This window comes from Mytilus edulis, chromosome 9 (genome assembly GCF_963676685.1).
Source record: "Mytilus edulis chromosome 9, xbMytEdul2.2, whole genome shotgun sequence".
Classification (NCBI taxonomy): Eukaryota; Metazoa; Mollusca; class Bivalvia; order Mytilida; family Mytilidae; genus Mytilus; species Mytilus edulis.
Genome location: NC_092352.1, coordinates 80,147,902 through 80,218,410, shown reverse-complemented (window position 1 = coordinate 80,218,410; position 70,509 = coordinate 80,147,902). Strand labels below are relative to the sequence as shown.

General features: G+C 31.7%; 3 long non-coding RNA genes across 3 annotated transcripts; 2 read left to right on the top strand and 1 right to left on the bottom strand.

Moving 5' to 3' along the window:
* The first annotated feature begins 35,772 nt into the window (after positions 1 to 35,772).
* LOC139490456 (uncharacterized) lies at positions 35,773 to 43,997 on the top strand. Its single transcript, XR_011656337.1, has 2 exons — positions 35,773 to 35,840; positions 42,540 to 43,997. It is a non-coding gene; the product is annotated as an uncharacterized lncRNA (long non-coding RNA).
* Positions 43,998 to 50,362: 6,365 nt separating this feature from the next.
* On the top strand, positions 50,363 to 52,765 carry LOC139490455 (uncharacterized). The gene is made up of 3 exons (XR_011656335.1): positions 50,363 to 50,467; positions 50,898 to 50,991; positions 52,433 to 52,765. It is a non-coding gene; the product is annotated as an uncharacterized lncRNA (long non-coding RNA).
* A 6,943-nt stretch (positions 52,766 to 59,708) lies between these two features.
* LOC139489164 (uncharacterized) lies at positions 59,709 to 65,709 on the bottom strand. The gene is made up of 2 exons (XR_011656158.1): positions 65,375 to 65,709; positions 59,709 to 62,051 (listed from the first exon to the last, which is right to left on the bottom strand). It is a non-coding gene; the product is annotated as an uncharacterized lncRNA (long non-coding RNA).
* Positions 65,710 to 70,509: the final 4,800 nt, after the last annotated feature.

The window sequence follows — 70,509 nt, the reverse complement described above, 5'->3', positions numbered from 1 at the left end:
ATCATTTTGAAGTTTTGTGCTTCATATTTTTTTTTTTTGTCAATTGTTGACTACCATTTCATTTGAACTCTGGTACAAACACGTTTCATTTACAATCGAACCACAAGTCCTCATTTATGTATTGAGTACTGCTTATCAATTTTATTTTCGTGGTGAATAAACACGTCAGTGATGCTGGGATTAATATCAAAACGCCTGACGTGCATTTTGACTACATGGACTCACTGGTGACACTCAAAAAAAAAAAAGGTTAAAACTATCAAAGAGAGTACGACGCGGAACAGCATTGAGCACCCAAAATCAAAAGCAGTTTACCATAAACTTATCAAAAAAGTGTAGTTCGTGTTAACCTTTTACGCGTGGTTGTGGTTTATTATAATGTCTTAAAAAATTACAAACATTATTTATATTTGATTAGTAATCATTTGCTAACTTCGCTTCATATTTCATAATTTTTATATATTTTTTGCTACATGTTGACATCTTAATATTAAAAAAATCAACTGGATATTTGATTTTTGTGCATAACTTCTAAACATATGTTTTGTGTCTAATATCTAGGTTAATTAGTATTTGATCTTTAAAATATTTTAGTCTGCACTTCCACGAACTATAAAGATAATTTGTTTGAACTGATGAATATCCCCCTTGACGACCAATCCCACAATATTTTAAGTGACAAAACAAAATCATTAAAGACCAAAAGTACATTAAATGATGCTTTATAGCTGTAAGAAACATTTTGTCGTTTTAAAATAACACTTGTTATGTAAGGATCGTAATGATTACGTGTAGATAAAGCTATCGATTTTCAAAACTAACAATGGCTTCTTTTGTCACGATTGAAAATTAGTTGGTGTAATTAGGAGATAATTTTGACGAAGTTTAATCCTGACTGTGTTTCTTAACCATGTAAAGATCCATTGAAAAGGAAAGCACATTAAAGTAAAGCTCAGAGCAAACATACTAGGTTTCTCTGATCAGTTTCAATTATTTTGGAAATTAAACTGAGGGTGAACGGCCCCAATATCTATTCAAGGTGTCTTGTTAAAAATTAAACTCATGGGATTAGGTTCAGGATGTCATACAAGGGAGCATAATTATGAAACGAACACCTAAACTACTTTTGTACCCTTTTTTAACATTTTTACCTATGTTTTTTTTTTGTTCACCTACAGTTGTCAATATAATGGAATTCCATGCGATTGTCATACAAGTGAGAGGTTTCGCTAGATATAAACCAACCAGGTTTTATCCTTTTTATCCTTCATTTTCTACATCAGAAAATGCCTGTACCAAGTCAGAAATATGACAGGCTATATTAAGTTGTGTGATGTGTTTGAGCTTTTGATTTTGACATTTGAATAGGAACTTTCTTTTTTTAATCCTCCTCATAGTTCACTCCTTTTGTGATTTTACTTTTGAATCCAGATGGAAAAGAGGAGTAGGCAATAAAGCAAAATAATTCAAAAGAAAAGTTTAGGGTTTTAGCCTTTTATCATTTCAATAAGATTTGAATGTTTAACTATATGTAGGCTACAAGCTTAACTGAAGAGACATTGATGTGAGAAAAGCGCAGCTTGTACAGCAAATCTGTACCGTTCAGTTTTTTAATGATGCAACTGTAGTTGATACATTTGTAGTTACAAAAGTCAAATTATATTAAGTAAACTGTACCACAATTCGTCTTTGCTTATTGGTCCTGAATGTTTAATATTTGTTCTTATTTATCTGTTTTTATCTTTATTATATGTTTGGTTAACGCATCAATGTAAATATAACGGAATTTAATGAGACTGTCATCAAAGTGAGAGGGTTAGCGATATAAAACCAGGTTTAATCCACCATTTTCTACATTTGAAAATGCCTGTACCAAGTCAGGAATATGACAGTTCTTGTCCATTCGTTTTTGATGCGTTTTGTTATTTGATTTTGCCATGTGATTATGGACTTGCCGAATTAATTTTCCTCTAAGTTTAGTATTTTTGTGATTTTACTTTTTATCGAGTAATAGTTGTAAGTCACGTGACTGGTAGGTGCGCTCGACTCCAAACTAAATTGACTACAATTTTCCAACCAAAGTTCGAATATTTTCTCTGGAAACTCAGGCATCTTCCACCAATAAATTCACATTATTTCTTGTATCGTTTGATATTACGCAGCTTACTGTTCATTCATTTAAAAATCGTTTGTACTGGAGACAGTAGAAATAGGTTCCAAGCATTTACAAAATCAAGATGTACTGATGATTTGACTGATAAATTGGTTGATACATACCAGTGTTGTCACAAAATCGAACCGAGAAATTTCAATTATAATCAACTCACAACAGCATAATTGTATTAGTAGATATGTTCATCAAGGGCATAAACAGACGGATTCATGTCTGATATTATGAAAATTAAGATTCAACTGACTTTAGAGGGAAAACGGTACTATTTACTCTGCCATAGGCGACAATATTAACATTTTCTAAATTTACCAGTTTTTATAATAAAAACCTGGATAAAACAGTTATGTGTGGTGTACTTTTAATTATTACTCTATTTTAAAAATTGAAGCCATTTAGTATCATGACCAATTTCCAACGGAGCTTGTTTATGTTACATGAATATCAATTATATGGTTATTTTTATAAATTTGCTGTTTACAAAACTTTGAAGTTTTCGAAAAACTAAGGATTTTCTTACCCCAGGAGTAGATTACCTTAGCCGTATTTGGCACAACTTTTAGGAATGTTGGGTCCTCAATGCTCTTCAACTTTGTATTTGTTTGGCTTTTTAACTATTTTGATCTGAGCGTCACTGATGAGTCTTATGTAGACAAAACGCGCGTCTGGCGTATAAAATTATAATCCTGGTACTTTTGATAACTATTTACACCACTGGGTCGATGCCACTGCTGGTGGACGTTTCGTCCCCGAGGGTATCACCAGCCCAGTAGTCAGCACTTCGGTGTTGACATGAATATCAATTATATGGTCATTTTTATAAATTTGCTGTTTACAAAACTTTGAAGTTTTCGAAAAACTAAGGATTTTCTTACCCCAGGAGTAGATTACCTTAGCCGTATTTGGCACAACTTTTAGGAATTTTGGGTCCTCAATGCTCTTCAACTTTGTATTTGTTTGGCTTTTTAACTGTTTTGATCTGAGCGTCACTGATGAGTCTTATGTAGACGAAACGCGCGTCTGGCGTATAAAATTATAATCCTGGTACTTTTGATAACTATTTACACCACTGGGTCGATGCCACTGCTGGTGGACGTTTCGTCCCCGAGGGCATCACCAGCCCAGTAGTCAGCACTTCGGTGTTGACATGAATATCAATTATATGGTCATTTTTATAAATTTGCTGTACTTTTGATAACTATTAACCATGCTCACCGTCATTTTACACCAAATTTATGAAATTTTGGAAGCCTTTACGAATAGTTCTCTAGACAATATTTTGATAGGTTTTAAAATTTATATTGTAAATTTACACAATGCAGTTATTCATAGATAAATAAAACTCTTACATTTAATCACAGTTCTCCTAAGTTGACTTCCTTCACCTGTCTTAGGTACACCAAGGGCCAACCTAATGCTGGGAATATGTAATAGTACCGTTATCCGTATACTGTGACATAAAGCTATAAAGAATTCTTATGACACCATCAATGTAATACTGGGTTATTGTGGAAACCTTGACTATTATAAATACTTGTATGTCCCCATTACTTAAAAGCGACATGGATCATTTAATGTCCCCTCCCCTACATGCTGATTTACCACTTTCTCTACTTCTTTCCGATAAGGTTTAATAAACAACCTGTATCCAACTATATCTTATCTTATTTAAAAAGAATAATAAACAGTTCCATTCAAATTGTGTTCATTTTATCCAAAATTTACAACATAAGCACAAATTCAAGATTTTTCATATTAATCTCCATTTCATGCTTTAGTATATGCCATAATGTGGTTCAAAATTTCAGAGCTGGTTATAAAATCAATCTTGAGATGATAAAAACAAGGATATTAGACACTTAAAACATTAAATCTGCAAAATACTAAACTGTAAAGTTGCCTCTGTTGCCTGTATTAATCTATAAAAAACAAAGCTGAATTATGTCCCTTGGGATTATTACTTTCCAACAAAAATCCTTCCAAACAGTACAAAATGTCAAATTATATATGCCTGATATAATAAAAGATAGAAACTACAAAATGAAGCACTATTGAAATATTTGCTGCATTAATTGCCAACAATGTGAGCAATTCTTTAATTTACACAGGAGAGTATAAATTCTATGTAAATTTAGCCTCTTGTTCTTTAAGAGAACAGAGAAATTTAAAACACAAATAAAGATCATCAAAGTATAAAGTACAAATAAGTCAAGTTACTAGTTATAATATATATATTATATTATATTTCTTGAATGATGTGTTGTCCTTTTATTTTTAAATTTTTGTTTTACTCGTCACTATCTCTGAATCTACTGCTTAAATTCCAATTATAACTTCCATTACGTAGATAAATGAGAGTTGTAATGCTTTTTCGATAATTTTTTAGGTTTAATGTTGTCGTAGTTTCTAATTCTTGATATATAGAAACATTGTTGCATAATCGGCAGCACTAAGTCCTTAGCATAACTCGATATTTCAATTGTGGTGAATGCCGAAGCCATATTCACTACAGTACTGCAATCTTATATCATTTAGAATTTATTTTTGATGTAAAATATCAGCTGCTTATTTCATTTAAGAATTTCTTATACACCCTAACAGATAATTTTGTTTTAGCTTCTAAGAGTCATATTGATGAACTGCTGGTAAACTGATAGTTCCCGCGAGTGTCCCCAGCCTAGTTAGTCACGTTAGTACTGGCATAAAAATACGGATCTGGTATACACAATTGCTGTTACAAAATTTTGGAAGTTATTCAACATTAAAACATGTATCTCTCTCGTGCGAAAGTCTGATTCTCTCCAGCTTTGGCTGTACTTTTTGGCCTTTTTCTGTGTATAAATCTTCATATTTATAATAAGCTTTGGATTTTCATTTTTTTTCAAAATTAGCCTGGAGTATCAATGAAGAGACATTGATTGTCGAACTGCGCATCTGGTGCAGAAATTATAATACTATTTATGTTATTGATTAAGTTTAGATTTTAGAATTGTTAAATGTTGTTCCAAGTCACTTGCTCTTGTTACACGTTCATATTTAAGGTTATATTAGTACTGGTTGGTCTTTATTACATGTAGTATATTTTTTAAATCCTGACTGACGGTTCTTTGACAGTATACTGTTTTGTGTTCAAATTGATTTGGTCGGCTGTCCAATTTTATATTGAATGGTATTAGAAAACAAAAATGAACTTGAAAACCATTTTATCTTTTTATTGAAAAAGATCCAATTACATAACATAAAAGTACATGACCTTTATAATGCCGACTTGAAGTACAACATCTTCACTAAGACTAATGCTTAAATATTTCCTTTCTAAGAGTTTAGATATAAAAAATTCAGATGCCTGTAGCATTAAGCTTTTAAAAGGATGGCTTCAAAAAACCGGAACATTACGTAGGACAAGAAAATTGCTTTATAATTAACTTCTATTTTTCGTTACATTTTTTTTTTTTTTTATAATGACGTGTTTATGTCGGTTACTCTTAAAAAAGACATGAAAATATTGAGGTGAGTAACTCATCATAGATATGAGGATAGACATTTTTACGCCAGACACGCGTTTCATCTACAAAAGGCTCATCGTTCGTATAAAAGAAGTTCAAAAGGACAAAGAAAGTACGATGTTGGAAAGCATTTAGGACTCAGACTGAATATAAACACAAAATTACTTCTGTTTATTCCAAATAGTCTCAAACAAATAAAGGAAAAAAATATCCATACATATTGAAGATTTCAGTGATATCGAAATTATTGTGTGATTTTCTTCCCCTTTCACTAACTTTTGATTTGCTTTTTCTAACACATGATATTTCTATCCATGTTGATAATTCGTTTTTGTAACACAAAGGTTTAATTCATTCTCCTAGATTTAAATCTAACAATACCAACTGGTCAATTTAAATGTCCCTATTGTATTGTCAATTTTAAAAACAGGTTGAGCTATAGGTAAAGTTTTACAATAACACCTATAGTCAACTCACTGTAAATAAAACTGTTATGTAAGGATTGTAATGATTCCATTTAGAATAATCTATCGATTTTCAAGAGCATAATTTACAGAACGTCATCCAAACAATTGCTTCTATTGTCACGAGTGAACATTAGTTGGTGTAGTTAGGATATAATTTTGACAAAGTTTAATTTTGACTGTGTTTTTTTAACCATGTAAAAATCCATTGAAAAGAAAAGCACATTTAAGTAAATGCTCAGAACAAACATGCTATTTTTCTCTGAGGAGTTTCATTTATTTTGTAAATTAAATTGAGGGTGAACGGCCCCAATATCTGTTTAAAGTGTCTTGTTAAGAATTAAACTCATTGGATTAGATTCAGGATCATAAATTACACAAGGAAGAAATCATAATTATGAGACGAACACTGTTGTACCCCTATTTTCAACACTTTTACCTATAATGGATGTTTGTTTAGTTAATATAATTAGTCAATATAGTGAAATTGCATGTCCCGATCATACAAGTGAGATGTTTAGCTAGCTATAAAACCAGGTTTAATCAATCATTTTCTACATAAGAAAATACATGTACCAAAAATCAGGAATATGAAAGTGGACGTGCATTCACTCGATATGTTTGAGCTTTTGATTTTGCCATTTGATTAGAGCGTTTCATTTTTATGAATTTTCTTTGGAGTTCAGTACTTTTGTGATTTTACTTTTATGTCCACATTGTAAAGACGACAAGACAAGAATAAAAATTGTCCCCAAAACAAATTCTTATTAAGAATAATTCAATTCTGAAGAATATTTCGGTTTTAAATATCCTTTTTTTTTCAGTTTGGTTTATAGCTCTTCATCATTCATGTGTCATTGTAATAAAAAATTGAAAACAACACGTTTAATAATTTCTTGCGTACGAAGCGCTTTTCTGAATTTACCTTCATCAGGAACGCTCAAAGCCAACCATTTGAAATTTGAAGATGTATAAGTACCGAAACCGTTGAAGAGCTATATGTCAAAAATACAAGAGGTATCGACCCAGTGATGTAAAATATTGGACACAACACGTTTAATAGTTTCTTGCGTCTGAAGTGCTTTTCTGGATTTATCTTCATCAGGAACGTTCCAGCCCAAACATTTATTGTCCTTGCCCACTCAGTAATATCAGAAATGGGAATCTGATTTATTTGATAGAGCAGGAAGAACCGCTATGTTTGTCCATGTTAGGTTAATTGGAATATCGACGTTACAGAAGAAAGCACCTCAATCTTGTTAATTTTGTATTATCTTTGTAGTTGTTATAGATGAAACATCTAAATAACATCCGAATAACCTAAACCAAAATTCTTGATTTTTGAGTAAATATTGATCTCAACAATGAATTTTAAGATCGCAACATTATGTTACCCTTGTACGGCTCATCAACTTAATATGTTATTATTTCCTTTTCTTTTAAAGAATAAAATGTGTGCTACACCATCAAACTGACAAAAAAGCTACGAACGTGTATGTAAAGATCATTCTCGGGCTCAAGTTATGGTCAGTAGGAAACAAACTTTTACGACGCTTTTGGCTTTCCAATTATGAATATTTCTTTTTTATGAAGCACCAATACAGCAGCATCAGCATATGAAATGTATGTCGTCAACTTTATACGATATTCCAGAGCTTGCATTTCCTATCATGGTTTCCTTTATAGATGATTGCTGTTCACAAAGAACCTATTCATTTCAAAAGCTTCAAACATTTAACGGACGCCATCACAAATTGGTTGACCGTATTGTAATATCAGTTTCACAGTTGACAACGGATATATTTCAATTTTCTGAACTAAAATCCAGTCCACTTATCCCTGCATATGACATACCGTATTAGACTTACAAGTTTGAATATATATCATACCTCATATGGCAACTCATAATTTATTAATTGAATGTGGCTATTCATTTTCTTTTTGTGGTGAATTAACACATCATAGATGCTGGGATTACAATTTGAACGCCAGTTGTACTTTAAGTCTCAAACACAGGTTCTACGTCTGATATCTCGGCTAATTAGTTTTAAATCTTTAAAATATTTCAGTCTGCAGCCCTTCCACGAAATATGAAGTTTTTTGTTTGGAGTTTGAAATATTGAAAATCCCCCATGACGACCAATCAGACAATAGTTTTAAGATGACAAAAGGACAAAAGTACATTAAATGACGCTTTATAGCAGGGAAGAACCTTTTTGTCGTTTTTACGTAACGCTCTTATGTAAGAATCGATTTTCATGAGCTAAATTTAGAGAGTGTCATCCCAACGATGGATTCTGTTGTCACGATTGAAAATAATTTGGTGTATGTAATTATGAGATAATTTTGACAGAGTTTAATCCTGACTGTTTCAACAATGTACATATCCTTTTAAAAGTAAAGCACATAAAAGAATACACATACTAGGTTTCTCTTATCAGTTTCAATTATTTTGTAAATTGAATTGAGGGTGAATGGCCCTAAAAAGAGTTACATTTAAACTCCTGGTATTAAGTGCATGGTCATAAATCACACAAGGAAGTAACAAGAATTATGAGACGAACACTTGGTCAAGATGAAAAAGACGAAAAGGCAAAAATGGTCCAAAACATGCATACTATAAATTACACAATTCGGAAGATTATTCCGTCTTTGACTTGACTTTTACTCCCTTTTATGTTTATAGGTCTTCATCATTTAAATAAGCTTTCAATATTCAAATATTTCAGCCTCGAACATTAATGAAGAGACATTTACTACGAAAGATACCAGAGGGACAGTTTGACTGTCCCTCTTGTATCTTTCGTCCCTCTATTACTGAAGAGACATTGATTGTTGAAATGCTCATCTGGTACAGCAAAATAGGAACCGTTTATGTTGTTTCAAAATTATACAGGTGTAGTTTATACATTCGTTGTTGCAATAGTCAAATTAAATATTTTTAAGGGGCACTAGCTGTCAAATTCATGTGCATTGATTTGACTCAAATTTTCATATTTGGTTTATAAAAATGTAAAACATTATCCAATCAACTCAAAGTATAATATAAACAATTAACAGAACATGTACTCGATAAGATGTAGCTTTGTGGCATGTTCACTTTAGTTTAGACGCCATGTTATTAAATATCGAGTTGACCTCCGAAGTCTTCCGATGACCATATAAGCGATGAAAACATAAATATTGTTGTTCTTTGTTAAATTTTGTTTTTGGTTTTCTGATTGGTCATCATGTGCCCTATTATTGCATTAAATATAAATAGATTAAATGAACTCGTGCAATTGACTTTGTCTTTTAAATTTCGTATTATAGATTAAAAGTATATGTTTATCATCGAGTGTACAAGAAGGTTTTTTGTGGATCAAATCAGTCAATCAAATGATTTACCTTATTTTTACTTTCAATATTGACATTCTATTCCTTTAAATAACTTAATACGAACAATGCATGCGTTATCCATTTCTTTCTAAGGGTTAAATTGAAGTTTACATGAATTCGGATTCAATGAGGTCGAATTATTCACCTGCGTATGAATAATTCATAATCAATATGTTATCCTTATTTTGACAAATTTGAACCATAATGGCTGCTAAAAGTGAATAATTATTTCACTATTTTACTTTCATTTATGATTGAAAAAACAAATTCATATTTTAGATTTTACGTATCTCTCGTCGCTAGGGCCCCTTTATATTAAACTGTAGACTAAACTGTCTTCGTTTGGTGGTCTTGTATATTTATTGAATCGTGATAGTTTTGGAGACTGATTGGTGGCTGGGAGTTCAAATGAGACACTTGGACTGGTAGGTGTGCTCGATTTCAAACTCAATTGACTATAGTTTTTAAAACGAAGTACGGAGATTTACTATGGATGGCCTGGTGGCTTTTTGTATAAGTATTATATTGCTTATATCTATCCACCACTCGGAGTATGAATGAGCTTTTCATTCATTCATAAAAAAACACTGTCACGAAATAGTACAAAAATGATGAAACTGGCAATCAACACTAACCAATCAATCAATATTTATGGAGTCTGAACATATTTCGAAATAACGAGATACAGAATCTTTCTATTTAACACTGTTCTTTTCGCGCATAAAGAGGTACCATTCATTTACAAAATTTAAATGTATAGATAATGTGAATATCAAATTATTTGATACATACCAGTGTTGTCACACATTGCAAACGTGTAAGCGAAAACATTCCAATTAAATCAACTGTATAATTGTATTAGTATATATGTATATCAAGGGCTCAACAGGCGAATTGATGTTTGAAATTAAGAATATCAAGATTCCACCGAGTTTAAAATGTATTACGTAGTTTTTCTCTGTTTGTTTGATTTAACGCTCAGTCTGATTAAGCAGGAATCAACTACGTCATTACGATTTAAGGTCTGTTAAACAGATTACATTGTTATAGCGCAGTCAAACGGTTTGAAGGGAATTTCAAAATTCTATTTTCCAGTCCTTCATGTCATACGATCCTATCCTGCCATTTAATCCGTGATTTACATGGAAATAAAAACAGAGGTATTGTCCTTGACAAGACTATTTTCCCATGATCAGTTTAATTTTGAAAATAATTAATTCTAGCATTGAACATGTACCGACTATCTTAACGTGTAAATTTGGACTAGTGACCTATCAAAATGAGCAAGTCTTTTTACCTTTAGCATTAAGAAACTACTTCCATTGATCCTACAATAACAGATGCCAACAATAACAACTTGTTAGGTTTAAATGTGTTTTATGAATTTATTCCAATCTTCATCATCAATTTCTACGTCTGTCGAAACCTTTAAATATTTTTCTTAGTACCGTTTTGTTTTTATAAAAGGACGACGCCCCACTACTAACCGCGTATAAAATAAGCCACATCTCCCTACAAGCCTAATATGGAATATACACGGTCTTCACGCGGATGCTTTTCACCAATCATATTCCTAGATATATATATAGGAAGTAAAATAAATGTATATACATGATAAGATATTTCCTAAAAGATGGGTTGCCTTGAAAACTATAAGTTTTTGAATTAAGTATTTAAGTTTTTGTTTTACGTATCGCTATCACTGAATCTACCAATTAAATTTAAATTAGACTCCATCTTAATGATTCGCATGTGTATAACATTCAGATTTTACTTTGAAATAAATTCCAACTAATCAACAAAATATTTACACAATATATGCAATGACGTATTAGATTTCAATGAACGTAGTCGATATATTTAGTCAGGGATTCTGTTATCACAATTTACTTTAACCCTTAATCAAATTCTTCATAATTTTGTACAAACATTCGTTTTGATAGCCCGGAATAACTCATTCTAATTTTTACAGAGATGTTTTTTCTTTCTTAAAATGGTCTGTACCAAGTCAGGAAGATGACAGTTGTTATGTAATACTTCTTTTCTATGTTTATTGCATCGTCATTCATTTTTAGCTCACCTGGCCCAAATGAGCTTTTCCCATCACTTGGCGTCCGGCGTCGTCGTCCGTCGTCGTTAGCTTTTACAAAAATCTTCTCCTCTGAAACTACTGGGCCAAATTTAACCAAACTTGGCAACAATCATCATTGGGGTATCTAGTTTAAAAAATGTGTGGCGTGACCCGGCCAACCAACCAAGATGGTCGCCATGGCTAAAAATAGAACAAAGGGGTAAAATGCAGTTTTTGGCTTATAACTCAAAAAGTTTAAGGAAATTTTGCTGTTTTTGGTTATTATCTTGAATATTATTATAGATAGAGATAAACTGTAAACAGCAATTATGTTCAGCAAAATAAGATTCACAAATAAGTCAACATGATCGAAATGGTCAGTTGACCTCTTAAGGAGTTACTGCCCTTTATAGTCAATTTTTAACCATTTTTCTTAAATCTCAGTTATCTATTACAAAAATCTTCTCGTCTGAAACTACTGGGCTAAATTAATCCATTGGGGTATCTAGTTTAAAAAATATGTGGCGTGACCCAGCCAACCAACCAAGATGGCCGCCATGGCTAAAAATAGAACAGAGGGGTAAAATGCAGTTTTTGGCTTATAACTCAAAAACGAAAGCATTTAGAGCAAATCTGACAGTAGTACAATTGTTTATCAGGTCAAGATGTATCTGCCCTGAAATTTTCAGATGAATTGGACAACCCGTTGTTGGGATGCTGCCCCTGAATTGGTAATTTTAAGGAAATTTTGCTGTTTTTGGTTATTATCTTGAATAGTATTATAGATAGAGATACACTGTAAACAGCAATAATGTTCAGCAAAGTAAGATTTACAAATAAGTCAACAAGACTGAAATGGTCAGTTGACCCCTTAAGGAGTTATTGCTCTTTATAGAAATTTTTTTTAACAATTTTTCGTAAATCTTAGTAATCTATTACAAAAATCTTCTCCTCTGAAACTACTTGGCCAAATTAATCCAAACTTGGCCACAATCATCTTTGGCGTATCTAGTTTAAAAAAATGCATGGCGTGACCCGGCCAACCAACTAAGATGACCGACGGCTGAAAATAGAACATAGATGTGAAATGGAGATTTTGGCTTATATCTGTAAAACCAAATCATTTAGAGCAAATCTGACGTGGGGTAAAATTGTTCATCAAGTGAAAATCTATCTGCTTGGAAACTCTCAAATGAATCGGACAACCGGTTGTTGGGTTGCTGCCCTGAAATTAGTAATGTTAAGGAAATTTTACAGATTTTGGTTATTATCTTGAAAATTATTATAGATAGAGATAAATTGTAAACGGCAATAATGTTCAGCAAAATAAGACCAACATATAAGTCACATGACCAAAATTGTCAATTGACCCCTTAAGGAGTTATTGGCCTTTATAGTCAATTGTTAACAATTTTCATAAATGTTGGTTAATTTTTGTAAATGTTTAGGAAATATTTTCCACTGTAATTACTGGGCCAAGTTCATTATAGATAGATATAATTGTAGCAACAAGAATGTTTAGTAAAGAAAGATCTACAAACACATCACCATCACCAAACACAATTTTGTCATGAATTTATCTGTGTCCATTGTTTATATGCACATAGACCAAGGAATGCGACACAGGCTCTTGAGAGCCTCTAGTTGTTGCACTTCAGTTTACAGTTGTTTTGTTGTTATCCTCTAATAGTTGATGCGTTTCTTTCGGTTTTAGTATGTAACCCAGATTTGTTTACTCTCAATTGGTATACGTCTCTTGAACAGCGATATACTACTGTTGCCTTTATTTAGCGATCCCGAAAATGTAAATGCGATCCAGGTAAACTTATGGATCCTATAAATAAACTTAATATAAAAAGGTAATCAATTTAACACTGTGGTTAGATCCTTGAATCTTGTTTTACTGGTTTAAATTTAAATTTGCATTTGTTATTGTAAATGGTGACCAAACTAGTCTAAGATATTAATTTTAGATACATATCCACATACACGAATATACAACTGTAGATACCTGTAATTTCGCATAGCACAAAGTCATGTTTTCGTTGGCGGTTAGGGACATGTTTACACTACTACTTAATCAATGAGAAGACGGGTGTGTACTAATTCACGTTTCAGTCTTAGATTCATGATTTTGTTTATCAGTTTTAATTGGATGGGTTCTAGTCTGTAAAAACTGCTCTCAGATCTGAACTGGCCTTTTTGTTGTACGAATACCATGCCACGTCTGGTCTGGTTTTATTGTTACTTGTTTTTTCCACCTTGTATCGATCTGATGAATTTAGCCACTTTCAACATTTTTATAGTTTGTGTCGTTTTGTCACACAACTGTTCAAGGTTAGAGGAAGGGTTGGCTGATTAAAATCATTATTAGCACCGATACATTTTGTTGGTGCTGATCCTAAATCAGGACCCTGTAGTTCACTGGCTGTAGTTTGTATCTGTATATCTTATTTGTTTTTGTTCCTTGTTTTATTATAAGTTAGTCAGTTAGCTTTTTCTTTTGAATTGTTTAACATTTGTCATTTCATTGCATTTTATAGCTAACTATGGGGCATGGGTTTTGCTTTTTTTGTTAAGGCCGTACTTTGAACTATAATCTTCTATCTTATTTGGTCTCTAGTGGAGTGATATCCAATTTGCAATTAAATCCCATCTTCCTTTTTTTATTGGGGATAATTAACAAATTTGAAAAATGCTATAGTTTGGAATAATCTTACTGATGAGGTACTGCTAAAAAGTCACCACAAATAAAAACGTTGTTAATTTATTTTCTTTTTTATTTGTTGCATAAATAAATATATATAATGCTAACCTTGCAAGTACAAACATTCGCATACAACTGTATTGACCTTTTGTAACTTTTTTCCTGAACTTAAAGGATTGTAAACGTGAAGATAAATTTATCATATATATTCGCCAGATAAGCAGATTTTTAAAGTTTGTTTCAAAACGAATAAATCATGCTTGATGTCTCTTGTGCATCTAATCTATAGTTCCTTACTAATTATCTTGGGGCTTAGAGATATAGCAAATTGTCGCTATTGGTTTTAAATAGAAATCGATAAGGAAATTACTTTCTGATATCTTCTAGTATGGGACCTTTATACAGTTATAGCAGATAAGATATTCATTTATGAAGGTAAGTGATGAGTATTTACCAGTTACAAAAACATACTGCATGGAGGAATTCTAGCTTAAGTTGGTGTTATGTTATAATTAAAACTGTCTGATATTTTAGAAAGAATTGTCTGAATTATTTTAGAAGACTGATCTTTTTGACATTATTTGAGCAACGTATAGATAAATGGACAAACCAGAGAATTAATTACAATGTTTTACTCATTGGTAAAAATAATTCTCATAAAAAAAAAACAGTCTATAACAAAGTACAACAAGATAGAAAAAAGTAAAAACACAAAAATACCGAACTTCGAGGAAAATTCAAAAAGGAAAGTCCAAAATCAAACGGCAAAATCAAAAGTCCAAACACATCAAACGAATGGATAACAACTGTCATATTCCTGACTTGGTACTTGGTATAGAATTTAATAAAAAAAAACATGAAATAGATAATATATATAACATAAACCATAGCTTGGCCTAGACAAGGGACCAACTAGGCCAACAGGAAAGAAGCAATAGGATAAGTCTTTCATTGAAACATTAAACGTTATGGTTTTCTATGATAGGAACATTGCTTAAATAATGTTATAAGGTTGCATTTCGGTAAATATTGACAATGCAATTTCCCATAGGAACTCCTTTTACGGCTAAAACTACCACTTTTACTATGAAGTTTTGAAAAAAATCTTAAACTAGAATTGAAAGTTCATATGCACTACAATTTTTTTCAAAGGTCAAAATATAGGACTGTGCGGCATATTTTCAACGTTTATATGCCCTGAACTTTTCAGAGTTTAAACTAACACTCATTTTCCTAACTACCCCTACCTCGAATGAAGGGTTACCACAGATTTCAATGTAAACAATATGCACATGTATAATTACTGGTAACATTCCCAAGTTATGTCTCTATGAGATGGATTACAGAGAGCATAACTGGGAACCAGTATGTAAACAAAATTAATTTTCTATGAATATTCTGAATCTCCCCAAAAGAGGCATGTTTTGAGAAACAGCTGTATTTACAAAGTGCAACCTATAACGTTATCCTGAAATAATATCAACAGTATACCAAATTTGTATTGTCAGTTAGAAATGGTTGATTGATTTCGAGGGATTTTTCTTACACATGACTGTATACATATTTAGTCTTATTCCACAGTGCTTAATTTGTTCAACTTTGCATATTTTCCTTTTAACCTGCTTTAGTCATAAATGATAAGACGGTTTATGAACACAGCAGATATGAATTGTTAATTGGCCGGAATATTCGCTTAACATTGACGTTCTGAAATATTTCCCCTAAGACTGAAGACGAAATACAACTCTCAAAAGACATCAAAATGATAAAGAGGTAAACAATTATAGATCACCGTACGGCCTTCAACAATTAGTAAAGCCCATAACGAATAATCGGCATAAAAGACAAAGCAATAGCAAGAGTTAACCATTTCAAACGAAAAAACTATTTGTCTGATTTGTGTCAGAAAAAACGAACGAAATAGAAATATGATATACATCAACAAATGATAACCACGGAATTACAAGCTCCTAACTTTTGACCATTACATACATAATGTAGCAGTATTAATGTTTGAATGCACAACCCTCCCATAACCTGGATCAGTGGTTTAACGGCACAGCACAAGAAATATTTAAACGAAAAACGACCAGGCTGAAGCTAGCGAACCATAGCTAGCGAACAATAAGCCAGCGAACAATAAGGCGATATATCGAGATACAAAAAAAAAAAAACAGAATAAGACAACAACGGCCGTTAGATAAAAAATATTCAAAAAGGCAGAAAATCCGTCCAAATATAGCAATTTTAACTCAATTTTGAAATGGTTTTTATCCCATCCATTGATAAAACAAGTCACATCTCTTTTGAGGCTAATATTCAGTACCACTGTGTAGGAGCACCAAAACACCCACTTCAATTTAGAAAAAAAAGTAGTCATACCCTGTAAAATATAGCACCTTTGATGTCATTGTTTAATTAAACTAGCATACACATATGCAGAAACGGGGTCGGCCTATTCCAAGGCTTCTAGAGAAAAATAATGAGGGGTAAAAAAAAATTGTTCAAGTCTTTTAACCTGTCTGGGATCAGACCACTTTATCCCGATCCGGTTTATTCTTATTGAGCCAATAGCCTTCTGTTAACTGTATTGTTTTTAATAATACACATTTCAAGGGCTAATATATTGATTCTCCATTTAATTTCTTAAGTGCTTTTATAAATATACAGTATATGATATTATCTATAGTAATTGGATAGTTCACTTCGGTACGCGATATATCATGATGGCATTACAAACACTAAACAGAGACTATTTGTGCAATAAGTAAAGCCATTTCAGAAAAAAGGTTAATTATTGGCAAAACCTTTGAAGTTAAAACTTTGTATTTCTTTTCTGCACGCAATATAGTTCTTTGGCTTTTTTTTCACAATAATGACAGTTAAAAACAATTAAGACACCATTTAACAGTTAAATTGGTATTTAAGGGGAAAAAGCCATTAAAACTATTCATCAACACTATATTTGCATGATGCAGTAAAATGTTGCATAATTTGTTACAATGTACCGATGCGTACTAACAATTTTATAAAATAAAATGGAAAATGGAAATGGGGAATGTGTTAAAGGGACAACAACCCATTGAAGGGAACAGCCGAAGGCCACCAATGAGACTACAACACAGCGAGACAAATCCCTCACCCGTTGCCCGGAGGCGAAAACCCGTTCATCACGAATCAATTTAAATTGTTAATTGTATTGTTAATAAACATTTATGTGTTTTTTTATTTTCATTTTCCCCTTATAAACCCCGTTCTCGGTGATAGCATTTCTTCAATTTACAAATGTGTGTATGAAGCCAGAAAATTTTGTTATGAGATAACATAATAATTTTATTTGTTTTTACTTTTGCAAGTACAATATATGTTCTGATATTGTCAGCAATTGTTTGACTTAGGGACGACATCAAAAGTTCAATGTAGGATAAAACAAAAACTTAATTCATATAGTCTGTTCACTGACCCCCTACCCCCTCTTAACTTAATTTGAGAAAGATTAATTGACCAATAAGGATATATATAAAATTGATGTCAATTAAACAAAACGTGCAGCAATTTTGATCCCCCCTAACCCATCCTCAAACTATTTGAATTAAGTTTTTTTATCCTTCATTGCTTTTTTTTTATGTCGCCCCTCATATGAGTCATCGAAATTAGATTTCGGTTCAATGAAGTGGTTATTTCTTTTCTTGGCAAATCAATTAAAAAAATATTTGAAATTGTCAACTAGTAATGAAAGCTTATCATTCAATTATCCCTTTAACAAAAATAAATTTATAATTTAAGTTTTAACCAATTAAAGTAAAAAGCAATGAGGGCAAATGTAGAATATTTTGTAGGAATTAATATTATATTATACGAATAATATTAATTAATGATATGGTTCTACTCATATCCTCTAGCATAAAAACTAGTTTAATAATTGTTGAACAATTGTCACGGAAATCCCTCGATCGGCGTCGAACAGCATGTGTCTTTTCTGTAATGTAGGATGTGCAAATATGCTGTCATGTCCGGTCAGTGTTATGTAGAATCTTTAATGAGTTTTTCTTTCGGCCAAGCCTTTTTTAGTTTTTCCTACAAAAACAAGAAAACATGTCCTTCACGTAAAAATGCAATTGATTATCGCTATTATATTACGAAAATTAGCTTTGGCATTCAATTATAGGGGTAATAATTAAACTACTTTAATTGATTCTGTATAAATCAACACTTTTCCCTTGGTTTTTCTTGCTTCAAGTCCGCCTTGTGTCTTTGTCAGTATCGATTTGCTAAAATAGAATCATAGTAGTCATATTGAATACTAAATATGTAAAAGTAGTACTGGAGACATCTTTATTTTTATTCTGAAGTAAGTCATTTATATTATTAGTATCTTTGATTTATCGAAAATTCAAATATATAGTGTGCTTCTAACCATGGCGTTTGTTGTCTATTTGGTCGAAAACTCGAAGGATTTGTTTGTTTTGTTGCTTAGTGAAACTTTCATCATTCTATAAACCTTACCGATTTTTTTTAGATTTTTAGGGGATGGGAAGTATTGCAACTGCAAGGATTATATGATAAAGTGTTATATTATATGGTTTTCTGTATGTCTCTGAATTTTGTTAAATCGAAGTTTCTAAATTCAACTGTTTGTACTTATATTTTGATGATTTGGTCTAATAAAAAAATCGATATGGTCTGATATTTTAGATTTTGTTATTTATCTAGATTGACTTCTGTGGTGTAATTCTAAACAATGCGTTTGTTGTCTCTTTGATCGAAAAGTGTAAAGGTTATGTTCATAGAAAAGGGAGAACAGGGGGATGGACTACTAACGAGCTTATTTATATTTTCAAAAATGTAAGCAATGTTATCGGAGGCTCATCGTGTAGTTGAGACTACAGTGACTTTCAATTAAATTAAGATATTATATAATTATTTGTTTTTGTGTAGTTAGGCCATTGGTGGCCTTCGTCTGTCGTGTGCTCTTTGGATGGGTTGTTGTCTCTTTTACATATTCCCCATTTCCGTTCTCAATTTATTTTGTAATCATTTATTGCTTTAATCATAGATATAGGAAGATGTAATGTGAGTGCCAATGAGACAACTCTCCACAAACAAAATAAAACAGTACACAAAGAACTCCAGAATTAATTTCAAAGAGAGACATCTTAATATTTTGTGTATATTCATTCATACCGGTAGTGAAGTATGATTGGTCGAATTACTTTGTCCTTCTAGACAAAAATGAATACAACATACATTTAAAGATCATCATTAGAAGACTTACACAGTGACATTTCAGATGTTTTGTTCTATTTTTGTCCATTTCTATAACAGCATCCTGTTTTAAAAATAAGGTTTGAGATTGGTGAGAACATTGTTCTTTATTTGGTTTAACATTCAATATAAAAATAAGGAGATATAATTAAGACAAATATCAAAAAAACAAAAAAAACAAATTTTACAGTTTGTGACCAACATATATTCAATAAACATATATACATACATATCAAATATACACCAAAGACAGCATTAAAAGTTTATAACAACAAACAAGCTGTTAAGAGTCCACTGCCCTCAGTTCTAATGACTTTTTCAAGAACGATCCTAACTTATTTGTTTGTAGAGGCGTTGATGGATTAAGTAATAATGATTTTTTCTTCTTCAGTTAAATTATTAAAGTTATTATTTTCAGTACATATGTGTTGAAAAAAGGAATTTCTTAGAGTTTTATTATAATCACAATAGAGTAAAATAATGTTTCTCATCCTCTAGTATTTTACATTTATGACAAAGTCGTTCCTCTCTTGGGATTTTAGAATATTTTCCATTTTCTATCAAGAGGGAGTGATCACTTATTCTAAATTTAGTGATCAATCTCCTTATCTGAAAATTAGATATATTTAGATAAGATTCTAGTTTGTAATATTTTTAAAGTTTTTTTTATATAGATAACATTTACTTTTATCATCAATGTTTTCAAATTTAGTTTCAATTAAATCTTCATATCTATTTTTAATTTTTAACTTTATATCATTTTTTATTTTATTAAAATCTTTTATGTCCTTACAAGTAGAAAGAATATTAAGGTCAATATTAGTTTCTTCAACAATATGTTTTGCAAATATATATCATGAATAAGTTAATGTCAAATCTAGTGACTGTGCTAGAGAAAAAGCTTCCTTTATCAAGGGATTATTATTATTATCATATAGTCTAGCTAAATATAAAAAGGTTTATGTTCCAATTAAACATTATATAGACAATCTCCCTAATTCAATTCTTGCTCCTTAATTGGATACATTTTTTTTTTATTCCTAGAGTAGATTTAAAAATTTAAGATGCATATTTTCAATAGGTTTTTTTTCTGTAAAATCAAGATGATTAATTTGTTTTCCTTAAGATAAGGCTCTGTGTTTGGCTCTATGAAAAGAAATATATGTATCCAAATATATCAATCAAAGTTAAAATGAAGTAGATATGTGAACATAAGATAAGTAACCGTGCGGTCTTCAACAACGAAGACCACCGATACCGTACAGTCGTCTATACAAGGCATTGACATGCAAAAGATGAACTCACTACATAGAGTTTCCTTCACTACAAAAGTCAAAAAGTCTGAAAAGACCAGTTTTTGTCTGAATGTGCATGAATTTTTACTCGACATTCTTGATTTGTCTAAATAATTTTTAAAAAATCTTGACATTGTATGAATTTGTCTCATAAGGTTCTTGATTTTTCTTGACAAGTGTCTTGACAGTATGAACATTGTCTTAAAATTTCTCGACACTTCCTGTATCATCTGATAAGAGTCTGGATTAGTCTCGACCAATTCTTGACTGTCTTAAATTTGCCTCGATCTGTCTTGACATATTCTTGACATTCTTAATAATGTCTCGATCTGTCTTGACACATTCTTGACATTCTTAAATATGTCTTGACACTATCTTAACAGTAACTAGTTATATAAATTTCGCCTAAAAATGTGAACAGACTTAGTCTACCCTGTTTGTGACATTCTTTTGCTTTATATACTTATTATGGCTAAACTAAACTTTGAAGAATCAAGGATTAATTTTGTGTAGTTAGATACCCTTTTGGTGCAATTTATTTGGAATACCCTGAATAATACCCCATGTAGTTTGATTTTGATTAATTTTTATTAAACGTTTAATTAATTGTTTTCACTTGGAATATAAGTTGAACTTGCTAACAGCATTTAGATTTTTTTCGTGAAGGTCCAATGATTTTTATAGAAAATGGACCCATTATAAATACATTTTTTTATTATTTCTGGGGTAGATAATACTTATTTTTTAATCTTTGGGAAATATTCAATTTTCAATTCATTTTTTTCATTAAAATGATGATTTTCATTTTCGTCTATGAACAAACTTTTTAAATTGTAGTGGCATGGTCGGTCAATTGATAAGTTGAATGGCTTATTACAGGTAAAGCAGTAATTTCTATTTGACAGTTGCGTGTACTCTGGATGTGTGGAATACCTTAATTTTATGGGGAACATCCTGTCCATGTGTGATACTTAATATATATTCCAACAGATGATATTACACAATTTTTCTTCTGTTAAATGAATGATTTGTATATTATCATAATTTGCTATAAATATATAAACCACATTTTGGTACAATAATTGTTTACCATACAAACATTCAATATTATGAATGTAGAATGAAGTATGTCTACAGTATGATTGGTTTTAATCATTTAATTTATAAGATTAGGAATCAAAATTTGTAATTATTTAAAAACTCAATTTTAAATTGTTTTATATCAACACATCCAAATTTAAATTATTTTAAACATTAGATTTAAACTCAGAACTGTCAAGTAAATTTAAGACACAATTCAAAATGTTCAGAATATGTCAAGCCATACTGAGATAAAATAAGAATGTCGAGAACATGTTGAGAAATTTCAAGACAGTATTTAAATGTCAAGAATTTGTCAAGAAATTTTAAGACCATATTCAGAATGTCAAGAACATGTCAAGTAATTTTCATACAAATTTGATATAAATGAGTATTTGTCAAGAAAAATTAAGACACAAGTCATACTTTTGGAGAATGTCGAGTAAAAGTTCATGCAAATCAAGACAAAAACTAATCTTTTCAGACTTTTAAACTTTTGTTGTGCTTGTTATATATACGTTCTGTTGGACGTCAACATTTGGTCAATCTAAAAGTATGCCTGTCTGTCACGTGCCCACCACGACTGGCAAGTAGTTAATTGCTTCTTCCAAATTCTTTTTGCGCATAAAAACTGTCTCAACGGAAAATTTATGTTAGAAATAGGATTGATATCCTTTACAATGTAGAACTAAATCGTTTTGTCCACTCATCATTATTGTAGTGTTTTCTTATTGTTTATATTGAATAAGTCTTGTATTTTTTAGTAAAAAATGTATGATGCTTTAGTGCGTTCTGTTTTGCTAGTAAGACGAACATTTGAACGAAGAAATAATGTTTGTCACTTTTCCTTCAGAATCAGTTTTTTTAATAAATAAGAGATACTCTCCATTTATAAATGTTCCATTCGAAATTTTGAGTTTGACTGTCTCTCAGATATCTTTCGCCCCTCTTTTTCATCCGCCAGTAGTAAATATTGCATACTGACATGTTTGAAAAGCTATTGGTTTACAAAATGGTTTAAAACAGGTTATTTGGAAGTTAAATTGAGAATCATAATATGTACTTATTTTTCTTGGTCTTTTTTTATGGTCATAATCAGTTTTTCAAATATGTTGTGCATGCCTTTTACTAAATGCAAAAGCTATTCCTGAATGCATATAATCAGGGACAAGCTGAAGCCAACCTCCGGGTGCGGGATTTTCTAAACTGGAAATTTAACAAAAAGGGAAGAAAATGAAATCATACAAGACATTACAAAAAATATCGATCAAACCTTAACGCAGTTACGCTCAAATAAACAAAAAGTATAAAAGACTAATAAAAATACAAAGCTGAAGAACATTGAGATAATATATTGGTTGGCAGATGATGAATGTCAGTTTAACCTTGTAAAAATGGTTACTATAATAAATGATATCACGAATGTCCGTAAATATCCTCCCTGATCCGAACATCGAGTCTGATATTAGTACTGGTATCATAATATATAAGATAACTGTATTGATCACATAACGCATTGTCATTAATATTCATTCAATTTAAGCTTTCAGCAGTAATTAGATAGATTTAGCACTGTGATATATAGTGTTTTTACATTTGCATTATGTTTTCAATTTACGATTCATATTGGTTTGGTAAATGGTTTCTTTCAAGGTAAACAATGTCTTATGCTTTAGTGCGTTTTCTTTTGCTAGCAAGACGCACGTTTAAACGAAAAAATAATGTTTCTCACTTTTCCTTTCAAAATCCAATTTTTATAAAAATAAGAGATAATATCCGTTTATGCATGTTCGCCTCGAAAATATCATCCGCCAGTTGTAAATATTGCATACTCACATGTTTCATGTGTTTGAAAAGCTTTTGGTTTACAAAATGATTTAAAACAGGTCATTCTACAGTTAAATTAAGGGTCATAACATGTACTTATTTTTCCTGTTTTTTTTAAAAAGTTTTTTAACAGTTTTTCAAATATGTCTTTTAAATGCTCGTCAACTTTGTACTTGTTTGGTTTTTAACTATTTTGATTTGAGCGTCACTGATGAGTCTAATGTAGACGAAACGCGTGTCTGGTGTATTAAATTATAATCCTGGTACATTTGATAACCATTTACACCACTGTGTTGATGCCACTGCTGGTGGACGTTTCGTCACCGAGGGTATCACCAGCCCAGTAGTCAGCACTTCGGTGTTGACATGAATACCAATTATATGGTCATTTTTATAAATTTCCTGTTACAAAACTTTGAATTTTCGGAACAAATAAGGATTTTCTTATGTATCTCAGAAATAGATTACCTTAGCCGTATTTGGCACAGCAATTTGGAATTTTGGGTCCTCAATGCTCGTCAACTTTGTACTTGTTTGGTTTTTTACTCTTTTGATTTGAGCGTCAATGATGAGTCTTATGTAGACGAAACGCGCGTCTGGCGTATTAAATTATAATCCTGGTACCTTTGATAACTATTTACACCACCGTGTCGATGCCACTGCTGATGGACGTTTCGTCACCGAGGGTATCACCAGCCCAGTAGTCAGGACTTCAGTGTTGACATGAATATCAATTATATGGTCATTTTTATAAATTTCCTGTTACAAAACTTTGATTTTTAGGAAAAACTAAGGATTTTCTTATCCCAGAAAAAGATTACCTTAGTCGTATTTGGCACAACCATTAGGAATTTTGGGTCCTCAATGCTCTTTAACTTTGTACTTTTTTGGCTTTTAACAATTTTGATTTGAACGTCACTGATGAGTCTTTTGTAGACGAAACGCACGAGTGCCGTATTACATTGTAATCCTGGTACCTTTGATAACTATTTACACCACTGGGTCGATGCCACTGCTGGTGGACGTTTCGTTCATGAGAGTATTCCTGTTACAAAACTTTTTATTCATGTTGATCGTAAGGTTGCCTTTTCAATGAATTTCGAAAACATTTTTGTTTTGTTTTGTGGGACCACATGATTGATAAGGTCAGAAAAGTATAGTTTTCTGTATGTTTTTCTCTTTGGTAGATTTATATGTTAGTTTATAACAAAGCAGAAATATTCTAATAAAGACTGAAAGCCTAAAAGGATCGAATACTAATGACATTAAAACTGCTTTGATGATCCAGACATTATCTTTCATTTCATGATACCAGCGTTTGTATCAGACACATTCATGATCAGTGAGCACAATTACATAAATATGCCTTGAAACAGAACCAGAACGGAGTGTTTTCAATACCGTGTAAATGGAAATCTCTTTAATTCTAATTTCAATTTACGATATATAGTCAGTTTATTTACATAAGACTAAACAAAAAAAAGAATAAGAAGTGGTATGATTGCTAATGATACAACTCTTCACCTGAGAATAAATGGCGTTCAATTGGGCACTGTACGGCCTTCAACAATGTACAAACCCGTACCAAAAACTCCGATATTAACGCAAAGAAAAAGAAAAATAACGTCCTTATTTATGTACACAACACATATATTATATACAATGAAATATACGATAACCACTGTCTTAGGACAGGCACATACAGAATGTGGCGGGGTTAAATATGTTTTCGGGATCCAAAGCCTCTGCATATTCTAGGACAGTGATTTAACAGCACACAAAATAGTTTACTATACAAATCAGATAAAAGGGGATTAACTCATCACAACGATACAAAGAACAATCACAACGATACAAAGAACAATCACAAGTAACAAACGCATGTAAGACACAAATACAGATCTTTAAAGCTAGTTCAAATACAAAAACAATGAAAAATCAGGATTGTTAGCCAGCAAACAATCAAAATGTTTGAAAAGCTTTTGGTTTAATACAGGTTATTCTAAAGATATATTTAGGGTCATAATATGTACTTATTTTTCCTGTATTTTTTGGAGTTCATCATCAGTTTTGCAAATATGTTGTGCATGTTTTAACCAAATACAAAAGCTATCCATGAATGCATATTATCATGGGCTAGCTGAAGCCCTCCTCCAGTTGCGGGATTTTCTTGCTCTGTATAGACCCATTGGTGGCCCTCTTTGAAACATTCCATATTTCCATTCTAAATTTTTTTCGTCCATGTACATACTTAAATTTTGCAATGGCAGTAACCAATTTATGTGTGGTATTCTCACAAGGATCTGATAACATACCGTTCATACCTTGAGTTATTCAGATATTAGTCAATGAACTTCCTCCCTTGAAATTTTTGAAGTTGTGTATCATTTTACAAAACCATTGGTATCCGAAAGGTCTTTAAAACAGAACTAGAACGGAGTATTGTCAAATCCATGTAAGTAAAGTGTGTACATATGATCTGTATTTCATCTGATTGGATGAAAATGAAATATTCATTAATTCTGTTAATCAAATCAATGCTGATATTCTTTTTAACTCTGTATTAATTTCAGTAGGATGACAAACGAAAAACACTATGTTCCCATATTGGACTTGTTATTGATGTACCAGTTTTAATTAATATACAAAAGGAACTTATAAACGGAAAAATAACAAAAAGGGAAAAAAATGAAATCATACAAGACATTATAAACATTATCGACCAAACCTTAACACACCAGGAAGCACATGTCATGATACCAATCTATATTAAAGACATATGATTGTAAGCTGAATTGGGAATACAGATATATTTAACGTCGGAATCAAATCCCTGCTATTATATGTATGTGCCAGGAATCCCATCAGTGGTTACCGTATGTCTTATATTGATGATATCTTTTTGGTTGTTTAGATTAGTAGATTCTGATGGTAGTTCTTTGATCGTATTTAAAATTCCTCAACTTTTTAGACTCAATACGGTTGAGACCATGGTATAGCGTGTATGTTGAACACGAGTGGTCCGTTGATAATGTGTATCGTAAGGTTGCCTTTTCAATGAATTTCGAAAACATTTTTGTTTTGTTTTCTGGGACCAAAGGATTGATAAGGTCAGAAAAGTATAGTTTCCTGTATGTTTTTCTCTTTGGTAGATCTATATGTTAGTTTATTACAAAGCGGAAACATTCTAATAAAGACTGAAATCCTAAAAGGATCGAATATAAATGACATTAAAACTGCTTTGATGATCCAAACATTCTCTTTCATATCATGATACCAGCGTTTGTATCAGACACATTCATGCCTTAGCAATAAAATTTATCATTATAACTAGAATACCGATGACGGCTTCAGTACTATATTTTACAAATTAAATACGGCGTCTTCTAGAAGCAATATTAACTTCTTTGCCGTTGATATCAAGCTTTTACTTGCAAACTACCTTTATAAATAATTATTCATCTGTTGATAAACTATGTGTTTTTTTTTTTTTTTAAACAAAACGGGTCAATGAGGATATCTGAATGAAAACCATGTAAGTTCGGATAAAAATTGTGTTTGTTTGATCAAACATGGTTAAGGTTAATGTGGATTTTCGTCCTACAAAAGCACAAAATATTCAAAATAGCTACGATCTTTAACAAAATCATGTTTCATTGCCATAGTTTACGCACTAAATCCACCTATTTGATATTACATTTTGAATTCTTCAATTGAAGAGTGCAACCATTAATGAAAGTTTCTATTGGTCACACAATTACTTATGCCCAGAGTTAATTTATAATTTCCAAAAGTTGGATTTTCATCGACTTCGCTGGTATCCTCCACAACATGTGTTCCCTCTTTGTTTTACTGACTTCCTTAATTAAGATAGTTGTAACCCACGCAATTCAAACGCAGATACTAGCATTAACAATTATTATATTTCGGAAAAACAATAATAGGAAAAATTAGTAAAGAGTATTGTTTTGTATTAAATATGGCCAGTATTGAAGGAAACTAAACAGAGAAACATCGTGGTTATGGAACGCAAAAAAAGCATAAATTAATATAAAACTGTTCAAAATAAATGTTTCACTTGTTTTCTTAAACAAACACAAAATAAAAACTAGACATGGGGAGACACAATAATTGTCATTGATAATGGTGTTCATCCCATCATTGTTATATATACATGTTTAATGTGTTACTACAAAAGAAAAACACAATTTAGATACTTACGGACAGGATACACTGTATTTTTTCCTTCTTTTACCTGTAACACCGACACAAACGTTTGTTTTGAAAAAAAACATTAACAAGAGAAGGTGTTTGTATTCTAACTTTTTAACAAGAAACTTTGTTTTACACAGAATAACCTGTTATCATAATCATCTCGACATGTACCGTTTAGAAAAGTTCAATAATACTTTTTTCTACTGTGGATTCATTAATATTCGTTGGATACCAATTATCGTGGATTTCGTGGATACAGGGGAACCACAAATTTAAATGTTCAACGAACTACAAATTTCCTAAAGCAAACATACAGACTTTGCCGAAACCACGAAATTAAATATCCACAAAAATGCAAGTTTTCTTCAATCCACGAAAATTGGTACCCACGAAAATAAATGAATCCACAGTATTCATTTACTTTTCATGCTTACATAATTGTTCATGTTGTTTTACGCTGACCCCTTGTAATGTATGGTATATCCTTTATGAGGTATATGTATATGAATTTCACTCCGCATTTACTTTTTGTGACCGTTTACATAGTATGGTAGTGCTACATCTATCTTTATCTTATACAGATGTACTTCTTCGTTATATATTATATATAATTTCCAGACAATGTTATTATGTAACTTCATACCTTCAAGTTTCCTGAACTTATCAGATAGACTTAAATGGTACTTCAGTATCACTACATTAATCTCCTTGCCCTATCAGCAATATAAAAAACTGAATCAGATTTATTTGATAGAACAGAAAGAACTACTATGATTTTCCATGTTAGGTTGTTTGGAACGTCGACGTTACAAAAGAAAGCACAAATAGCTTGTTAATTTTGTAATATCTTTGTAGTTGTAATTGATGAATTATACTTAGTTCCGCGTAACCTATATTTCACCTAATAGTATATATTGCAGTTTTTTTCAGATCACTTTTAAGTAATCAAAACAAATTTATAGAAAATGTTGGGCATGTAAAATGGCTTAAAACATTATTGGTCACATTTTTATGGATAGTTACATGTATCTCATTTACAATAAAATCACATCTCCTTATTTTATATTTTCCTATCATTGTTCAAGCATCATTTTCTTTCTCTAAAAGCATATTTATTAAATGGGTATTATGTTAGTTCCAGTACATAATTATCAAACTTTGGTTGATTCAGATTAGACTTGTTAAAAGTACAAGAATCCCAAAGTCAGAATTGTGAGCTAACATTGATCTAAAAGGTAAAACAGCCCAGAATATTTTTACTTAAGACTCTTGCCGACCAATTTTTCTTTTGGGTAGTTTTTGTGCATAATTTCTTAAAACATATGTAGGTATTTGTGCCCTTCCAAGAAATTTTTATCAATCACTAGTGCACATCCGAAACACACATTCACAAGTATTACAGTGTGTGAATCTATACGTCATATTAGAAATAATAGTGACATCATTGAACTAGATAGATATTTAACTAACTTACAAGATAAGTTAGTTGATAGAGGATACTGTAAAAATGAAACAGGGAATGTTATTAGAAACTTTAAAAATAACACAAACAGAAAAACAACTTTATTGATGACCGATAGGACAAAGAATATTCCACTCACTCTCATTACTAAGTATAATCCAATGGTAAAAAAACCTTAGTAACGTTAATGAAAACATTGAAGCAATCTGCAAAAAGATACACAATGCAGTAAAATCTTCACCCAGGTGCCTATCATAGCGTATAAACGTAACACAAATGTCAAAGAATACCTTGCTCAATCAAGGAAATAGTTGGAAGACCTTTGAGAAGGGACCCATGCTTTAATAGTATAAGCAAAAATTCCCGAAACACTGTTAGTTATTATCTTAATTATAGGCAACAAGCTTTCATATAAATGAAATTAAACAAAACGGTGTAAAGTCTTGAGATTTATAACGTATTTTTGGTTGAAGGAACCGCATTTAATTATAATTCATGGAGTAGGTTGCTAAATGGTGGTTGTGAGTTCGAATCCCAAAGGTGGCAGGTGCGCTCGACTTTAACCCTAATTGACTAGCATTGTCAGTTTTCCTACTGCAGGTCGGTGGTTCTCACTGGGCATTCCGGCTTCTTCAACCGATAAAAATTTACTTCAATGAATAGCTGAATAAGGCTGAAATAACTAGATACAAAATATCTCAATTTCGTAATATCGTTCTTTCAATGCAGAAATAGGTTCCATGCATTTACAAATACATATTGATTCTTTAATGAAAAATTGATTCATAACTTCCAGTGTTGTCACAAATTGGAAACGTGTGAGTGAATAAATTCCAATTAAAATCAACTTCTAACCGTATAATTGTATTAGTTTATATAGAGCTCGACAGACGGATACATGTTTGATATTAAGTAAATCAAGGTCCAACTGAGTTTAAAATTTAATACGTAGCTTTTCTCTGCTAGTTTGATTTTACGCTCAGTCTGATAAAGCAGGAATCAATTAAGCCATTACAATATAAGGTATGTTACCACAGATTACATTGTTATACTGCAGTGAAAAGATTTAAAGATAATTCCAATCATCTCTTTTCCAATTCATCAGGTCGAAGGATCCTAACCTGCTATTTCATCCTTGTGATGTACATGTAAACAAAAACAGTTGCATTGCCCTTGGCAAGAATATGATTCTCGTGATCAGTTTAATTTTGAAAATATTAACTCTAGCATTAGAAATGTACTGAAAACATGTAAACCGTGCTTTTAAATATGAAAAAGGCAGATTGATGGTGTTATAAATGATTTTGTTTTTATTTATAAATTACCTTTGGTTTTAGAGGGTGTATATACAACTCTATTTATATAATATACAAAAGTACCATGAATAGAATACTCTGCAATATGACGATGAGAGACTGAGAACCTGGAAAGACAAGAAATGATCATCAAAGTATAATATACAAATAAGTCAAATTATATATTATAAGATATTTCTTAAATGATCTATTGTCCTTGAAGAGTATAAGGTTTTGAACCCAGTATTTGCATTTTTTGTTTTACTTACTCTACTGAACCAATTTAAACTTTCCAGATTTTATTGTACAATAAATCCCAATTAATCAACCTACAGAGTGTGGCCATAAGTATTCGTCACATGAGATTTTTCGCTATATATTGTATATAAAACTACATTTTTTCAAAAAAATTGTTTGGGGTCATTTTTTGTTTGATTTTAAACAATTTGGTACCAATAGAAGTAGAATTGTCACAGGTTTATTTGTTTTTTGGTTATATATTTTGTGTGGATCATTTTCACGTTTTCACAAGATAAACACAAATATTAATTTCTGATCAGAAATTTCGCTTGTTGAAGCCAAGACTGAAACTACAATATAAAAGTAAATAATGTCTGTAGTGACGTTTTGAATTTCAACGAATGTAATCTATGTATTACTGGTAAATAACTAAGTCAGGGATTTAGTTACCACAACTTACTTTAAACCTTTACCAAATTCTTCCATATATACAAAGATTTGGCATGGAAGTTTGACTATACCTTTAAAAACTTACTTCAAACCGGATAGCTCATCATAATTTTTACGGAGAAGTTGTTTCCCTAGTCCGGAAATTTAGATACGATCCAGGTAAATTTATTTTATTCTAAAAAGGTAACCAATTCAACACTACACATAATTAGATATTTGAACCTTTTTTTTATTGGTATATATTTTCATTTTGTTATCATAAATTAAAACCAAACTAGATATTAGAGTTATATACATATACACATACACGATTCTACAATCTGTCGATACCTGTAATTTGGCATTGCACAAGGTCACGTTTTTCACTGGCTGTTAATGACGTCTTTGCACTAAATCGATGGGATGCTGGATGTGTACTGATTAAAATTTCAGTCTTAGATGCATGATTTGTTTTAGTTGTTATTGGCTTTGAAATAGCTGTCAGTACTCCGACTACTCTCAGATCTGTACTTAGTGTCTTTTTTGTTTAGGGGATGTATGGATACCATGCCACGTCCGATCTTTTATTTTTGTAATTTGTTTTTCAATCTTGTATCGATTTGATGATTTAAGTCCTTTTCAACTGATTTTATAGTTAGTTCATATGATTTGATGTTACACCACTGTCCCTTGTTATGAGAGGATTTGGCCCGCACAAACATGATTAGCTCCGCCACATTCTATATGCGCCTGTCTCAAGTCAGGATGCTGCAATTCTGTGGTTGTCGTTTGTTGCTGTATATCATATATTTTTTTTTCGTTCCTTGTTTTGTATATAAATCAGTCTGTTAGTTTTCCCTTTTGAATTGTTTTAAATTTTGTCATTTCCAAGCCTTTTATAGCTGACTTTATATGCGGTATGGGTTTTGCTTATTGTAAATGCCGTACGGTGACATATAATAGTAATTGTTGTAAACTTATATGTCATTTGGTCTGTGGTGGAGTGTATAGTCATTAGCAATTATACCAACTCTTCCTATTTTGACAGTAAACAATTAAAAATTGAATACTGTAGTAGATTGGGAAAATCTCACGAGTTCGGTTATACTATAAATTCGAAAGGGAAGATCATTTTTATCAATTTGTATCCTTATTTGATACATATAATCATATCCTTGCACGTAAGGGAAACACATAAAATTATAATGACCTTATAGTCACTTAAACTTACTTGGTAAAAGGGCTGTCCATTCGGGAATAAATTTTAAATGTTGTTTTTTTCTTTCTTTAGCTTCGGTGAAAAACGGTGAATACAACTATATTTGCCAGATGAGTGGCTTGGTGTAAAGTTTATTTCAATACAAACAAATAGTAATTATCTCATGTGCATCCAATCTTTAGTTTCTTTCTATTTATCTTGGGGCTTAGAGATATAGCAAATTGTCGCTATTGGCTTTACATAGAAATCAATAGGGAAATTACCTTCTGTAATCTTCTAGTATGGGACTTTTATAGCAGATAGGATATTCATTAATGAAGGTAAGAGAGTATTTACCAGTTACAACAATTATTTTATGAAGAAATTCTAACTTATTTTGTCTATTATTCATAGAAACATTGCAAGGTATGGTTTTATATGAAATGAATGTATTAAAGAAAAGTCAGTATTACTGACACTTAAACAATGAAATATCAGACTGAATTAATATCAACAGTATATATAAATTGTAAATTGTTAAATTGTCATTTTTGATTGATTTCGGATATATCTGACATATGATTGTATACATATAGATGCCATCACTGCAACAAGTGTGTTACGATATTTCTCCACTCGAGACAGTTAAATTTTAAAATTTCAAGCGCGAGCTTTTTAAATAGTTAAAATTTAACTGTTGAGAGTGGATGCATATCGTAATACACGAGTTAAAGCGGTGGAATCTGTTTCTCTAATGATTTTAATCCTTCCTTTTCAAACATTTGCAAAAAGATGTGTTCTTTATATGTGACATCATCAGGCATGGTCGCCTTTTTTTCAGGACGTCACAATAGGAAATTCAATAAAAATCACGAAATTTTAACGTCATAATAAACTTTCATCCAATCATTTGCTGAGAACCCCTATATTTGACATTTTTACCTATTATGTCTGGTTTTTTTTTGTTCACACATCGCTGTCAATATAATGAAATTTTATGCGACTGTCATACAAGTGAGAAGTTTAGCTAGCTATAAAACAAGGTTTAATTCACAATTTTCTACATAAGAAAATGCCTGTACCAAGTCAGGAATATGACAGTTGTTGTCCACTCGTTTGATGTGTTTGTTCTTTTAATTTTGCCATGTGCTTAGGGACTTTCCTTTTAGAATTTTCCTCGGATTTCGGTATTTTTGTTATTTTACTTTTTTTTTTAAATGCACAGCGCAAGAACAAACTATGTAAAACAATGAACGAAAAGCTTCTTTGGTTATTTGTGTCGTATGATCATATTTATAAATTAACTGTTTACTAAACTTTTGACTGATTGTTTAAATACTAAAAGGCTTTTCTACCTCAGAAATAGATTACCTTAGCTGTATTTGGCAAAACGTTTTGGAATTTTGGTCCACAATGCTCTTCAACTTCGTACTTTATTTGGCCTTTTAAACTTTTTTGGTTTCGAGCGTCACTGATGAGTATTTTGTAGACGACATGCGAGTCTGACGTAGATACATAATTTAATCATGATATATATGATGAGTTTTTTGGTTGCTATTTCATTGGCGTATTCCTTTCATTTTTAGATGTAGATTATAGCTTTTTTTTAAATCGGTCAGGCTTTCGACAGAAAAATATCGTAGTAATATCTTTTGATATACCTTTAACGAAAAATGTGTACCATTTGGTTAAATAATAAAAATAGTTTTACTAATTCATATCAACTGGTAATTTCTACAAGTACCAAATATATTTGGTTAAGTCTTTGGTTGACCCGGTCTTGGATCAGACCATTATATCCTGATCTTTTTATTTATATTGAGCGAATAGCCTTCTATTAACGGTTTTGCTTATAATAATATACATTTTAAGGGTTAATATATTGATTGTTCACTTCTTAAGTGCTTTTATAAATATATACAGTATCGTTATGAAAAATAAGTCTATAATAATTATATTATCTATTGTAATGGGATAGTTCACTTGGGTACGCGATATATCGTGATACCAGTATGCCCATTACAGTAAAACCTTAATGATTGGTATAATCTTTCAAGCTTTGTTTTTCTTTTCTGCACGCACTCTGACTATTTGGCTTATTGTTTACCACAGTGACAGTTTAAATTAAGATACATTTTAACAAAAAAAAAACAGTTGGTAGTTAAGGAGAAAAAACCATGAAAACTATTAATCAACACCATCTTTACATGATGCAGTAATATGTTCCATAATTTGTTACCGATGTCACTAGCAATTTCTACACAACTGCTTTCGATGGGAAATGTGTAAGATTATCCTGTGATCACCCCAGTTTTTGGTGGGGTTCCTGTTGCTCAGTCTTTAGTTTTCTATGTTGTGTTTTGTGCACTGTTGTTTAATTGTTGGTCTCTTTCTTTTTTTAGTAATGGCGTTGTCAGAGTTTGAATGTCCCATTGGTATCTTTCGCCTCTCTTTGATAATTGATAGCATTGTAAATATCATTTGCATGTACTTATTTTTATTTTACACTTATTAACATCGTTCTCATTGTTCGCATCTATTTTATTTACAAGTGTCTGTACAAGGCCAGAAATTTATAAAATGAGATTATTATTTTGTTTACTTTAAAAATTTGCTAGTATTATCTTTTTTCTGGTATTGTCAACAATTTTTTACTAAATCATTGAAAATAGATTTCAGTTCAGTGAACTTTTTATTCCTTTTCTTGGCAAATCAATTTAAAAAAAATTGAAATCGTCGACTGGTAATGAAAGCTTATCATTCAATTATCACTTGTACGAAAATACATTTATCATTTCTGGTATATCAAATTAATGTTATACGCAATGAGGGCAAATGTAGAATATTTTGCAGGAATTGATATTATACGAAGGATATTATTTACTGATAATGGTTACAATCATCTTCTTTTGTATAAAAAAACTAGATTTTTTTCAAAACATCGGTGGGGTAGAAAGTTGAAAACAAGAAAACATGCCCTTTACGCAAAATTGCAATTGATTATCCTTATTATATTACGAAAATTAGCTTCGACATTCAATTATAGTAGTAATAATTAAACTACTTAAATTGATCTTGTATCGAACAACACATTTGACACTTTTCATTGGTTTTTCTGGCTTTAAGTCCGCCTTGTGTCTTTATCAGTATCGATTTGCAAATATAGAAAAACAGGTCGTCCGATTGTATACTAAACCTGTAAAACTCAAACTGGAGACAGCTCTATTTCTATTCTGAAGTAAGTCATTTATAATTTTAATATCTTTAATGTATCGAATATACAACATTAATATAGTGTTTCTGACCATACCGTTTGTTGTCTATTTGATCGAAAAAGCGGAGGGTCTTTGGTATTTTTTAATTTTTTAAGGGGGAGTACTCACTTGCTTAGTTAAACTTTCAACATTCTATTCACCTTTCTCGAACAATTTGGAGGTGGTTTTTTTTTATGATATGAACAGGGGGGGGGGGGGGGGCAACTCCCTAGCTTAGTTAAATTTTCAACATGTTATAAACCTTTTCAAATCATAAAAATCTAAATCTTTTTTAAATAATAAAAAAAGATTAAACATTCACAGCAACTGATTATTTCTACAATGAAAATTAAATCCAATTCAAGACATTCTTGATAGAAACTGAACAAAGCTACTGTACTGTAACATAAATATATGCATTATATTTTATGTTTAAGGAATGGCCACATTATCAACAGGGATTTTGTATTATCAAGATGCGTTCATGAACTGCAAGGATTCTCTTATATGGTGTTATATTAATTTATATGTCTTTTGTTTTGTTAGGTCGATCTTTCTAAAATCAATTGTTTCTACTGGTATTTTGCTGGTTTGGTCTAATACATCAGCGATATGGTCTAAACAAAAATTTCATTCTCTTGACTTATAATATAGAGTGCTTCTAACCATAGCGTTTGGTGTCTCTTTACTCGCAAAATGTCACAGGTTTGGGGTGAGTTTTTTGAAGGGGGAGTACTCATTTGCTTAGTTAAACTTTCCACATCCTACACACCCTTTTAAGTCACCAATGTTATTAATGTTATATGAGGCTCATCTTGTAAATGTATACAGTGAATTTCTAAATAAGATATATATATATATATATATAATACACTGTCATCATTTATTGTTTTAATCTTAATATCAACTTTGCCACACACAAAAAAAAACACAAACAACAACAGTACAAAAAGTGCTCCAGTATATTTTTCAAATAAATATATCTTAATATTCTGTGTACAGTTATATATGTCGGTCGTGTATTATGATTGGTCGAATTACTTTGTCCTTTAAGACAAAAATAAATCAGAAATACATTTAAACATCCTCATAAGAAGACATACACAGCGACATTTCAGATGTTATGTTCTATTTCTGTTCATTTCTATAATAGCATCCTGTATTGACACATACTTGATGCTAAAGATTGGAAATAAAATTGGTTTTAAATTTTATTTGGTTTAACATTCAATATAAAAATAAGGAGTTGTGGTGTGATTGCCACTGAAACAAATGTCCACCAACGTTCAAATGAAGTGGAATAAAGCAAATATAGGTAATCGAAAGACCATCAACAACGAGAAAAACCCATACCGTACAGTCGGCTATAAAAGGCCCCGAGATAAAAAAGATGAAACAATATCATTGTGAAAACTAACAGCCTAATGGACAACTTAACAATTTGAGAAAAAGAAGTAATAAAGACATTAACCCACGACAACAACTGTATGGTAAACAAATTTAATGATGTCTGTTTTATCAGAATTATACTAACTTGCTATAGGTACATTTTTTTCCCTGCTCTATGTTTTAAAGATTTATTCGAAATCTATGTGAGGAAAAGGGAGTGATGTTCATGCAAAATCATATATTTCGTGTACAAAAATAGAAATTGCAATTATTATGCAAACGTATTCGTACGTTTACTTACTTTTCTTTTAGTCTGCAACTTCGTATTCGTGATTGGTTTGGTCCAATCAAAAGCTCACTTTAACAACTTTTTATTTCTATGTTTGCATATATTCATGTATATAAGCGTACGCGTGTTAGTGTGTGCATTTGTTTGTGATATGTAAGCCGCTAAACCTATTACCTATATATACAACCAATGGCAAGCAATTATAAGTTCAAAAATCCGTTTCCTACATTTAATACAAGAACATTCATCATCCTTACTTAGTTCATTAGCTGGCCTTTTAGATTTTTGTATTCGAGCGTCAATGATGAGTCTATTGTAGACGACGTGCACAAAGCTGAGTCCACAAACGTAACGTCTTCAAATTACAAAAACCTTTTACGACGTTGGCATTTGCCCCAAGAAAACGTAAGCGTAACAAAAACACTGGACACTTAGTTTATGAAATAACTTTAAACATTCACATTCAACGTATTTAATTTTCTTTCGAACAAAAAAGTGCAACAAATGCACATTCTGAAAATATAAATAAATATATGCTAAGAGCCGTAAAATGGAAATAATTAGCGTCTATGTCGTGGACCCTTTTCTGAAAATAGCGTTAAAACGCCATTTTTTTTAGATTGAAACATAATAGCTGGACATTTAAAAAATTAAAGTGTTCAGTCTTGACTATCGAATCATTCATATGTTGCAGATTATATTAAACCACTAGTTATGCACATTTGGAATACCAAGTTATTTTGAAAATAAAAAGATTGAAATTACATATTTTTCTTACCGATTCTCCATTTTGATAATTTATTACTTTCAAATTACTACTTCTTACACATCACGAAGATCATTCCAAACGTATCTACCATGGTCGTTTTTGATTTTTTTGCGGTGAATTTCATATGATGTCCGAGTCCAAATCTGAACAAATCTGTTATACGAAAATGCGGGAAAAATATGTTAAATTGTATTAAGTTTTAGGTCAAAAACTTTATTTTATGCTTATTTAATGTTACAAGTTACACCATATTTTTGCCGTTTTCTTTGTGTCTGTTTCGTGCTATATAGATTAAATTTTAATTTACCTTCCTAGTAATGTAGATTCTAATTGCATGCGTTCAACATGTTATCATTAAAAAAATCTTCTTAAAAAAATATTATAAACACAGTTGTATAAAACTACTTAAACATCGCACTTTACAGTTTCCGTCAACTTTGTGCACGCCGTCAAACGAAATGCGATTGTGTCGTACAAATTTATAAGCCTGATATCATTGCGAGTTTCTGTATTATATGTACATTCTGCTGGATGTGAAAAGTTGGTCAGGTCAACAGTATGCCTGTCTGTCACGCGACCAATGGGACTGTCAAGTACTAGTTAATTGCTTCTTCCAATTTCTTTTTGCGCATAAAAACTGCCTCAACGGAGAATTTATGTTAGAAATAAGATTGATATCCTATACAATGTAGAACTAAATCTTGTTGTCCATTCATCTCATCGTAGAGTTTTCTTATTGTAAATATTGAATAAGTCTTGTAGGTAACAAGGGACGACATGTAATTAGATTTTCTTCAAATTAATGTGTTTTTGACAAAGGCAGATCTTTTACACATATCAAAACAGATTTGTTTTGCTTCTTTTTGATACAAATAGGTTATTGATACTTTTTTGGTTGTTTAAAACTTCAATTTCACAATGTGAATCAATCTTACAAAAATAAAAAGGAAGAACATTGTTTGTATATATTGCTATACGATTAATTTATTTCTTAACGCTGTTAATGTTATTTGTGATAAAGAAAAACTATTTTTGATAAAAAAAAAATCATTTGTTGTAAAGTACCTGATGTAAAGCATAAATCTAATATGCAAGGACGAGTGGAGTACAGTCCATACATGTTGCCACCCCCTAATGTCTTAGCCAAAAGATACGTGTTACGTACCAATGGTAGCCTTAGGCTGTCATCTGCTCTTTGGTCGAGTTGTTGTCTCTTTGACATACTCCGTCTAAGCCGAGAGATACGTGTTACGTACCATTGGTGGCCTTCGGCTGTTATCTGCACTTTGGTCGGATTGTTGTCTCTTTGACATACTCCCCATTTCTATTCTCAATTTTAATCAGTTTGGTACTGATATTTTCTATATCTGTCAATTATTTGATTTTTCTTTAACTGCTAATTATTCCGAAATGATGACACTGCTAGCGGACTTTTAGTATTAAATTGAAATCAATGGCTGAAGGTTTACATTAGCACGAAGTTACTTTTATATTAACTCTTGAGAGAAATTTCAAGTTGAACACTGAATATGTAAACCTATAATTTAAACATAGATTAACTCATTGCAGTGACATGATTTGTTTGTCGTTTTTAGTCATTGTTTTTTTTTTCTCACGTATTTGATGTGGGATTTTTGTTTACTACTATTGATTTCCAGAACACTTGTTACATTGTTACTACATATTTCAGATGCTCTCATATCAGTTTTTTCATACCAAATTGATTTTTTTTTTATAATATACAGTTTGACAAAACAAAGCTCAGATGATCAGTTGTTCTCCTGATTCAACCACACATCACTGAACAGCATTTACAAATTAACAAAAACCAAATTGATTAACTTCGCAGTTTAGCCTGGCCGCGGTAGTTTCCAGTGCTCATCCTTCTATTTTGAGTGTTTTGCTGTGATTATACTAAATTGGGCCATGAATTGATATCATACATGTATATCCTTCATTTCTGTAAATTTCTACATTGAAAGCATATTACGTTTTTATTTTTTTATGTTTAAAAGATTACTACAATACAAAACGAGGAATAAACCAAAGTGAATACTAGTACATGGATATACTTTTCTTAAATATTGTGAATTTTATTGAGGTATATTGTATTTTCTATAGGATCAACAGGGTTTATAATTTTATACATTTGAATAAAATTTCTGCATTATTTTACAATGGCGGTGCCAGTGCGACTCTGTATCCCTTTTGCATTTTTCGGTTCCGCATGTAAAGTTTATAACTGTTATATCCTTAATCCAAAGATTGATTCAGTTTGAAAATATAGCCACTCTGGTCTTTTCTCGACCCGTTGTAAAACCCTTGCCAGCGTGTGCTTCTGTTTGGCTGTATGGGATGTATAAATACGCAGCAACGTCGGGTCAGAATGGAAACGTAAAATTCAACAGACTAGTGTTACACCACAACCGCTACACACAAAGAACCGATTAAACATCTCTTACAGGATCCATATGTTGCTTGTTGCAAGCCTATTCTTTCCGTAGCCAATATATCCTCAATTTCAGGTGAAGTTCCAACTTTCCGTCCCGTCACTCCGTTCGACCACCTATTGCATCACCTAACTTCTGGGGTTTTTTTTATTTTTTCTCGTTCTAAACACAAATGGAATATTTGCTAAATGTACTAGACTTCAGACAAACAACAATCAATCAATCAAAATTTAAAAAAAATGATGGTAGTTGTCAAATTCTAATGATAGGAAATTGTACTGTGTATAAAGTGTATATGCACATTGCTTTTTGTGGTGTTTTTTTCACGATGTTCCGACCTGTCTGAGAAACTACTCGGATAATAACCATACTAGAAGACAACACGTTACAGTATTAACAATTTATATAAATTTATATTCTATCTTACGTACAGATTAAATATCCCAGTGTACCACATCAATAACACTTACTAAGATGTTTTTGTTATGCGGGACCCTCACTTCTCTAAATACTAATTGATAGTTTCTGTTTTATTATTTCGTTTACGTTTCTACAAAAATCCATTTTCACTACTGCATCTATGCTCATGTTATTTAAACAAAATATATTCAGTTATATATATCTTTTGAAAATACTGCTAAAGTAAAGCGGATACTGCAAAAATTAAAAGATTGTAAAGTATATCGTGCCTACGGATCGACCTTCAGAATAAGAACAACTGACAAGAATGTAGATATAAACTTCAGGTCAACTTCTGGCCTATACTAATGCGCAAAAAAATCCGTATAGAAATCAGCAAACACTATACAATAAAAGAAGTAACAAAAGCCGTACCGTATAGCAAGCAGCAAACGTCCCCCACCAAAAAATTAAGAAATAATTCGAGCTAATTACACTGTATATTTAACCTAAAAGCAGTTTTCACATATCATGAAAATCATCGCAAACCACTGTGTTACTGACTTTGGATAGGCACATGCGTACGTGTTTTTTTTTGTGAGCACGACGCTCTACCTTTAACATATAGGATAGTGATTAAGCTGCATATCTTCAATACGAACTGAAACAAACGTATTGAAAAGACTGACTAGTGTTGTAAAATTGTCTTTGATAATTCTATTTTCTTACTGTCGTGTAAAATAAGCATCAGAATTGTATCACATTTGATACATTCTGTATACAGTATATACACATCCAAACTTTGTGTTTATGGGAAATTAAAAACTAATTGTTAGTCTGAGGAATATTTAAATTGCAATAATTTTATACATAGACCGTTACTCTCAAAATTTAGACTGAGTGATCATTCTCTAGGCATTGAATTGGGACGGTACAGAAACATTCCAAGAGCACAAAGATTATGTAAAAAATGTGGAGTCCTAGATGCCGAATTTCATTTGACATTAACGTATCATTGCGGTCTAATCTTTTTGCTTATCTAAAAGAATATGTACCATTATTTCAACATCTTGATACAATAATAAACAAAAACGCATTCTAAACCCCATCCCTGAACTTGTTTGTCATATTAGAGTCTTCATTAAGCAGTCTTTAGAACTGAGGGAGTCAGACCCATGTCAGACAAGCTTATGATTGTATTTTATACATCAATTTATAATTTGAACTCTTAAAATATGTTCTATTATATTGTATTGTATTTTATTGTATTGCATTGTATTTAAAATGTATAAGTGTTTGTTTGTATTGCTTGACCCTTATGGGTGTAATTTTGCAATACAGATATTATTATATTATATGCATTTGTTATTTATATTTTTTTTTTTAGGTAAAATGAATTCTACTTTGGATTTTCTGATGTCATACAACGATTCCTTGAATGAAAGCCAAACCTTCGATAACCAAACAGCCAGGAGCAGGGATATAGCTGACTTAGTGTTAAACAATTACATTGGACCAATATTGTGTGTGTTTGGAATATGTGGAAACATTTTGAATCTTATTATTTTATTCAAAGGACATTTGAACGAGTCTCCTTACTTATATCTCAAAATACTTGCGATGACTGACATGTGCGCGCTGCTGTTGTCTTTTATCCACATGTCAATATCAGGGAAATCTACATCACACGACTGGCAAGTGTTTAATGCCTATATATTCTTCCCACTTGTTAATTTCTTTATGGCAGCTAGTGTATTACTAACTGTAGGAGTAACTATTGATAGATTTATTTTTGTAAAGGCTCCGCTATGGGCAAGGTCGTACTGTAGTATTCATCGAGCCAAAACCCGTATTGTTCTGATACTTTTATTTACAATATTAATATCCGTGCCAAGATTCTTTTGTTATTTTGTTGTTGGAAAAGACAATGTGTACACAATGAAAAAAACAACGTTCCGATCTCAATCTGTGTATTATCAGATATATGATTTTACGTGTATAGCACTTTTTCATGTTTCGCCATTGTTAATATTGATGTTCTGTAACGCATATCTGATATGTGCTGTCCATAACGCAAAGTCAGTCCGTCAAGAACTTGAGATAAGAAATAATAAGGAAAAGGATTGGCAGAAAGATCAACGTCGATTTACAATTACTCTCATTAGTATTGTTTTACTATCAATAATAGCCATTTTGCCGTCAACAGTTGGTGATTTTGCGCAATATTTTCAGATATCCAATGACAATTACCGGAAGCTACGTTTGTCTGGTAATATTCTGCTGCTTTGTAACCTCTCAATGAACTTTCTCTTATATTGTGCTTTTAATAAGCGTTTTGTTCGTGTTATGAAATTGTTATTCTGTGGAAACCATCCTAATTCCTGGTCACCAATAAGAATGTCAAGGTCGGCAAAGTTTTCTACAGTTGACACAGGTGCGTCAGAATTATAATTGATGTGGAATATACAAAACAATGACTGATACAAAATCATGAATGCTGTGCACGTCGATATTTTGTGGAAGGCGACGCATTTAGTACAATATGTCTTTGATAAGACAAACGTGGAATTATTCATTATATAGGGTCATCTTTTCTTAGGACAAAAAAGTAGTGATTATAATCTATAATATAACTATTTATACACGGTTATAGATAGTTTCCTATGGTTTTAGAAAAAGACGACATATTAATATCTTTTTAATTATCAAAGAGAATTAGAAGGTATGATCCGCATGGTAATCTTGTCGTTGATAGAACATGTAGCAAAAATTGAAATAATAATGTTAATTTAGCATCTTAATTAATTGTGTTGATGATGCATAAACAAAATAAAAAGTATTAGACTACAACAGACAACAACAACCGCCAACATTCGGCTCTTTAAAAAAAATTCCCCAAAAAACAACAGACTAACAGACAAAATAAAAGTAACTGTGGTCAAGATATCCTGACTTGGTGAAAGCACATATGGTGGTAGAATTAAACCAGGTGTGCGCGAACACAAACATTCCTTTTACTCATCTTGTTCTTAAAGATCAAATTTCCACCTCCCTAGACAAAGTGTATCTGTATGTGACTTTGGAATTGGAATTTCTTTTTATCAAATAAATTTTATAGCTCAACCCATTCTGAATGTGATCGTTTTTCTATAAGATAAATCCAGAAAAGCAACTCGGATGCACCATTGTATAATTTTTATTTTCTTTTATAAGTTTGTGTCATGTAAAACGAATAAAAGCATACGTTGATTGCCATGCCAAGGAGACAGTAACTAGCATTTTCTTAACTGGGACACTTGAAAGTTATAATTGACTTTAACGTACTTATGGAAAATGTAACAGACATTGAAATAGTTAATTTGTATATCTGTATGAATTTTAACTAAATGAATTAAAAAAATAATGGGACATTAAATTCATCATAAAATGTTCAATATTACTTCACATGGGTTTCACTGATAGTCGGATATTATTGGAGCATAGATTTTCGGTTAATGATTAACTATAAATGCATGAAAACTGATTTGCAACTCCCTCATGTACAGTTAATTTTAAGCGTTTGATTTATTTTGTTTGAAACCGATTTAACTTGTTTACATACTCGTATTTTATGTATCATTAGGTGTATTATCTATTTAAATCAAAACTGAATTAAACAGATAATTGAACAGGCAAACATACGAAAAAAAACTGATTTTCACAGAACAAATAATTAAAAAATAGTGTAAATTAAAAATGTGTTAAAAAATCAAAATATTGATTACCGGTATGCAACTTTGAATATAAACTTGATTGAGAACTATAACACTAGGTAGTTGGGAAATATTCTGCAAATGCCAAATAAGGATATCTAATACGTCACATTCAGGGAGCCAATCAGATATGCAGATACTTATGCATAATGGTGAAGCTGTAAGCAAGATGGCGACTGTCCTGCATCAGATGCTAGGTATTTTGTGGCAAAGGCAAAGCGTATATGCAGTTGTTAGACACTAACTTTAGAGAATATGTAGTCCACAAGACTAACGAGAAAAATTTGGGGTATTCCCGGTAGGCGACCTCTACCAGTATCGTCAGTCGGCATCAGAAGCGACGAAGCAGCGCATCTATTTTGGGTGGGCAAATATCCATTTTTTTATATGGGACGAGCTCTGACGTCCCACGGCCCCAGCTTGTCTGGCAAAACAGCCGTTGGACGTCAGAGTAATCTCGGACTAGCTCCCCCAAGAATTTTTTTCAAAATAAGATGCAATCTCCTGCTATTTGATCACCTCAAAAGCACACAAATGTTCATTTGAGTTTTGAAAAAAATATTTTGTTTTTTCCCCCCGATAAAGGTTAATTTTCAATGAATTAAGGTTCATGTGGACCCTTTGGTTAAAATGGCTGTATTTTTCACCTCAAAATTTACTCTGAGTACAGACAAACCTACGTATCTGTAAAAAATTTCAGACATAGATCTGATAGAATCTTTATTTTTCATGTTCTCTGTGCTTTAAATTGGTATGCGCTGGTTAAGATTGTGATTGAGGAACAGCAGTATTAAAACTGCCTGTTCTGCGAAAATAATGTGCTACTGTTTGTAGTTTGGCTTTTGTCCTTTCTGTGTTCTCGCTGTCCAGTCTCGTTATAATAGTAGCTAAATTCAGGTTTCTGACCCCGACCTCTTTGGATATTTGGTGTAACATATATTTTTGTTTGTTCTCATAGCAGGGACACTCCAGAAGGAAATGATGAAGCTTCACAGTTGCACGACTCTATGGCGTTGGTTTGGCCTACTCGGTTCTTGTAGTAGTTGTTTCTGTATAGCCAGTTCTTAGTTGGGTGAATATTCTGAAATGTCTTTTAGTTGGGAAATCATACATAATTGAGTGTTTCGTAGTTAACATAAGCAACACGATGGGTGCCATGAACATATTGGACTGCCATTAACATGCCATGGTCTTTTTTATGCTTATTACACACATGAGACCATGGATCTTTATCTCTGTTAGAAACACATGAATGACTATTTTTACCACATTGACACATAGGACAAAAGACAAATTAGACTCTTATATAAACAAGAAGATGTGGTATGACTGCCAATGAGACAGCTACTGAGCTAGTAGCATGCCATGGTCTCTTTTATGCATATTAACTAAACATCAGACCATAGGTATATATTATATATCTTTTTATAACACATTATGGACTTTTAAATCACCCAGAAACATGGACCATAGACTGTCAGAAACATGTCATGGTCTCATTTGCACATATTTAGCATTAGACTATGGACCTATACATATGTTTTAAATACATCATGGACCTTTATACTACAATAACACATAAAACAATTGACCCGTTAAAAGTGTATCATGCCACAGTCTCTTTTATACTTATTACACGTAACATGAGACCATGCCAGGACCTATACATATATATGTTGTTAATTCCTCATGGACTCCTATACCACAATAACACATAAAACCAGGGACCAATTAGACGTCCTGTATTTTGCCAAGGTGTCCTTTTTTACACATTACAAATGAGACTATCGACCCTTAACACACACAGAAACATGAGACCATGGACCGATAAGACCCTAACATGCCATGGTCTCTTTTATACACTTTACACATGCCACCATGGACCTATACATACATGTATGTTATCAACACATCATGAACTCTTATACCACAATAAAATAGAAGACTATGGAACAATTAGACTGTCAGTAACATACCATGATTTCTTTTATAAATAATACACATTAAACCATAGACCTATACATATGTTATTCACACATCATGGACTCTTATAGTTATACCACAATGATACATAAAACCATGCACCAATGGGACGGTAACATGATGTGTTCTTCTAATGCATATTTCACATGAGACCATGGACCTACATGTACATTGGATATATCTGTTAAAAGCATGTCATGGTCTCTTTTTTACATATCTCACGTGATACCATGGACTTATAGATCTGTTAGTAACACATTATGGAATCATAACACAATGAAACAGAAGACAATGGACCAATAAGACTGCCATCAACATGATTAACATGCCATGGTTTATTTTATAAAATTACACATTGCACCATGGACCTATGTATCTCTAACATTACATCATAAAATTGAGAATGGAAATGGGGAATGTGCCAAAGAGACAACAACCCGACCATAGAAAAAACAATAGCAGAAGGTCACCAACAGGTCTTCAATGTAGCGAGAAATTCCCGCACCGGGAGGCATCCTTCAGCTGGCCCCATAACAAATATATACCAGTTCAGTGATAATGAACGCCATACTAATTTCCAAATTGTACACAAGAAACTAAAATTAAAATAATAACAAAGGCCAGAGGCTCCTGACTTGGGACAGGTGTAAAAATGCGGCAGGGTTAAACATGTTTGTGAGATCTCAACCCTCCCCCTATACCTCTAGCCAATGTAGAAAAGTAAACGCATAACAATACGCACATTAAAATTCAGTTCATGAGAAGTCAAAGTCTGATGTCAGAAGATGTAACCAAAGAAAATAAACAAAATGACAATAATATATAAATAACAACAGACTACTAGCAGTTAACTGACATGCCAGCTCCAGACTTCAATTAAACTGACTGAAAGATTATGATTTCATCATATGAACATCAGGCACAATCTTTCCCGTTGGGGGTTTAGTATCATACCATCATAACATATATAAGAAGAACATAACCCGTGTCATGTACTTTTATACCTGTACTAAACCGAAGACAATGGACCAATTAAGACTTTCAGTAGCATACCATGATCTCTTTTATAAATATTACACATGAGACCATGGACCTATACATACATGTATACTCCATGTTATAACACATCATGGACATCAATTAGACTGTCAGAAACATACCATGGTCTCTTTTATACATATTCCACAATGAAACAGAAAACCATGGACCAATAACAATAACCGTAACAAGAAGTGTTATAAAGCAAGTAATTACTTGTTTATTATGTGATCAATTTATTTGGCAATTACTGAAATTATTGTAGTAAAACTCTTATGTTATACCTGTATTTATAATCACACATATATATTCTCTTGTATTTTATAATCACACAAAATTACCAGGCTTCTCACAAAAGAAATCAAAGTTACTCAATTTTATTACGGCACAATATATACACAAGACAAACAGATATATTTCACAGCACAGGACAAACACTCGACTATACCACTGACAGTCACATGTAAAGTTAATGTTAAAGAGCAAATATAGCGTCTAGCCATTAGAAATGATAAATATATTCATCCAAACAGCTCGAATAAACACATGAGCTAGCCACAGTATACACAAGCACATCTTATAAATAAGTACATAAAATACATTAAAATTCATAACTAACACAGTTGTATGGAGCGGGTGGGAGTGTAAATAATTTCAATGAAAAATTTCAAATGTACCGCGTATCTCAAAACAAAGAAATATATAAGAGCGTCCTGTATCCAGGTAACAAATTGACCAATCAAAATAAGGAATACACTCTTGGTGGTTCGCCTGTCAGATGCGGAACATACATATAAGGTATAGGTAATATGTAAATATATTATTGGTATCGGTATCAGATTCGACCCAGAACTTGTTAATTATTGGCGATTTTAATTATGGGGAAAACAAAAGGTTTTGGAACGGTGTAATTTTTTATCAACACCATTGTCCTATATTAGCTATATATAAAGTTGAATTCTTTGATTTGTCGTTTTGGCTCCATGACGGCTGACAAATTGGACCTCGTTATTTTAGTATTTTAGATGTATTTATAATCATACTACACACATATATATGTAGGACTCTAAAGTGCGATGGGGACGCTAAAGTATGATGGTGTGTATGCTAAAGTGCGATGGTTGTTGTTTGCTAAAGTATGATGGTATATCACGCAAAAGTTTGATGGACCAAAAGGGTAAGGTTTAAGGGCTATAAAATTATTTTAAAGAACATTTAAAGTAAAAATAGTCGTTTTGCAGAATCTAGTATTATAAGGTATGTGACAGGCATTATAATTCAACAGTTGACTTAAGTGAATGAAAGACCGACCAGGTAAATAAATAATTGCTAAAAGGTATTTTCGGTGTCACAAAATACTATATTTCTTGTGAAAGAATTTTTAACAATTATTAAATATTATGATAATCGGTGTAAAATTGAGAATGGAAACAGGGAATGTGTCAAAGAGACAACAACCCGACCATATAGCAGACAACAGCTGTAACTTGCTGTTCACTCGTTGTAGTCTATAACTTATGGGAACACCTTCCCTTACAATCGTCCTTGTATATTAAAAATACAAAATTCGATTATCGTCGGAATATGTTACATTTGTTTGTTTACATTCTAATTTAAAGAGAGGCAGGCTATGTTCGCTCAGCTTAATTTTTCCTCTTTTTATGCCCCACCTACGATAGTAGAGGGGCATTATGTTTTCTGGTCTGTGCGTCTGTTCGTTTGTCCGTCCGTTCATCCGTCCGTCTGTCCCGCTTCAGGTTAAAGTTTTTGGTCAAGGTAGTTTTTGATGAAGTTGAAGTCCAATCAACTTGAAACTTAGTACACATGTTCCCTATGATATGATCTTTCTAATTTTAATGCCAAATTAGAGTTTTTATCCCAATGTCACGGTCCACTGAACATAGAAAATGAAAGTGCGAGTGGGGCATTCGTGTACTGAGGACACATTCTTGTTTCCTCTATGTTCAAACTAATGTATTAGCCAACAATTTATAATTTACGCACGAAAACATGTACCTTAATTTTGCCAACATTACTTTTAAATAAAAGTTACAACATTTTAATTAATTATTAACCATAGTAAAAGTAATTAACCCTGAAAAATATTTATAGATTATTGATTCTTCGCAACATTCTTATTAAAGACAGACAAACATTCACTAGTTAGAAAGATCATTGCTTATTTATTTAGAGTTAAAATATAATAGATGAAATAGACATATATATCGAGGCCTTCTGAAAATATCACATTTATGATATTTTCAGTAAGCCTGTTCTAATTATAAATTCAACTTTCTTTTTTAAATTTTAGATTTTTAATATTAAAACGTTTCTTTGCTTTTTGAGTAATAACTTAGATTTTAACAGCAAATGTAAATATATTTATATATGTTTTTGTATTTTATTCAGGTTCAGTACAGATGAAGTCCAAATTTATCAAAATGATCATGAGACAATTACTTAGGTAACTAACAGACTTGCTGGTGAAAATATGAGCTATTACTGGACAGAAGTTGGGGAGTGACTAAGATTAGCTAAAAATGTAAGCCATGGAAAAATGCTCTTAATCATATATCCTACATATACCTCTGTTTGAAAATTTTTTTAATGACAGTTACATGCAAACATTGGAATCGTATTTTATTTTTTAAAATTATTTTGATGAATATACAATTTTTCGGGTGGTGATCTAAAAAAAAATATGCTTGTTTAAACTGAAGAAAGTAACAACATTTAACAGGAAACCGATTAGTGGAGTATCATTTTGGTATTCAATACTCAATACTACCAAGGGATACTTTAGTAATCGAGTACTCATTGACATCCTTACTATATATACGTATGTTATTCAAGATGAATAAAATAAATAACAGTTGAAATATCCAAATCAATAAATCAGAATTGAGTAAATAAAAAATTTTATTACATTTTTGGCACTTGGCTGCAGTTTATATACATTCTATGATTTTTAGGCAAAAAATGTATAAAGCAGATCAACACCAGAATGGAATCACACCAACAAGACCAGAGAAGATTAATAAATCTATGTTTTTTAGCCATTTTAGTGTAAGTATTTATAATACAGCTTACATTTTGTATAAAAAAGCATGAATCAATAGTTAAGGTTCACAACATTTATATCATAACATTATTAATATATTTAGATAATGTGGAAGCAACCCCTCTCTTCAAAAAGGGGTTGTTAGAGTAACTGACATATAACTGAAAAAGAAGTATTAAAGTCCTTTGGTGGGGGCTATGGATTTTTTGTTTTCGCCTTCGATGAAAAACAATTTGGTTTTTTGCAACAGGTCGAAAACAATCTTTTTTTTTGAAACAGGTCGAAGAACAATTTTTCTCTTTCAACTTTAGCATTACAAATAGTAGCTGCTGAGGGTGAAACAAACAATTTTTATGCCCCACCTACGATAGTAGAGGGGCATTATGTTTCCTGGTCTGTGCGTCCGTCCGTCCGTCTGTTCGTTCGTTCGTTCGTCCGTCTGTCCCGCTTCAGGTTAAAGTTTTTGGTCAAGGTAGTTTTTGATGAAGTTGAAGTCCAATGGACTTAAAACTTAGTATACATGTTCCCTATGATATGATCTTTCTAATTTTAATGCCAAATTAGAGGGTTTACCCCAATTTCACGGTCCACTGAATATAGAAAATGATAGTGCGAGTGGGGCATTCGTGTACTGGGGACACATTCTTGTTTTTTCTATTTTTGTATAACATTGCAGTGTTTTCCCCAGGAATTTTGGATAGCATCACATTTGGCGTAATGTAATTTGTCGCGTCGTCGTCGTGACAATGCTCTATTTCCTTAATTTATTATACGTAACTGTTTATTACAAAATGCATTATATATTAAATAGTTTATATGCTATAGGCCCTTATTTGGTGAATAAAATATTCTATTCCCCTTATTCTTTGTGTATATATTGTTGAATTCATAACTGAGAATACATTTAAACTATAACCATGATAACAGTATTTTCAGTTTATGTTTTCTATATTCATTTATAGTTCCAGAATTATTTTTTTCCTCTTGGGCCAAATAAATTATTATAAATGTGTCATGGAAAGAAAATATAGCGTTATGGTACTGTGACGCTAAAACGGCCTGGGGAGAACACTGATTTTTTTTGTTATTAATGTTTAGTGATTATTTGTGTATTTTAATATTGAAAGCCTTTTGCTTAAAAGACCTCAGCATAATGACCCATTTCTTTTCAAATGGGCAGTTAATCCTTTGTAATGCATTTGCTTATTTTTTTGTTATTTACATATTTCTTTTAAAATACTCAAAAATAACTTATTAATCAAGTTTCATCTGGTATGCATATAATTTGAGTTGATAACATACATGTAAATGCAGGTTTTAAAATAATTTTTAATAGCCAAAATTAAATCATACATCAAGTTTAGAAATACATCCTTGTTTATCTTGCTTTGTTTATAGTAAGTATCCTTTTGAAATCGGGTAATATTACAGATGTCCTTTTTTCAGGTATAAAGACTTTATACCACTTTCCATAGGGGAATGAACAGCTTACCAGAAGAAATTGCATTTATCATGCAGTGTCCATTAACCTCTATATAAATGAAGATATGGCTGTGGTTTCAGTGTTGAAAATTGTGGATGATATAGTACCATTGTTGAAATATGTAAGAATACAATATAAAAAGAATATCATATGGCGTTTTCAATATCGCATCCGTATCAACTGGAGACACAAATATAATCCAAAGAGCTCTGCTCGAGGGATTATATTGGTTGAGGGTTGATACGGTGTGTGATATTGAACAAGCCATATCATATACACTTTATTATATACATATACCGCAAGTAGATGTTTTTTAAGTGACATGACATCATACAGATAAGGAGGTTTGAAATGATATAGGTTTGACTTGACGTCATACAGATAAGGGTTTTGATAAAGCCTTTGCAACAGTGAATGCAATCGATGACGTGACGTCATACAGATTAAAGGTGTGATAAAGCTTTTGCAACCGTGCTGATATCGATATCATCACGGGTGGCTGATACAGCACGCTTGCCATTGATTGTATTACACATACAATTTATCTGTATTTACTACTAATTATCACATATTTTGTACTGATATGTACGTTTTTGCATGGCCAATAATAGCCGGAAGTCAAGGTTGGTTATCAGCCCTCGGGGCCGATATCGATATCAGCCCTCGAAATCCATATCAAGCCCCTGAGTTTAACTTCCGGTAAACTGTCAATCAAAGACTATTTGTAAACAAGTTGAACACAATGAAAAGAAATTTAGAAAGTTACGAATCTGCTGTAGAAGAAAAAAGTAGAAATCAACAGTGAAAATCACAAAAGTTCCCGTAAAATTTTGACGTCATAAAGAATTTATAAAATATATGACGCCACACTGGAATGAGTAGCGATATAGGATTCTTCTTAAGCATTTTTAACATTTGTAATGTAACATTTAAAAGTCGTTTAATATTTGCAATTCTTAGAATTAATATATTTATTGTTAATCATTTCTGAAACTTTTCACAAAACGTTGTTTACCTACTGTGATACGAACTTTTTTAAACTCACAGTGATACATTTTTTATTTTATTTTCGTTAAATATCTTTTTGATTTTTGATGAAATATCAAACATAATTTGGTGTAAGCTATTTGTTTTCTCTTGCTTAAAAATATGTGATAAATAGATTATTACATGTCATTTTTCATATGGTCCCTGGTATCAGCCCACGACCCATATCAAGCCCTCGGGCTAAAGCCCTCTGGCTTGCTATGGGAGTCTAGGGCTGATACCAGGGCAATATGAAAAATGCCATGTAATAATCTATAAGTATATAATAAATTCATTTATTTGTTTTTTCATCATTTTATACCATTCCATTACGGAAAAAATATAGAATTGTTTGTTGCTCATAAATAAATCCAACCTAATGAGGTTCCCTAATGGAAATGCTTGTTTGCTAAACTGTTCTATATGATAAATCAAGTATAAAATTCAACTATAACACCTGTTTACTTTATTTGAAAAGATTCTTATTTGGAATTCTCAAACCATTTATATGATCACAATCTGGTGTTTCAATCAATATCACTATAATGTAGTATGATAAAAAGAGTAGGACATAAGTATACAAATGTAGACAAATGGACATAAGTTAACAAAATTATGTAAATGACCGGTTACCATTAAGGGGTTATCTATGCTTAGCAATGTTAATTCTTTTTTTTTATTTGAGCACTGACAGAATTGCCTGAAGGAAAGTAATAGTTATTCTAATTATATTATTGTAATATTTCTCTCAGATTGAAGAACAATTGAAAGATACAACTGACCATTGGGTTAAATCTACCCTGCAGCAAGTGAATGCAGAACAGCAGAGTATGGATGCCGTAAAGAGCTGGTGTCGCCTAGTAATAGAGGGACGGAAGTAAGTATAATGTTTTTCAAAGTAATTTTTATTATTTAGTGTGTAGAAAATAAATATATTAATATAAAAATGAGGAAATGGTGTATGAATTCCAATGAGACAACTCCCCACAAGAGACCAAATTTCACAGAAATTAACAATTACAGGTCAAATAATTGACTATAAAAAGCTCTTCAAAATGACAAATCTGAAACCATTCAAACAAAAAAACTACCAGCCTGATTTATGTTTCTTATTAATGATTTAAAAATGCACATATTTATTAAGCACAGATAGTAATAGTACTGTTCTATATATCATTACTGGTCTATGATAAATGTATGTAATAGTAGACCAAGTATTCTGTTTTTAATTTTGCTACCTATGTATATTATCTATAGCTTTGTTATTTATCTGTTAGCTGTTTTCCATCGACATCTATTGTCCCATTGTTGTCACATCCAATACAACAGCACTGTAAAAAATACCAGCAGTACAGTAGCTGATCCTGCCACCATTGACATTCTCAGCTAGACCATCATCTTTACACTTGGTTTGGGTGTCTGCAAATCCAACAAATATGTAAGATACTGTGGATTCATTTTTATTCGTGGTATACCAATTTTCGTGGGTTTCGTGGGTCACAGCGAACCACGAATTTAAGAATTCAACGAAGAATAATCCCGATAAATTTGTATGGAGTCGGATGTTTATTTCCGGTTATGTTATGCAGTTCTAGTATAGTGTTGACTAGCGATAAACATTGTAACATAACACGTGTTTTTATTGAAAGAAGGTACAAGTAGTTTAATTAAATCAATAATAAATATATCGAATACCAGTGATAATTTACTTTTTAAAATTGATTAAAACTGTTCATGGAAAATAACTGCAAGTTGTTAATTACCGTGTCAATTTTGGTTTACTAGTGATTGAAAATCAATAGGATTAAGTACGGGGATATTGCCCGTAGGTAATATTGTTTATGACAGGAACATTTATTTTCACACCTTTTACTTATATGACTGTTTATTATATCGTGATTAGGGAAATGAGCTTTCAATCATAAAGTTTTGATTGCCTTATAGAATTCCGACAAGCATTTATAAATTGTAAAACAATCAAATAATTAGTTGTCTTTGTCCGTTATTGTAATAGAAGTTTTCAATGAACACTTTAACCCAAAATGACCAAGCGAGGATTTTGACAATTCAAAACTTTTTCAATGAATTCCTTCTTTTTTATTAGTTTTATTATTGATCAAACCAAGGAGGTTATATGATCTCCAAATCAAAAAGAAATCAGCGAATTACGTATTTGATTTTTTTTTTGTTTGTTATCAGCAATCCACGAATTTACGTATACCACGAAACGTCTTTTTTTCTCTTTCCACTAAAATTGATACCCACGAAAATAAATGAATCCACAGTATAAAAAATTTAAGCTTCACTTTATCTTGCAATCAGCTTACTATTGTTAAATAACAGGTACACAAATAAATTTTTGCTTTATTTGTACATTTTTGGAATATATCAAATTTATTTTTACTTACTACGAAACAGGAGCACATATAAATAAATTTGATATCTTCCATAAATGTACATACATGGTATATTTATCATGCTTATTTCAAAGATATTCACTCAAAATATATCATCTTAACAATTTTGTGTATTACATTTGTAAAGTTTTTTTACAAGCATCACTCACATCGTTTACACATACATGTATAGTGTATAGAATGGCAATGTATTGCTAAGGTTAAAACTAAGGCTTATAATTTCATTAAAGATGCTGTAAAGAGTGATGTTTGGGTTCCTTAGGAGTGCCTAAAAATATTTTATATTCTAAGGAGTTCAGCAAATTATCTGAAGAAGTTTTATAAATTTATCTGACTACAACCTAATTACATTGAAGTATACTACATCACAAAGCATTTGAAGAAAAATGTAATATATGTATAGACACCTAGATGCATCATTGTTTTTTACTTTTGAACTTAGTTATATTTGTATAATTTGTTTTTCCATTATTTTCTTCATACAGTTCTGCATCTATCAATCATGTGGTTCCAGCTTCAAAAATGTGATTTTTTAGTCTAACAGTATGCCATATTTTTGTGCTACAGTTATACAGGTATACACCTTTATATTTAAAAGCTTAATATTCCATAAAGTGATATAAACCTCAAATTTAAAAAAAGATATGCATATGTTTTTTATAAATTAATGGAAAGTTTTCATTATAAATTTTTTTGGGAAAAAAATCGTTGATTTGTCCATATTTAGAAGAAGTTTTTTTTTTTGTAATTGCTTGCTTCCAAATTTGTATGCAAGTGACGTTAGGGTGACCCTTCTGGTCAGGCCAAAATCCTATTTCACCCTGAAAATAAATAGGTAGGGTAGGTAGGTAAAACATTTTATTTTGTGAAAACTTTTTTCATTTTTTTCTATCCATGACAGCAGAAAAAGGTTCCAAATGAAATCTTTTGTTTTTTAATATTAAGAATAGTACTTCAATCTACAGCTTTTTTAATTTTCTGTTTTAGTTCTGTGTTAGAAATATGAGAACAAACTTTAATGCAAATGTTATTCATTTTGTGGGTCGTAATAGGAATATGTTCTTGCCGATTAATTATCTTAAAGCAAAAATGGCACTGAAAAATCTAGCATGGTATTATTATGTTTGGCTTCGTTGAACCTAACAATGTAAATGACACATATCGTATACATGTGGGAACCAATTCCTACCCTCCTTTTTTTTATATAGTAAAAACTCTGCAAATTGATGCTTAGCAGCAATTTATTATGATTTTTCGAGGGGTAATACTCTTTTCTTTTTCTATAGGTCCATCATGGTGTTCCTCAAAATGATTATCATGTCCTAATTATCCAGAATAAATGTCATTATATTTTACAACCATGTCATCACATTTTACATATTTTACAGCTTATATGCTACACGGTTGTCGAAAAGCCATGGTTGTTTATTTAAAATCTTGGTTCTTGAAATTCTTTACTTGTCCATATTGGTCATTGCTATCAATAATTTTGAAAATCTTTAGATTTCTAAACAAAATCCGGACAGACCGAAAAATCCGGATTTTTTATATTTTAAAAACTTTTGTCGATCAAATGTTTAGGGTCGGAGGTAGGGTCGGGAAACCGGAAACACACTATTTATTTATCCATTGTGAAAACTCTACTCTCGCCACAAATTTGATAACTTTTTGTAGCGGTCAGAAAATATTATGAAATTCTTGTAATTCAAATATTGTGTGATCGATAAAGGTAATATCAAGGAAAAATTCATTTTCCATCATCAAACAGAAGTTTAAACTGGTTGAAAGTTATTCTATAACACTTCACGACTGTTAGCATAGGTCATAATCAAAAGTAAAATGAATTAGAAATTTGTGCATGTTAAAACTGAAAGTTTGAATAGAACATGTAAAAGAAAAGAAATTTTTGAAGAATCTTAATCTAATATAATACGAATAAGTAATTACATTTTGTGGTTTATATATCAACATAAATCAGGGTGTTTGTTTTCTCTTTGAAATGCTTGTATTTGTCATTTTTTGGGCCTTTTATAGCTAACTATATGGTATGGGCTTTGCTCATTTTTAATGGTAGTACGGTGACCTATAATTGTAGGTCTGTCATATCTGTCTCTGGTGCAGATTTACTGCATTGGCAATCATACCACATTTTCTTTACTTATATGGAACATATGGTTTATCGAGTATTGAGATATACAGGTTGCATTCAACTGTTTGATCATATGCATACATAGTTAGGAAAACCCCTGGTTGCGCATCGTTTTACTTGCAGACCATGGTTCTTGATGTTGTGTGTTGTTTAATTTATGGTGTTGTATTTCCATGAGATCATAATCCCTTACTTTATACATATAAATTTTAATCATTTTTTTTTTTCATATCTTTATTAAGTTGATTATGATTGCAGTTTTAAATGTAACATCAGTGTTTAATATAAAATGGTCATAGTTGATAAATTAAAAGGAACAACTTTTCTCTTACTGTAGAAGTTATCTCTGATATGTTCAACGATGTGAACAAATACAAACAGTAAGTGTTGTGTCTGATCGATGATGATTCAATTTCAGATTGAGGTTATTTGAACAGAAAGTAATTTGACATTGTTTAAGTAGTCATGCGATTTCAGGGTTGTAAATTATCAAGGATAAAAAAAAGGAAAGTCTAGATAATTGTAGGCTCAATAAGAAGTCAAAGCATATCACACGAGAATTATGACTACAATTAATGTTATTGTGTTGTTTGGTCTGTTGTGTTTTCTTCTCTGTATGATGGTTTCCTGAGATGTACTATGATGAAGGCAATTTATCGCGGTAATACTTCCAAATGAGCTCTTTTTAAGTCGAATTGGTTAAATTAAAAGTTGTCGATCTACCACGATTACAAATTATTATTCAATAGAATTTGTACGCCTATCCATTTTTTATTTGAATTCAAGGTTATATAGATATGGGTGCAGGTTTTCAAATGTTTTTTTGTTCAACTGATGAACATTAAATTTCTTGATACACTGTTTTTTCAATAAACGAACGTCAAGATGTTCACCTAACTAACTTTCATTCATATTTTTATAAATGAATCCAGTCCTATGTTCATGATTTTTTTCAATTTTTGTGTGGAAACCAAAGATACCAGTGCATACCTAATTTAGAAAGTAAAATCACAAAAATAATGAACTCCAATGAAAATTTAAAAGAAAGGAAAGTCTCTCATCAAAAATAAAAAGCTTCAACACATCAAACGAATGGATGTCAACTGTCAAATTCTTGACTTGGTACGGGAATTGTCTTATGTAGAAAATGGTGGATTAACCTGGTTTTAAAGATTGCTCACTTCTATGACAAGCATCAATCAAATTGCAAAATCAAAAGATCAAAGTAGATGTTCAAATTCGACCTGTGAACTATGCACAAGTCCCAAAGTTAATTTATCTGAGGGGGCGGACAAATAACAATTTGCATGGAGATTATACAGACCTATGGTAACACTACTTCATACCAAAACCACTTACTTTACATGTACGCTGCAAAAATGTCAAAGTGAAAGTTATTACTTAAGAGAGAGGATGGAAAGGGATGTGCTTATGTCATAACCACTGTATATATAATTTCATAGATCCAGCATAAGTGATTTCCCTTGTAGCTATTGCTGAAGCAATTATGTTAACGCAGATCGACGCGAGATAATAAGTGACTGTGCTATAAAGGGCAAGCACTTACGATAATTAAAAGGGCATCATAAATATGGTCGCTGTCTAAAAAAGTCACTTGTCTCTTTTCCGTCCACTGAAACTAGCTGATGGTATATAAATAAATTATTTTATTTGGCAATTTTTAGAAATTTAGTTAATACAATTGTAGGATATTTAATGATAAATATCTGGTAAATGTTAAATACATGTGATTAATAATTTTATATACATTAACATAAATATTTATGTGTTTATTGGTTTGACATATAAGTTATGTACACATTTATAGTAATTGTACAATCCGTTTAATTTAATTTTGAACCAAAATAAAAAAAATTACAAAACAAATCTAACTTAATAATACAGTTTACAGTGCTTATCCTAAGATTAAATTGGAATGAAATGAAATTGTAAGGTTTTAAAATTTAGAATTATTAAATTGAAGCGCAGTTCAGATTTATTTTGAGTTGTTCCTAATTTTAGATGAAACTTTAACTTGTGTAACATGACATAGATTTACAAAATCAAAAGAATACATCTGCTTACTGAAAATCAACTTATTGGTATACGGTTATACATCTAACAATACTTTAATATAACCACACAAGATGTAAAACTTTCAAGCACTATGATATTTTAAAAGGGCATACATCAATTGGTCTTTGTTAAGTTAGAAATTATATTGATCACGAAAAAGTTCATAAAATTTAGCACACGATTTAAAATAAAAAAAACATACAAATGATATAATAATATGAGACAAAGCATGTTCTGTTTTATGTCCTAAAATTTCATTAAGAACCAGTTTCGTAAAGTTTGACATTCCCATAAAATTACTTGTAAACCAAAAACCCAGATTCATGACAGAAATGACCCAGAATATATGAGTCATTGAAACTTGTGGAAAGGATGTCGAAAATTTAGATTTTTTTAATTCGTTTACTTTTAAAATCAAGAATATTTGTATTGATATCTGAAGTACGACCAATACATTTTTAACTATCAAAAGTGTAATCGTCGTCATCTGCGTAAATAGAGAGTATGCTGTAAGAATTACACAATAAAATGTCAAAGAAGCAAGAAAACTCAGTGATATAACAAAATGACTTGAGTTCAAAGATGGAATTTTCCCAACTTCCAGTCTTTCAAAAAAGGTCTTTGGTCCATAAAGCATGTAAAAACAGAACATGAAAAGAAATAACATCACAATATGGAGGATTATATGATACACAAAAAATATTGTTTCTTCATTTTTGAGACCTCTGCATGTTGTTAAATTGAAACATGTATTCTTTATACCATCATTAGCAAGTGCATATATTGAAAGGCCACAATCCGGAATAAACAAAAAAATTACAGCTACACCAGTTATATGTGTAAATCGATAGAACGACATTTTTTGCATTGTTTCTTTCCGGTTAAGAGATTCGTGTTTGCCCTCGTTGAAATGCTGTTTATCTGCAGTAGATTTAGGCAGATTGTCAACTGAAATATGTATGTTGGCATGTCCATCTGTGTGTGTATTGTCAATCTTTTCACGTGAAAAGATGCTTCGTGATGAATTTACTCCGTAATCTTCATTATTGTCTGTGCATTGTTTTGACAAAAGGGGCTTCTGTTCGTCATTTGTTTGTTTCGATTCTGCATGTGTTATGTGTTCTATAGCACTTTCTCTTGTGGATGTAGTGATATAACGCACTCCCCTAGACGAAACCTCAAATATTTGTAACATACAGAGTACAGAGTATTCCCCCTCCATAGGTTTACAAAATCGAGCAAATAATTTATATGCGTCTTTCATTTCCCAATGTATTTTGCCAATATAAGGTCTTATACATTTCTCAAAGCTGTTGTTCGAATCATTTTCCGATGACACGTAAGCATTGACTAGTATCAACACGAAATGGCTTGCATTAGGCCAGAATATAAGGAATGTGACAAGTTTTATCAATACGCAGCGGTAAAAACGGATATTAAACGTGAGTTGCAAAAACATACTTTGAAGTAAACAGAAAATGATTTGTACGATTCTATAGTCAAAAACTGCCTCATCGTAGTTTGGATTGTATGTGCAATTGATCGTTATGTTTCCATGTGATTTTAATTCATTGAATTTTTCTTTTTTGGCTCTTCCATTCAAAATGGATATCATCGAAAATAAAGTTGTGAAAAAAGTAAATATCCACATAAAAACTTTAACTAGATTGTCCGTTTTACCCTTGTGTTGTCGTATATGAACGGTCTCTTCATTATTTTCGTTTACCTTCCATAAAATGAAATAGGAAACAAGTGCTACAATCCCACTAGCACATAGTACCGTGTTGAATATATATGCATTCCTCGGATTTATTAAGCCGTGACATACAAGACTATCACATGTGCTCAAACTTAGCTGGATAACAAATGTAACTGTTAGAATTGTCACCAATACAAGAACTCCGCAGCTCATTCCTGTAATTAATTAAAAACATATTAAGTAGTTTATCAATACAATGTAAACTCCATTTTAAATAATTATAAAGTACTTTTGAGTTAAATCTTTCGAAACATTACATTTTTTTTACCATGACTATAGGTTTCTAAATAGTTTGGGTTCATAAGTCGAAAATAAATTGACAACGCCATGCCAAACCATTAAAAAAATAAAAAAAAAGACCAGACAAACAATAGTAAATAAAACAGATCATAGAAAACTAAAGACTGAGCAACAACTTTTCACCAGAGGCCAAATGATATATACTATTCACAAACAATACGGTTAGGTCCACGTTTAATGGTCGCACATTTTCTTTGAATTTTGAAACTGATATAACTTGAAAAACAAACAGTATTATTTATTTACTCACAATAAAGTACGTATGAGAAACTGGACGATATTTATCTAAACGCACTCAAGAACATCTGTATCGTTTTAAAAGACCCAATAAATTCAAAAGTATCATTTACCAACACCTTAAGAAGCACAACCATCCTTTTAAATATTTAGCAGTTCAACCTTTAGAAGTAGTAAATAGTTTGTACGATCACGGAAAAAAATTGAATTAAATTGGTATAAAAAATTACAGACAGTCTACCCTCTCGGTCTTAAGGATGTACTTAGGTGAGGTTAGGTGAAAATTAATAAATTAAGAAGTTAAAATTGATTTTATAATCAGGTAGAGCATCAATTAAGGATAAAAATAAGCTAAAAAAATTGATAGGTCATGGACCTCCTTTTGGAGATATTTGAGATTTAAAATATGGTGGGAAAAGGCTGACTCGGACTTTTACCTTATATTTGCATTGGTATTATTAGGTCTCAAAACAAAAGAAATAAAATTAAGAATCTTCTAAAATTTGGGTAAATGACCTTTCATGAGCTATTAAGTCTTAAATGAAAAAATAAATGGGTGTTATGGGGCAAAATATTTTACATTGTATTGTATGGAAAAACACCAAGGAGACCGAACATTTGACACAAATTCCAAAACCTCACCTAAGTACATCCTTAATGATAATATCATGGGAATTGGTAATATATCTAGAACCGATTCCGTTAACATTTTGGATATAGTTTCTCAAACTGTTCGTAAAAACCGTTCTCACGGTCGTAGGACAAATCGCAATCAAAGAAAATTTCGGACCAATCATACCAATATTTCGGACCTAATTTCTATTTCAAAAAACAACGGCAGACATTATCTGTTAACAAAACTCTGTTCATTACCGGTTAATAAGTTAAATAAAAATTCACATACTTCATGTAATTGTAGTACCTCCGAATATATTTATGGACCCATTTTCCATGTTATAACAGGAGATCCTAACATCGTTCAAGACCGAGAGTTAAAATCATTCCTCAGTAAAGGACCTAAATATCGTCCCCCGTCAATTATTAATTGGAATGAGTGTCGTAATATCATCCACGACTCACTCCATACTTACTGTATGAAATGGATAAAACGGGAAAAAGCTGACAAAAAATCTTTGGACTCTTTTTTTAATTCAGTAATGAAGATAGTTGATATACGTATTCAACATTTTAAAGAACATTTTACTATGAACAATAACCACAAAAAACCTATTTCTCGTATCAAACATAAACTAAATGAACTAGCCAAGAAATTTGTTTTTGTCCCGACCGATAAAGCTGCTAATAATATTATTATTGTTTGACGAAAATTTTACATTGAAGTTCTGAAAAAAAGAAATCACCAATTCACAAACATTCCAACTGACTCCATTTTCAGAAAACATCTGAAACAAACATAAACTTTTAGCTACCGCTTTACAAGCAGAGCCAAATACAATGAAAGTCCCAACCATGTACTGGCTTCCGAGGCTACACAAAACACCTTACAAATATAGATTTATTTCGTCTTCAAGCCATTGTTCCACTACTAAATTATCTATTCTTCTTACCAGCACACTGGGTACAATATTAAATAATAAATTGTTCAAATAAGGCCTTCGAAAATAGTGGAATTAATTACTGTTGGAGTGTCAAGAACTCGTTGGAAGTACTTGATAAATTGCATGCTTATATTGGTGATTTTAAATCTGTTCAAATTTTAGATTTTTCTACCCTGTATACCACATTGCCTCACATTCTCATTAAGAAAAAATTCACACACCTAATTAAATGGGCATTTAAAAAGTCAGAATGTGAATATATATGTTCAAACTCTTTTAGGTCATTTTCTAGTAGCAATAAACAAAAACAAAAACTATGTCAATTGGACATGCTTTGATACTATATATGCCCTTGAATTTTTACTAGATAACATTTTTGTTCGCTTTGGGGATTCCGTATATCGTCAGATTATCGAAATTCCAATGGGGACTAACTGTGCACCACTTATTGCGGACCTGTTTTTGTATTGCTATGAGTTACAATTTATGACAAAAATAAGCAAAGACCCATCGAAACAACTTTTGATAAACACATTTAATAATACTTTTAGATAATATTATTTGGATGATATTTTGGCTCTCAATAATGACGACTTCAGTATGTATATTAAAGAAATTTATCCTGTTGAACTTACTTTAAATAAAGCTAATACTAACAATGACCACTGCCCTTTCCTCGATCTTGATATCTATATCACTAACGGAAAGCTGAATACTAAAATTTATGATAAAAGAGATAATTTTTGCGCCTGTCCCAAGTCAGGAGCCTCTGGCCTTTGTTAAAATTGAGAATGGAAATGGGGAATGTGTCAAAGAGACAACAACCCGACAAAAAAAAACAACAGCAGAGGGTCTATATCTAGTCCAGTGATAAGGAACGCCATACTAATTTCCAATTGTACACAAGAAACTAAAATTAAAAATAATACAAGACAAACAAAGACCAGAGGCTCCTGACTTGGGACAGGCGCAAAAACGGGGCGGGGTTAAACATGTTTGTGAGATCTCAACCCTCCCCCTATACCTCTAATGTAGAAAAGTAAACGCATAACAATACGCACATTCAAATTCAGTTCAAGAGAAGTCCGAGTCGTTAGTCTTGTATTATTTTAATTTTAGTTTCTTGTGTACAATTTGGAAATTAGTATGGCGTTCATTTTCACTGAACTAGTATATATTTGTTTAGGGGCCAGTTGAAGAACGCCTCCGGGTGCGGGAATTTCTCGCTACATTGAAGACCTGTTGGTGACCTTCTGCTGTCTGTTGTGGTGTTACAGTACAATATGTGAATAAGCTATAAAATGTCTGGTGCAAATGGTTTTACTCATCAGATTAATACAAAGCAGAAAAATATATTTTTTTAGAATTAAATCTGCACTTACCGTTAATCTTTTAATCGTCTATTATTATTACATGTCAACTGAAATACTCTCTGTGTTTTAGATTGTTATGAATACTTATTGCCTTACGTTTATATATGGTCTAGACTGGGTATTCCCCATGTATATTTTCTGGAAGCAACACTATTCTTTAAAGTTCTGATCTCTTTTACATATCAACATTACGTAGGAGTTAGTACATAAGACTATATACATATCATTTATTTTTTTCAGAAAATTGTTTTTGACCTAGAACATTACAAATAGCAACATAAATGTCATGTCTTACGCAGGATACATGTACATGCGGATATTGTAGTTGTGGATATGCCAAATAATTTCACTAGTTTACAAATTATACATATTTATCATACATAGATGTTCAACATATAAATGATAATTCAAAATGAAGTTCTAATTTATACATGTTTGATGCTTTTGATCGTCATGCATACTGTTGAATTTGATATTATGCTATATTACAGTCACCTTTACTCCTCCAGCCCTTCTGATCATCTAACACATTTCAATCAATTTGTGCCTTAGATAACTCTACCGATAAGCTAAATGTTTTGTCAACAGCTCGACGGTGTTGATGGGTAACATATGAGAAATTGCCTGATTTGTAAGACACTTATATATAAGACACTTATATATACTTATGTATGTTTTCCGATACTTATATATCAGCAGTTTAAAAATGATGAGTAACGACATATGATCATAGCTCTTCAATTGTGTCCTGTTTACTGCGCGTTGTATTACGGATGGCGGCATGTCATCATGTGCATTTTGTTGAATTTTAAGACATGATGAATTAATATTAAGAATTTTTACAAGATTTATTTGATATTACATACGAATGCATACAAACTTGTGAAAAGAGGGCTATGATAAAATTTGAATTGCTAAGAACGCGAATTAATGTAATAGCCTAACTTACCCATAAGTCATTCTTTCTCTGTTGACAGATTTAGAGTGAAATATTTTATTTCATACTTTAATTTTTTATGTATAATATCTTATTTCTATCATTGCAGGAAACAGTCCGGGTAAGTGTCATAAAAAATAAGAAATAGTGACATAATGAAGCATATAATTTGTGATATATAAAATATTTGGAAAAAATTAACTTAACTATACTATTCTCGACCAAAAAGAAATACGGCCGATGTTACCGGTAGTATTTGATTCACTTACATAGATAATTTTTGAAGGTTGTTTATAAAACCTACTAGTATTCCATTATTTAATACCCCAGTCCCACTAGGCCACGATCGCACTACGATCTGTGAAAAAAATGCAAATTTTGATGATCGTAGTGCGATCGTGTAGATCGCAGTAAGGGAGTATCACGGTCGTGGTGAGGTCTTCAAGATCGTGAAGAGCGTGGCCAAATATGAACATGTTCAAAACAATCGTGGTGCGGTCGTGGCGAAATCAGGTCGTAGTAGAAGCGTAGTGAGCATGGTGAGATCGCACTAAGATCGTAGTAAGATCGCAAAGGTCGCTGTACAACCGTAGAGAGAGCGTAACGAAAGCGCGATTCTATTCGGAGAGACTGAGCTACGATCGCAGAGCGGCGTTATCACGACCTCACTACGACCATCACGTTCTCACTGCGACCCAACTACGCTTCCACTACGACTATACCACGCTCTTCACGACCATAGTACGATTCTAGCACGCCCTTGCCGTCCTCATCACGCTCTTCTTACGACCTGAGTACGTTCACACTACGACCATCATTCTCATTGTCATTTTCACATAAAATATATATAAAAGCTTCCTAGATTTCGTTTGTGTGAATGTAATTATCCATTTCCTCTAACGGCTCAACCATGCTTCTCGTTTATAAATAGATTAGATCGTTGGTTTTCCCGTTTAAATGGTTTAACACTAGTAATATTTTGGGTCCTTTATAGCGTGCTGAATGATGTGAGCCAAGGCTCCGTGTTGAAGGCTGTATCTTGGCCTATAATGGTTTACCTTTATAAATTGTTACTTGGATGGAGAGTTGTCTCATTGGCACTCATACCACATCTTCCTATATATATTGATACATCTATCTCATCTCTGCTACCGTTTACTAAAATGTCGTCATTGAGCTTTATGGACCAGCAATAGGTTGTAATTTAGGTTGGATTGGTCGGTCCGACATCTCTGCTTGATCAGGATTCGTTACTTTGCTCCCTCTGCCTCTACATCAACTCCTACCACCATGCCCACGTGTTCTGGTAGATTTTGGTGGCATGACTGTATTGTTTCCGAGAAATCTACGATTTAATCAGAAATAGAAGGAATTGAACTGTATTGATATGGAACACGATGTTGACGTTATTGCTGAGAACGTAGTAAGATCGTGCTATGAGCGTAGTATAATCGTGGTAAGAACGTGTTATAATCGCAGTAAGATCGTTTTGCAATTGGATAACTCGTGGTATGGTCGTAGTAAGAACGTGAAGAGCGGAGAAAAATCTTGATAAGCTTAGTGATGTCGCAAAATAAGCGTGGTGAGAACATGGTATAATCGTAGCGGGATCTTTGTAGAAGCGTAGAGAGGACGTAGTAGCATCGTGAAAGCAACGAAAATTTACATTTTCATGCCGCTTATACGGCGACCTCACCACGATCTTAATTTATTTTAGATCGCAGTGAGCGTGGTGCGATCGTGGTCTAGTGGGACTGGGGCTTAAAGAGTGTTTATAAAGTGCGCATAGAAGTTGATGTGTGCTGCATTTTGCTCTTGAAGTCAATTTTGCAAATTTAAATGTTTTCTTGAAAAGATTTTTGCTGAATAAGTCTCAATCATAAATTCATTAATTTGTATTGAAGAAAGTATACATCTCTATAGTTTAGTTTGTTGGTATATTTAAAGGATAGATATTAAGAAAAATCCTTAATATTTGCCAGAATCAGTCATGATGTTGACAATTCGTCAAGTGATAAAATAAGTACATCAGTATATGGTGCAAAGTAAATATTTGAATCTATGGTACTGTCAATTTAAGAAAAAATTGAAGTCCCTTTATGGACCGGTCTAGCTATCTGTTAAAAGAATTAGTAAAAACTGGTTCCACGTCTTTTCTAAACTTCCCTTATGAACATAAGTTTTAACACAATTGTTTAAATTCTAAAACAAAACAAGCAGGAGGAGAGTAACATATCTAAGAATGAAACAACACAAAATTTATGCAGCTTAATACAGATTACTTCAACTTAAGTTTACTGAAATTCATGTGGAATATAAGAAACACACTTTTTATAAGAAACAATACTCGCTATTGCATCACATAGTATGTTATATATATACTATTTTAGAAGGAAATTACCATTAGTGGACAGTCGCATTTGAGCGGTAATTCTTAGGTCCGAGAACACAATTAATTCGTAGTGCATTTCTTTTAGAACATAAATGAAAATAAAAAAAATCCCACCTGCGCTTTCTCAGAGAAACTTTTACAGTGTGTTGTACTACTTTTGGGACAAATTATATCAAATTTATAGAAAACTTCATCGCCTCTAACTCAAAATATGGCCAATTTTATGTTTAGGGCGTCTTGAAATCTTTTGACAGCTTCCGAAGTGCTCATTTTCAACCTTTTTCAGCTGGACCAAATCACTACTTTCCTTTAAAATTCTGGACCCAAATTTTTTTACAGTGTAATTTCAACCCCCTTCTTGCAATTTGAGGCAGTGAACATGGAGAAATAAATTTGGAAGGGGTATAAAAATTAATGGCAAGTAACCCACTGTCAACACTAGGGACTATATTTGTGAACAACGAAAATCAAGGGACGACAATGGTGGTCTCGGACCTAATAGGGTAGAAAGAGTAGACAAATCTTAAAAAAACTTGGTATGAACAAAGCTTAATGTATTATAACACTACTTACAAAGTTTCATGACAATAGGATGTATATTATAGACATTAAGTTTAGTTCTATACTCATCTTTGCGTGTAAAATTTTGACGTTAAAATTGAAAAATTTCAACTATCAACATTTGGGGCTTTAAAAATTTAAATATTGCAAAAAAATACTTGTTAAATGCCTTAATATATAACTTATCATGTACTAAAAGCAATAGAGTACTCATTTGATTTATCAGACTTGGCATAATTATTCATAAGTCAAATTTATATGAGCCTGCGCCTAAAAATTCAGGTTTTTCAATGAAGTGGAGCCTTACATGAAGATGTAATATTTTCCAGCAATTTTAAATTTGTGAAGCTTTTTGGTTATAAATAATCCTTACATATGTATTTAAAGTACTTTAAATGGAAAGAAAAGTTACAAATAACATATCATATTAGTTTAAAAGGGTCTTAGGCCAAGTAAGACTGGAAAAAATTTAGGGTCAATTAAGGCCGTGCCACATATTTACATTTAAAAATGCATATTGAGGCTATAAAAAATAAAAATGTGTGTCTTTTTTATCATTTCTATACTCATGTGACATGATACAACAAATCTGAGCACAAAAAGACTCTTGCAAATAACTTTTCTTACAAGCAGTATGGGCTGAAACAAAGATTTTTGCCTTTTTAGGGAAAAACTTTCCTGCAATTTATTCTCAACAGGCTTATATTTAAACCACTTGCTATCCTACAGAAGAAAAGAAATATAGTATGTGAAATGGAACAGGTACAATAGACATTGTAAAGTGCATTTGATACAAATTTAGTGAAGTCTCTAATATGGACATCAAATTTTATATACCAAGCTCCCCACTATTGCCTTCATCCAAACAAGGCGTTAGACAAGGGTCATTCATACAACACATTTTGCACATTTTATCTGAGATAAACTTCTTTTCTGTAGATTCAGAGTTCATAAATAAGTAAAAGAAGCAGGTAAAGGCATAGAAACACAAATATTGACACATAAAAACCTGTCAGATAGAAAGTCAGGATGCCATTTATGCATCAATATTGAAAAAGTTATAAAATGCCTATTTTGACCATAAAATGTCAAAATTGGTCGTTTTGGCAGAAATTCTATAAAATAAAAGTTTAAATCCTTTAGTTTCATGCTATTTGACAAGTTGACACCATCAAATCATTTAGGGAAGTTGCCAGAGTACAAATTCTATATTTACAGATTTCACCTAATAGGGTAGAAAGAGTAGACAAATCT